Source organism: Rana temporaria, chromosome 8, assembly GCF_905171775.1.
Source record: "Rana temporaria chromosome 8, aRanTem1.1, whole genome shotgun sequence".
Lineage (NCBI taxonomy): Eukaryota > Metazoa > Chordata > Amphibia > Anura > Ranidae > Rana > Rana temporaria.
Genome location: NC_053496.1, coordinates 170990923 through 171061139, shown reverse-complemented (window position 1 = coordinate 171061139; position 70217 = coordinate 170990923). Strand labels below are relative to the sequence as shown.

The 70217-nt window shown below is 48.9% G+C and overlaps 5 protein-coding genes across 7 annotated transcripts in view; 3 read left to right on the top strand and 2 right to left on the bottom strand.

The window, feature by feature from the left end:
* The window catches only part of LOC120909397 (zinc finger protein 501-like), a 5463-nt gene extending 4724 nt beyond the window's left edge, over positions 1-739 (top strand). Inside the window, exon 2 of the mRNA XM_040321167.1 lies at positions 1-739. This exon is cut by the window's left edge and continues 3228 nt beyond it. The gene's annotated coding sequence lies outside the window, so the exon portion shown is untranslated.
* A 9173-nt stretch (positions 740-9912) lies between these two features.
* LOC120909388 (gastrula zinc finger protein XlCGF57.1-like) lies at positions 9913-18096 on the bottom strand. Of its 2 annotated transcripts, none has more exons than XM_040321148.1 (7): positions 17981-18096; positions 17472-17707; positions 15874-16014; positions 15496-15577; positions 13824-13921; positions 13642-13735; positions 9913-11005 (listed from the first exon to the last, which is right to left on the bottom strand). In XM_040321148.1, exons 2-7 carry the CDS (start codon positions 17565-17567, stop codon positions 10176-10178), a joined length of 1341 nt encoding a protein of 446 aa, XP_040177082.1. In that variant the 5' UTR covers positions 17568-17707; positions 17981-18096; the 3' UTR covers positions 9913-10175. The 2 variants fall into 2 exon arrangements, with proteins under 2 accessions (XP_040177082.1, XP_040177083.1); XM_040321149.1 differs by having other exon boundaries at positions 17472-17653.
* A 4155-nt stretch (positions 18097-22251) lies between these two features.
* Positions 22252-26348, top strand: LOC120910485 (zinc finger protein OZF-like). The gene is made up of 4 exons (XM_040322242.1): positions 22252-22282; positions 22454-22551; positions 22644-22764; positions 25144-26348. Exons 1-4 carry the CDS (start codon positions 22252-22254, stop codon positions 26295-26297), a joined length of 1404 nt encoding a protein of 467 aa, XP_040178176.1. The 3' UTR covers positions 26298-26348.
* A 12238-nt stretch (positions 26349-38586) lies between these two features.
* LOC120909353 (zinc finger protein 16-like) lies at positions 38587-45028 on the bottom strand. Its single transcript, XM_040321104.1, has 2 exons — positions 44781-45028; positions 38587-41454 (listed from the first exon to the last, which is right to left on the bottom strand). The coding sequence occupies exon 2, from the start codon at positions 41366-41368 to the stop codon at positions 38702-38704; it is 2667 nt and encodes an 888-aa protein (XP_040177038.1). The 5' UTR covers positions 41369-41454; positions 44781-45028; the 3' UTR covers positions 38587-38701.
* An 85-nt stretch (positions 45029-45113) lies between these two features.
* On the top strand, positions 45114-63910 carry LOC120909378 (zinc finger protein OZF-like). Of its 2 annotated transcripts, XM_040321136.1 has the most exons (8): positions 45114-45212; positions 50714-50778; positions 52118-52236; positions 52374-52479; positions 56641-56738; positions 56949-57060; positions 60448-60563; positions 62454-63910. In XM_040321136.1, the coding sequence occupies exons 2-8, from the start codon at positions 50745-50747 to the stop codon at positions 63483-63485; spliced, it is 1617 nt and encodes a 538-aa protein (XP_040177070.1). In that variant the 5' UTR covers positions 45114-45212; positions 50714-50744; the 3' UTR covers positions 63486-63910. The 2 variants fall into 2 exon arrangements, with proteins under 2 accessions (XP_040177070.1, XP_040177071.1); XM_040321137.1 differs by lacking the exon at positions 52118-52236 and having other exon boundaries at positions 45131-45212.
* The last annotated feature ends 6307 nt before the right edge of the window (positions 63911-70217 follow it).

The window sequence follows — 70217 nt, the reverse complement described above, 5'->3', positions numbered from 1 at the left end:
AAGTGATTTTTCAGTGTTTCCTCAATGATGGTCACTTAAATATTGATGAGTTTGGGTGTCCTCCAAACACATCTCAAGCTGAACTCCGAACTTGCATTAATATTTTACTCTACTGAGCTGTGGGCCAGGTCAATCCCACCCTGTAGTTCACATATAGAAACTTTGGAGCAGGGATGACCCCGCCTGCAGCTCATTGGAGTAAAAAATGTGAGCAAGTTTGGAGTTCAGCTGGAGATGAGTTCAGAGGACACCCAAGCTCATCTCTAGAGTTAAACCACTTTGGTTTCTTTTATCTCTCAGGGTCTCTATTTGTGAGCTCTCTGTACTTCCTGATTCTCAGTCCTGCACTTCCTGATTCTCAGTCCTGCACTTCCTGATTCTCAGTCCTGCACTTCCTGGTTCTCAGTCCTGCACTTCCTGGTTCTCAGTCCTGCACTTCCAGGTTCTCAGTTCTGCACTTCCAGGTTCTCAGTTCTGCACTTCCAGGTTCTCAGTTCTGCACTTCCTGGTTCTCAGTTCTGCACACCTGCTGTGACCAGAATTAAGGGGTTCCCACTTTCCCTGCTGGAGTTTTTTATTGTATATTATGTTAAGAGGAGGTGCTGGAACACACAAAGGTGGGCAGGAGGACCCTAAATTCCTAGTTGGCCAGGGACAGAGTTGGGATATACAGTAGCTCACAAAAGTGAGTACACCCCTCAGATTTTTGTAAATATTTTCTTCTATCTTTCCATGTGACAACACTGAAGAAATGACACTTTGTATCTACAATGTTGTGTAGTGAGTGTACAGCTTGTATAACGGTGTAAATTTGCTGTCCCCTCAAAATATCTCAACACACAGCCATTAATGTCTAAACCGCTTGCAACAAAATTGAATACACCCCTAAGTGAAAATGTCCAAATTGAGCCCAATTAGCCATTTTCCCTCCCCGGTGTCATGTGACTCGTTAGTGCTACAAGGTCTCAGGTGTGAATGGGGAGCAGGTGTGTTAAATTTGGTGTTATCGCTCTCACTCTCTCATTCTGGTCACTGGGAGTTCAACATTGCACCTCATGGCAAAGAACTCTCTGAGAATCTGAAAAAAAGAATTTTTGCTCTACATAAAGATGGCCTAGGCTATAAGAAGAATACCAAGACCCTGAAACTGATCTGCAGCACGGTGGCCAAGACCATACAGCGGTATAACAGGACGGGTTCCACACAGACTGGGCCTCACCATGGTCGACAAAAGAAGTTGAGTGCACGTGCTCAGCGTCATATCCAGAGGTTGTCTTTGGGAAATAGACGTATGAGAGCTGCCAGCATTGCTACAGAGGGTGAAGGGGTGGGGTCAGCCTGTCAGTGCTCAGACCATACGCCGCACACTGCATCAAATTGGTCTGCATGGCTGTCATCCCAGAAGGAAGCCTCTTCTAAAAATTATGTACAAGAAAGCCTGCAAACAGTTTGCTGAAGACAAGCAGACTAAGGACCTGGATTACTGGAACCGTGTCCTGTGGTCTGATGAGACCAAGATAAACTTATTTGGTGTCAGATGGTGTCAGGCGTGTGTAGCGGCAACCAGGTGAGGAGGACAAAGACAAGTGTGTCTTGCCTACAGTCAAGCATGGTGGTGGGAGTGTCATGGTCTGGGGCTGTATGAGTGCTGCCGGTGCTCGGTCATGCTGGTTCCAGGTATCATGGAAGTTCCAGCGCATGCGCGAACTGATGCGCTGAGATGGTTCCAGCTATCGGGAAAGTTCCTTCAAGCACTGCGCAGGTGCAAACTTGCTGACGGAAATCCCCGAACGGCGGCCGGCATCCAGGGCGACGTGGATTTTGAGGTAAGTGGCCAGTCGGCTCGGCCTCCGGGCTCTTTTTTTAACATCCTCCAATCCACGGGGATGTTAAAGAATGAGCCTGGATGCCGGGCGAGGTTCGGAGATTTCCGTCGGGAAATTTGCGCCTGCGCAGTCAGTGAAGGAACTTCCCCCATAGGGGAACATTGAGGACAAGTCACCGGCACTGGGGAGCTACAGATCATTGAGGGAACCATGAATGCCAACATGTACTGAAGCAGAGCATGATCCCTTCCCTTCAGAGACTGGGCCGCAGGGCAGTATTCCAACATGATAACGACCCCAAAAACACCTCCAAGACCACCACTGCCTTGCTAAAGAAGCTGAGGATAAAGGTGATGGACTGGCCAAGCATGTCTCCAGACCTAAACCCTATTGATCATCTGTGGGACATCCTCAAACGGAAGGTGGAGGAGCGCAAGGTCTCCAACATCCACCAGCTCCGTGAAGTCATCATGGAGGAGGGGAAGAGGACTCCAGTGGCAACCTGTGAAGCTCTGGTGACCTCCATGCCCAAGAGGGTAAAAAATAATGGCGGCCACACAAAATATTGACACTTTGGGCCCAATTTGGACATTTTCACTTAGGGGTGCACTCACTTTTGTTACCAGCTGTTTAGACATTAATGGCTGTGTGTTGAGTTATTTTGAGGGGACAGAAAATGTACACTGTTATACAAGCTGTACACTCTCTACACAACATTGTAGCAAAGTGTCATTTCTTCAGTGTTGTCACACGAAAAGATAGAAGAAAATATTTACAAAAATGTGAGGGGTGTACTTACTTTTGTGAGATACTGTACATTAAGCACCACTTACCGGTAGATCTGCAGGAACTGGAAGCACACCCCGGATTAGCTTGGAGGCTTCTGATGGCTTCTACTTGTTGTGCCCTGGCCTTGTTGGGCGTACTGTATCATGTACATTTGTATATAGACCACGATTCCGGACACGATTTTCCTATAAGGCCCGCTAAGAAATATTGGATCACCAGCTTTACCATAGAAGTGTAGAGATACTCTATGACTTAACCACTTAAGGACCGCCTCCTGCAGGTATACGTCAACAGAATGGCACGGCTGGGCACAAGCACGTACCTGTACGTCCTCTTTAAGTGCCCAGCCGTGGGTCGCGGGCACGCGCCGACCCGGTCCAAAGCTCCGTGGCGGCGGGGACCCGCGCACCCGATCGCCGCTGGAGTCCCGCGATCGGTCCCCGGAGCTGAAGAACGGGGGAGAGCCGTGTGTAAACACAGCTTCCCCCGTTCTTCACTGTGGCGCCGTCATCGATCGTGTGTTCCCTGATATAGGGAAACATGATCAATGACGTCACACGTCCAGCCCCGCCCCCTTACAGTGAGAAATACAGATGAGGTCACACTTAACCCCTTCAGCGCCCCCTTGTGGTTAACTCCCAAACTGCAATTGTCATTTTCACAGTAAACAATGCATTTTTTTTGCTGTGAAAATGACAACGGTCCCAAAAATGTGTCAAAATTGTCCGATGTGTCCGCCATAATGTCGCAGTCACGAAAAAAAAAACGCTGATCGCCGCCATTAGTAGTAAAAAAAAAAAAAAAAATGCAATAAAACTATCCCCTATTTTGTAAACACTATGGGCCAGATCCACAAAGAACTTACGCCGGCATATCTATTGATACGCCGCGTAAGTTCTACGATGCGCCATCGTATCTTTGTTTTGTATGTGAATGTGGGCTCGATCCGACTGACGTACGTCTTAGTACGCCGTCGGATCTTAGGTGCATATTTACGCTGGCCGCTAGGTGGCACTTTAGTTGATTTCCGCGTAGAGTATGCAAATTAGCTCGATACGCCGATTCTCAAACGTACGTCCGCCCGGCGCATTTTTTTACGTTGTTTACGTAAGGCTTTTACCCCTGCCTCTATGAGGTGTACGCAATGTTAGGTATGGACGTCGGGACAGCGTCGAATTTTCCGTTTGCGTACATCGTTCGCGAATAGGGCTTTGCGTAAGTTACGTTCACGTCGTCTAGGCATTGAGCGGGCGTAATTTAATTTGAAAATTCTACGTGATACTGAGCATGCTCGCGCATGCGCCGTTCGAAAAAAGCGTCATTTACATGGGGTCATGCTTAGTTTACATAAAACACGCCCCCCTGTTCCTCATTTGATTTAGGCGCGCTTACGCCGGCACATTTACGCTACGCCGCCGTAAGTTACGGCGCAAATTGTTTCTGGATAAGGAAACTACGCTCCAAGTTACGGCGGCGTAGTGTATCTGAGATATGCTATGCCTGCCTAAAGATAGGCAGTTCTTTGTGGATCTGGCCCTATAAATTTTGCGCAAACCAATCTGAGGAAAACATTTTTTTTTATATATATATTTTTGGGGGATATTTATTATAGCAAAAAGTTAAAAATATTGAATTTTTTTTCAAAATTGTCGCTCAATTTTTGTTTATAGCGCAAAAAATAAAAACCGCAGAGGTGATCGAATACCACCAAAAGAAAGCTCTATTTGTGGGGAAAAAAGGACGCCAATTTTGTTTGGGAGCCACGTCGCACGACCGCGCAATTGTCAGTTAAAGCGACGCAGTGCCGAATCGCAAAAACTGGCCAGGTCCTTTACCCGCCTAAAGGTCCCGGTCTTAAGTGTTTAAGGTATGTCGACTCCCCTCAAAATGAAGAGATTGACCGGTTTGGTGTGGAGGAACTTGAGGAACTTGCCTGAAACCTTGACCCCCCATCCCTACTGAACACCTTTGTGATAAACTGAGCCAGGTTTTCTCGTCCAAAGTCATTATCGGACCTCACAAATGCTCTTTTGGTTTACCGGCAGAGAAGAGTGCAGCCAGTGATATCGGCAAGGCGGTGGAAGGATGGGACATGACTCCATCTTATTGGCCATTGTTTTGCAATAGGACGTCTAACAAACTTCATATGAAGGTCGGGTGTTCACAAACCTTTGGCCATAATGTGTTTTGTTCAATGCTTGTTAATCGCCAATTTAAATGTTTTTTGTTTTTTTTACTGTGTATTTAATAAAGTTTCACTGTTTTGTAATGCTTTTTTTTTTTAATGTTTTAATTCTAGTGTTTTATGATTTAATTCTAATGTTTGGTCAACATGTCCTTTTTGGATGGTTGTCCTAATGTGACTGCACACTACACTGCAAGTCCTGTATGGGAGAGTATTTTCTGTCTGGCAGAATAACTTAGACGGGGGATCGCCAGGAACCCAAAAAGCAAAAATTGTGGGTGCGGCTCGGATTCTGAAGGATCCTAATCTGTGAGCCAACCGCTGTGAAGGAGCTCATCCCGGCTCCAAACTTCAGTGTATGGGGAAGAACGTGTCCTGTAAGCCGCACAAGTCCTGTATGAGAGAGTATAACAGCCTCAGCCGGGGCTCAAACCAGGCGCACCCTCCAACGCGTTTCGCCCTGTCCCCGGAGCTTAGTCATGGCTTCCCCAGAGTGAAACTGGCTGCGTTTAATGGGCACAGTGGCGGCAATTGATGATTTTTTTTTCAGTTTGTTTGTGCCCCCCCCATAAATGTTGAGCACCAGCCGCCACTGGTTAGGAGTTAGTCCATGAACTAGTTTGTGAGTAATAGGCTTGGGTTAGGACTTGCGTTGTGAGTTTGAGACTCTGAGAGAGAGAGAGAGAGACTTGTAAAGCGCAACACATGCGAACTGAATCGCCTCTGGGCGCTGTATCCATTTCATGGGTAAGGAACCCCTTGACCTCACTCTGGGTGATAGTTCGATTGTGAGTTAGAGGCTAGGGTTTAAAGTTAGTTTGAGCTAGAGGCTAGGGTTAGGCCCTTGGCTGTAAGTAACGGGCTATGGTTAGGTTGCGAATTTGAAAACTAGGATTAGGATTTTAAGTTGTGTGAGAGAGACTTGGGTTAGGACAGGCATAGGCAACCTTGGTACTACAGCTGTGGTCAGACTACAACTCTCATCATGCCTCTGCCTCCAGGAGTCATGCCTGCGGCTGTCGGAGTCAAGCAATGCCTTATGTGAATTGTGGTTTCATCACAGCCGCTACGGCAGCTCAGTCCATCCCTGTCCCCTGCATTTCAGTGTCCGTTGTGTCCATGTGTCCGTTTATTTAAATTGGGGGGGGGCACAGTATAATGTTAGGGGGCCATGGCCCCCTATGCCCCCCCTAGTGACGCCACTGCAGCTGGCATGCTGAATTTGCCTACCCCTGGGTTAGAAGTTATGTTCTGAATTAGGACTTATGTTGCGATACAGCGGTCTAATACATATTTATTGCAAGGGGTAATCTACACCTGGATTTCATAATAATTCTGCCGAATTTTGTATATTTCTGGTCGTAAAACATCAAAATGTTTTTGGTATTCTGCTTGGCTAAATCTCATGCAATTACCTATAAGCTCCTAGGCCCGGATTCACATACATTGGCACATATTTATGCCGGCGTAGCGTATCTTTTTTAGGCTATGCCGGCATAACGCAGAGCGCCAAGCACAGTATTCACAAAGCACTCGCCCCCAAATCTACGCTGGGTTTCCTCGGCGTAAGCCAGCGTAGGTGGAAGTGGGCGTGAGCCATGCTTATGAGGCGTGACCCCATGTAAATGATGGACTGAGCGTCATAAAGATACGAATAACGTACGGCGCATGCGCCGTCCCGTGGCCGCATCCCAGTGCGCATGCTCAGAATCACGTCGAAAACAACTGCCTAAGATACGTCGAATCACTGCCTACGACGTGAACGTAACCTACGCCCAGCACTATTCACGTACTACTACGTAAACGACGTAAAATACGACGGCTGTTCCCTGGTCCATACCTTTTGCATGAGTTGCGCCTCATAGATGGGAAATAACTATACGCCGGACGTAAGCCTTACGCAAACCGCGTATATTATGCGTCGGGCGCAACTACGTTCGTGGATCGACGTATCTCCCTCATTTGCATATTTGCAATGAGGCGGCCAGCGTAAATATGTGCCCACGATACGCCGGCGTAGGAAAGTTACGTCGGTCGGATGAAGCCTATTTTCAGGCGTATCTAGTTCTGTGGGCACGGCGCACAGATACAAAGGCGCAAAGTTACACTTACGCGGCGTATATCGAGATACGTCGGCGTAAGTGTTTTGTGAACCCGGGCCCTAGTTTTTAAAAGTTCGTCTCTATGCCTAGCAAGCCATCATCCACAAGGTGTCAACCCCAGCATATGTTATGGAAACTTGAGCGTTCCTTTAAAATATTTCTTTGTAAATGCTAAAATGCTCAGTACTTAACCACTTGCCGACCGCCGCATGTATATGAACGGGGAGAGCTGTATGTAAACACGGCTTCCCCGTGCTTCACTGTGGCGGCTGCATCGATCGAGTGATCCCTTTTATAGAGAGACTCGATCGATGACGTCAGTCCTACAGCCACACCCCCTACAGTTGTAAACACACACTAGGTGAACCCTAACTCCTACAGCGCCCCCTGTGGTTAACTCCCAAACTGCAACTGTCATTTTCACAATAAACAATGCAATTTAAATGCATTTTCTGCTGTGAAAATGACAATGGTCCCAAAAATGTGTGAAAATTGTCCGAAGTGTCCGCCATAATGTCGCAGTCACGAAAAAAATCGCTGATCGCCGCCATTAGTAGTAAAAAAAAAAAAAATTAAGAAAATGCAATAAAACTATCCTCTATTTTGTAAACGCTATAAATTTTGCGCAAACCAATCGATGAACGCTTATTGAGATTTTTTTTACCAAAAATAGGTAGAAGAATACGTATCGGCCTAAAGTGAGGGGAAAAAAAATGTTTATATATGTTTTTGGGGGATATTTATTATAGCAAGAAGTAAAAAATATTGAATTTTTTTCAAAATTGTCGCTCTATTTTTGTTTATAGCGCAAAAAATAAAAACCGCAGAGGTGATCAAATACCACCAAAAGAAAGCTCTATTTGTGGGGGGAAAAGGACGCCAATTTTATTGGGAGCCACGTCGCACGACCGCGCAATTGTCTGTTAAAGCGACGCAGTGCCGAATCGCAAAACCTGGCCTGGGCATTTAGCAACAAAATGGTCCGGGGGGCTTAAGTGGTTAACAGGAGGTTGAATTTTTTTTTAATAAATTAATGGTTCCTTTTTTTTTTTTTTGCAAGCCTCTTGTACTACACGCTACAACAGATACAAGACATGCAATAGAGTTGGTACAAAAAAGTTGTGGTACAGCCGGATGCAAAAACAATTTCTGAATGGACTCGAACCTGTATTAAGTCCTTTGAATATTTTGGAATAATAAAAATAAAATGTTACATGTCTGTCTCATCTATAAATAAGGATTCCAGCGAACAATGTTCTAAAACTATGGACAACAACTGACTGCTTGACATGGAAAAACAAAGCAAATTTCACTCCTCTCCATTGTTTCATTCGTTTTGTGTCAGCTTATTTTGATGAAAATCACAGTGACGGCAAGTTTGGAAGGAGGACCAGTTGATCTTCATTGGTGGCTCCAAAGATGTGTTTGAGATCTTTGTGGGTGATTCCAGGGTGTCTTTAAGATCCTCATGGTTGACTCCAAGCTGTTTCAACTGATAGCTTTTCTTACTGGTGTGATCTGGGTCTTTGTCTAGGTCCCCGATCAATTGAATGGCTCTGGCAGAGCTCCAAAAGGTGTCCGTATAAAAAGGTTGAAGTTACCTAATCTGGCTCAGTTTGAAAGACCAACAGTTGTCCTCCAAGGTCTTCAAAGGGTGTCTGTATAAAAGGTTGAAGTTACCTAATCTGGCTCAGTTTGAAAGACCAACAGTTGTCCTCCAAGGTCTTCTTGGATTGGGGAAGAAGCACCCTCCTTAACACTGCTTGGGTCTGTTGAGTCAAAAGTGCTTTATGCAACCCCACTGCTTACTGTGGATTCCAGGGGTTCCTTGTGGTTGACTTCAAGTTGTCTCAACTGATAGCTTTTCTTACTGGTGTGATCTGGGTCTTTGTCTAGGTCCCCGGTCAATTGAATGGCTCTGGCAGAGCTTCAAAGGGTGTCCGTATAAAAGGTCGAAGTTTCCTAATCTGGCTCAGTTTGAAAGACCAACAGTTGTCCTCCAAGGTCTTCTTGGATTGGGAAGAAGCACCCTCCTTAACACTGGTTGGGTTGGTTGAGTCAAAAGTGCTTTTATCCAACCCCACTGCTAACTGTGGATTCCAGTGGTTCCAATATGTGCTTAAGATCCTCATGGTTGATTCCAAGCTGTCTCAACTGATAGCTTTTCTTGCCGGTGTGATCTGGGTCTTTGTCTAGGTCCCCGATCAATTAAATGGCTCTGGCAGAGCTCCAAAAGGTGTCCGTATAAAAGGTCGAAGTTACCTAATCTGGCTCAGTTTGAAAGACCAACAGTTGTCCTCCAAGGTCTTCTTGGATTGCGAAGCACCCTCCTTAACACTGCTTGGGTCGGTTGAGTCAAAAGTGCTTTTATCCAACCCCACTGCTTACTGTGGATTCCAGTGGTTCCAATATGTGCTAAAGATCCTCATGGTTGATTCCAAGCTGTCTCAACTGATGGCTTTTCTTGCCGGTGTGATCTGGGTCTTTGTCTAGGTCCACGATTAATTGAATGGCTCTGGCAGAGCTCCAAAGGGTGCCCGTATAAAAGGTCGAAGTTACCTAATCTGGCTCAGTTTGAAAGACCAACAGTTGTCCTCCAAGGTTTTCTTGGATTGGGAAGAAGCACCCTCCTTAACACTGCTTGGGTAGGTTGAGTCAAAAGTTCTTTATGCAACCCCACTGCTTACTGTGGATTCCAGGGGTTCCAATATGTGCTTAAGATCCTCATGGTTGACTCCAAGCTGTCTCAACTGATAGATTATCTTGCCGCTGTGATCTGGGTCTTTGTCTAGGTCCACAATTAATTGAATGGCTCTGGCAGAGCTCCAAAAGGTGTCCGTATAAAAGGTCGAAGTTACCTAATCTGGCTCAGTTTGAAAGACCAACAGTTGTCCTCCAAGGTCTTCTTGGATTGCGAAGCACCCTCCTTAACACTGCTTGAGTCTGTTGAGTCAAAGGTGCTTTTATGCAACCCCATTGCTTCCTGTGGATTCCAGGGGTTCCAATATGTGCTTAAGATCCTCATGGTTGACTCCAAGCTGTCTCAACTGATAGCTTGTCTTTCTAGTCTGGGTCTTTGTCTAGGTCTTCTATCAAACGAATGGCTCTGGCAGAGCTCAAGTAGGTGCCCATAAAATGAGGTCCAATTTACCTAATCTGGCTTAGTTTGAAAGACCAACAGTTGTCCTCCATGGGCTTCTAGGATTGGGAAGCACCCGCCTTAACACTGCTTGTGCCTCTTGAGTCAAAAGTGCTTTTATGTGACCCCACCGCCTACTGAGGATTCCTGGAAAAGCAATGTAACAACTTAAGTGGCGTATGAAGCTTTTGGTGGGTCACCAGAGTGGACTTCTGAGTAAATTGTCTTCCGCACTCCTTGCAGGTAAACGGTTTTTCCCCCCGGTGGATCCTTTGGTGGATAACCAACGTTGACTTCTGCGTGAAGCTCTTCCCGCACTCAACACACATAAAGGGCCGTTCTCCTGTGTGGGTTCTCCGGTGGACCACCAGGTCCGACTTCTGTGTGAAACTTTTTCCACACTCGTCGCAAGAATAAGGCCTCTCGCCCGTGTGAGTTCTTTGGTGAATGACGAGCACCGACTTTTGGATGAAGCCTTTGCCACAGTCGGGACACGTAAAAGTTGTCTTGGCTCTGTGGACCCTCCGATGGACGGCAAGATCAGACTTCTGCTGGAAACATTTCCCGCAGTCCATGCATGCAAGTGGCTTGTCGTCTGCGTGAGTCTTCTTGTGGTTGATGAGTTCGGAATTCTGTGCAAAGCCTTCCCCACACTCTGCGCACACAAATGGCTTCCCTCCTGTGTGAACCCTCATGTGCTCCAGAAGAGTGGCTTTGCGCGTGAAACGTTTATGACATTCCGAACAGGGAAATGGCTTCTCGCCCGTGTGAATTCTCTGATGACGGATAAGACTCGACTTCCTGGTGAAACATTTACTACACTGAGAGCAAGGAAATAACTTGTCACCGTCGTATGCTGTGTCGGGGGTGGTGGCATCGCCGCTGTCGGAAAACCATTCTTCGGGGTTGGAGGGTTCTTCTGGAGAGTCTTCTGCAAGGTCGTTGTCCTCATCCATGTCACAGTCTAGTGGTGAAACGAAAGAGACAATTACATGGAGATAAGGGCCCGGATTCAGATACATTTGGTGTATCTCTCGTCGAGCGTAACGTATCTCAGATACGTTAAGCCCGCCGTAAATTAGGGCGCAAGTTCCGTATTCAGAAAGAACTTGCTCCGTAAGTTACGGCGGCGTAACGTATGTGGTCCGGCGTAAATGTGGATGATGTGGGCGTGTTTTGTTCAAATGAATTGTGACCCCACGTATTTGACGTTTTTTTACATTTTTTACGAACGGCGCATGCGCCGTTCATGAAAGAATCCCAGTGCCCATGCTCGAAATTACGCCGCAAATCGTCAATGCTTTAGATGTGAACGTAACTTACGTACAGCCCTATTTGCGAACGACTTACGCAAACAACATAAAATTTTCAAAATTCAACGCGGGAACGACGTCCATACTTAACATGGGATACCCCTCATATAGCAGGGGTAACTTTACGCCGGAAAAAGCCTAACGTAAACGACGCGACAAAATGCGCCGGGCGGACGTACGTTTCTGAATCGGCGTATCTACCTAATTTGCATATTTGACGCGGAAGTCTAGGGAAGCGCCCCTAGCGGTCAGCGTAAATATTGCACCCTAAGATACTATGGAGTAGGAGACTTACGCCGCTCGTATCTAGGCAACATTGAGGCGTATCTGATTCTATGAATCAGACGCCGAGATGCGACGGCCCGCACTCAGAGTTACGACGGCGTATCTGGAGATACGCCGTCGTAACTGCTTTCTTAATTCGGGCCAAAATGTCTACCTGTCATGTAGCTAGGGATCTGTGACATTGTTTAAGCTGGCTACAGATGGTTACAGATGGTTAGATGACTCTCCAAGAATAAACTCTAGTGGGATATCCCTCTGTCCTTGGTCACACCTTCACCCTTTTCCCCCCTTTTGTTTTACACTTTAGTGTTCAGTGTCCTGAGATATTATCATTGGATTGACTGGGGTCCGGATTCACAAAGCACTTGCGCCAACGTATCTCAAAATACGCCGTCGTAAGTACAAATGTGCGCCATCGTATCTATGCGCCGACCCACAAACTAAGATACGCCTAAAAATAGGCTTTATCCGACCGACGTAACTTGCCTATGCCGGCGTATCATGGGCGCATATTTACGCTGGACGTATTTGGCGCTCCCATTGATTTTCTATTCACATATGCAAATGAGGGAGATACGCGTAAAGTTATACATCCGGCGTAAAGTTATGCCCCATAAAGGAGGTGTAACTCAGCATCATCCATGCAAAGGGCTGCACCAGGGAACACAAACCGACGTATTTTACGTAGTTTACGTAGTACATGAATATGACTAGGCGTAGGTTACGTTCACGCCGTAGGCAGTGATCCGACGTATCTTAGTCAGTTGTTCAGACGTGATTGTGAGCATGCGCACTGAGATGCGCCCACGGGACGGCGCATGTGCAGTTGGCAATACGTATCTATCAGGCGCTCGGCCCATCATTTGCATGGGGTCACGCCTCATTAGCATGGCTCACGCCCACTTCCACTTACGCTGACTTACGCCTGGGAAACCCAGCGCAGATTTAGGAGGAGTTGAGCCACATTTACTGGACTTCAACCTGTCCGTGTTATTTATATTTATCTATAATTTTTGTGCATAGTATTAAACCTATGCTTGTTACTTATGCCGCGTACACACGGTCGGAATTGCAGCCTTGTGTCCCCAAATGCAGCCATATGTCCCCAATTAAGCCTTGTTTCCCCAAACGCAGCCATGTGTCCCCAAACACAGCCTTGTGTCCCCAATTGTGTCCCCAATGCAGTCATGTGTCCCCAATGCAGCCTTGTGTCCCCAAATGCAGCCATGTGTCCCCAATTAAGCCTTGTTTCCCCAAACGCAGCCATGTGTCCCCAAACGCAGCCTTGTGTCCCCAATTGTTTCCCCAATGCAGCCCTGTGTCCCCAATTTAGCCTTGTGTCCCCAAATGCAGCCATGTGTCCCCAATTTAGCCTTGTGTCCCCAAATGCAGCCATGTGTCCCCAATGCAGCCATGTGTCCCCAATTAAGCCTTGTTTCCCCAAACGCAGCCATGTGTCTCCAATTGTGTGCCCAATGCAGTCATGTGTCCCCAAATGCAGCCATGTGCCCCCAATTAAGCCTTGTCCCCAAATGCAGCCATGTGTCTCCAATGCAGCCTTGTGTCCCCAATTGTGTCCCCAATGCAGTCATGTGTCCCCAATGCAGCCTTGTGTAGTCTTGTGTCCCCAATGCAGCCATGTGTCGGTTCCCAATGGCCTACCTGTGTAGGCACTGTGCACTGTGCCAAAAACGTAGAGGCCAATCTGTTGACAGGCTAAAGATTTACTGCTGCTCAGGGGCTCTGGGCTTCAGCAAAATGGCAGCCTCCAGCAAGAAAAAACAGGAACAAGGCTGGAGGCTATTTACAAGGCATGCTGATTTTGGTAGCATAATTATTAATGTTGTATTTATGTGTTATATTATATATTATGTATTATATATTATATGTATTATTGTTGTATTTCCTTGCTGGGGAACATTATTTTTTGTCGAGTTGTTATGGGTAAAGTTCCTCTTTAACAAGAGATGGCTATAGAGATAGACTTTTTAAATGGCTTTACCTGTTTCCTCTTCTTTCATCGTAAGAGGAATTTCGATCCCCTCCTCTTCTTCTTCCTCTTTCACAATAATATTCATGTCTCTCCGGTTTTCTGCCTAAAAGGTTTTGTGAAAGGACAGTATTGTCACCATTGTTGGCAAAATCCCTTCCCGATATGCTATGAAGGTTCTCAGTCCCAACTACCTGAAAACGGTAAGGAAGGTTGGGATGTTCCTGTGTGGAGTCCCGGGAATACAGAGGACGGGGACATCTCTCTGGTGGGTTGCCATTACTGGATCCATCTGTAGGAAACACACACTGACTGAATACATTGTCTCAAAATCTTATACAGTGGAACCTCGGATAACCCGTTCCAGGAGAATGCTCGTAATCCAAAGTACTCGCATATCAAAGCGAGTTTCCCCATTGAAGTCAATGGAAACGAAAATAATTTGTTCCGCATTGACTTCAATGGCATGCAATACCACATAGGGCCAGAGGTGGGGGGGGGGGGCGCTGGAGAGCCTCGGAATCACTCGGAAAGACCTTGCGAACATCGGAAATCTTTCCGAATGGCGCCGATCGGCTCCGCTTGGCTCTGGCGCCCCCCCCCCACCACAGGCCAAAAGCGGTATTGCACACCACTTTGGCTTGAATCCTGCTCGTTTTTCGAGACAACACTCGCAAACCGAGTTAGGATTTTTTTAAATACAGTGCTCATATTGCGAAACGCTCGTTAACGGTAAGGTTGTCCCGATATCGATACCAGTATCGGTATCGGGACCGATACCGAGTATAAATACCCCCAATGCCTAAATAGAATACTTGCCCCCCCCGGATCTGTCCAATCCCAAACATGGAGGAGTGTCTATACGCGGCGCAGCGGGGAACACTACAGCTATTCAAATGAAAGCTGTGATGTTCCCCGCACGCTGTTTAACCATGCGGCGGCGGCATCTAGGTATGGGGGGACATGGCTGGATATAGGGGGGACATGGCTGGATATACGGGGGACATGGCTGCATATAGGGGGGACATGGCTGGATATAGGGGGGACATGGCTGCATATAGGGGGGACATGGCTGCATATAGGGGGGACATGGCTGCATATAGGGGAGACATGGCTGGATATAGGGGGGACATGGCTGCATATAAGGGGGACATGGCTGCATATAGGGGGGACATGGCTGGATATAGGGGGGACATGGCTGGATATAAGGGGGACATGGCTGCATATAGGGGGGACATGGCTGGATATAGGGGGGACATGGCTGCATATAGGGGGGACATGGCTGGATATAGGGGGGACATGGCTGCATATAGGGGGGACATGGCTGCATATAGGGGGGACATGGCTGCATATAGGGGGGACATGGCTGCATATAGGGGGGACATGGCTGGATATAGGGGGGACATGGCTGCATATAGGGGGGACATGGCTGCATATAGGGGGGACATGGCTGCATATACGGGGGACATGGCTGCATATAGGGGGGACATGGCTGCATATGTGGGGGGACATGGCTGCATATGTGGGGGGACATTGCTGCATATGTGGGGGGACATGGCTGCATATGTGGGGGGACACGGCTGGATATATGTGGGGGGACATGGCTGCATTTGTGGGGGGACATTGCTGCATATGGGGGGGACATGGCTGAATTTGGGGACACATTTTAAAAAAAGTATCGGTATTCGGTATCGGCGAGTACATGAAAAAAAGTATCGGTACTCGTACTCGGTCCTAAAAAAGTGGTATCGGGACAACCCTAGTTAACGGCGTTACTCGCAATCCGAGGTTCCACTGTATGTTGAGGATTTAGTTGGACCTACAAAGAGAGATTTGGAAAAAAAGAAAGACAAAGTCTCCTCTTACACAGTGATTTAGGAAATGGTGGACTCTCCTCTTCTACCTCATCCTCTTCCCAATCTTCTTCTTCTTCCGAGTACTCCTCCTCCTACGTGGAGAAACAGACAGTGACATCCTGACACCTTATAGCAGGGGTAGGCAACCTTTGGCCCTCCAGCTGTTTTAAAACTACAAGTCCCATGAGACATTGCAAAACCCGGCAATCACAGGCATGACTCCTAGAGGCAGAGGCATGATGGGATTTGTAGTTTCACCACAGCTGGAGTGCCGAGGTTGCCTACCCCGGGATTATAGGAACCTGACACACACAATGATAGAGTCACCATCCAGACACATCCCTCGTCTGTTACTGGATAATGTCCCAGAATTCCCGGCACCGCTCACCTCTCCTGTCAGCAGCTCTATGATCTTGTTGGTGACCCCGAGGATCTTCTCTTTATGTTTCTTGGATTTGTCTCCTGTAACTCGGGGGCAATTGCTTGGCGCCACATTTTCTCCAGATGCCTTCTTCACCACTCGACAGTCCTGCCAAATGAGAGATACAAAAAAAAAAGATTATTCGCAATGACTTTGACTCCCTTGGTCCTCAAACCTCCTTTCTGGTCAAGTCTGTGTTTAACCCCTTCAATACCGGCCACTTTTGCCCCCTTCCCGCCCAGGGCAGTTTTCAGCTTTCAGCGCTGTCGCACTTTGAATGACAATTGCGCGGTCATGCAACACTGTACCCAAACTAAATTTTTATCCTTTTCCTCCCACATATAGATCTTTCTTTTGGTGGTATTTGATCACCTCTGGAGTTTGTATTTTTTGCTAAACAAACTAGAAAAGACCCACATTTTTCATTAAAAAAAAAAACGATTTTTCTTAGTTTCTGTCATAAAATGTTGTTTTCCACTGACGGGCACTGATGAGGCAGCACTGATGAGTTGGCACTAATAAGGTGGCACGGATGGGCACTGGTGAGGAGGCACTGATATGTAGAATTGATAGGCACTGATAGGCGGCACTGATATGTAGAATTGATGGGCACTGGTGAGGAGGCACTGATATGTAGAATTGATGGGCACTGATATGTAGAAATGATGGGCACTGATAGGAGGCACTGATATGCAGCACTCATGGGCACCAATAGGTGGCACTGATATGCAGCACTGATGGGCACTGATAGTTGGCACTAATGAACACTGACAGGCGGCACTGATGGGCACTGACAGGTGGCTGTGATGGGCACTGACAGGCGACACTGATAGGTGGTACTGATTGGCAGCACTGATGATGAGGTACTGATTGGTTACTGACAGGTGTTACTGCTGGGCACTGATTGGCACTGTGGTGGGCTCTGATTGGCACAGATTGGCACTTTACTGGTCACTGGCAGGGGGTTATGTTGGGGGAATGACTGGGCACTGATTGGCAGCTTATTTTTACAATTGATGGGGGTTGTTCTAATAATCAATGTGCTGATTATCAGCACAGTAACCCCCCCCCCCCCCCCCGCGCTGATCGCTCTCCCTGTCAGCGCGAACCGATGAATGCCGTTTACCGGTACTTCCTGGTTCACGCTGTGATTGGTCACAGTTGATCACGTGGTAAGAAGCCTCTGTCAGAGGCTTCTTACCACGATCTGAGATGCGGTGTGTCAGACTGACACCCCGCACTCATGATCGCCGCGCGCCGCAGGCATCTTATCCTGCTAGACGTTATATGGCGCCCAGTCAGGATAACAGAATCACTTCCCGGCGGTCATTCTGCATACAGCGGGCGGGAAGTGGTTAAATAACTTATCAGAGATAGATGGAAGTGATAGATCATGTGATCTCCCAGAATCCTCCTCACCTCTCCGGTCAGGTCTGTGTTTTATTAATAGAGATAAGAGTGATGTCATGTGACCTCCCAGAATCCTCCTCACCTCTCCGGTCAGCTCTGTGTTTTATTAATAGAGATAAGAGTGATGTCATGTGACCTCCCAGAATCCTCCTCACCTCTCCGGCCAGCAGTGTGATGATCTCCATAGTAATGTTAAATATCTTCTCGGTCTTATGGCCTCCGTCGTTGTCCATCCTCAGCAGATCAGTCATGGTGGTCCGATCGGTTCTCTTGGAGGAGTCTCCTGATCAGCACACTTGATCTCGCCGCGATCTTTTTTAAAAGTAAATGACAGCGCCTACAGTTGGTTCAGTTGTCCATGGGGACACAGACGCCAAGAGGTTACCTTCACCTGAAAACGGAGAGTTCCTTTAAGATATTTTCTACTTGTTTATGAATATGGATCCCTAAATGACATTATATTGTGAACGGTTCTTCAAACAGCGCTGCGGCATATGTCAGAGATATGTAAATAATTCAAATTGTAGTATAATATTATTATTTACTATTATTACAAGTAGAAATGGATCCCTGTTATTACTGGGGGTGATAGGTTGGAGGAATTATATATTGATAAACAATAATAATATTTATAACAATGATCAATAATTAATGATAATATTACCAGTCTTGCAGGAATCTCTCATTCCAGTAACAAAAGCTGCTCCTATTCTGGCCTCCAGCAGGAAATAATAAGAAAGGATTGCAGCAAATCATTCTGGGAACTGTAGTAGGAAATCAGAGACTTCAGAAAAATGGCGTCTCCTCCTTCCATAGTGAGGACATCAGTATTCCCCTCTAGTGTTCACTAGAGCGGCCACCTCGCCGACGTGACGTCGGCGAGGTGGCCGCTTATCGTCTCTTGACAGCCCGTGCTGCAGAGCTGGGCGGGGAGACGCCAGCCTGTAGAGAGGGAGGGGGCGTGGCTTTGCAATGGAGAAGCGCGCAGTGGGAGGAGCCGAACTGTCAATAGCAGAGATAGAGCGGTCCCAGGTTACCGGAAGCGACTGTAAGGTGACAGTAACTTCCGCCTTGCTTTTATCTAAAGGGGAAGAAGGTATAGGTGAGGGTTGGTTCGTTCATTCATGGCTTGGGGCGTCTAGTAACAGACATTAATGGAGGGATAATGAATGTGAATGACTCCTCATGAATATTCAGGAAGTAGGAGGGGCTGTGACACACCTTTCACCTGTCCTGAGCTTTGGGTGAATGTTGGTCGCTGGATATTGGGCCACCAGCAGCTTTCTGGGAACTCCTAAGGGCCCCTAAACCGTGCCGGTTAATGGCTGAGTCTGGTAAGTTGTTGGGGGTCCCCAGGGGGAATTACCCTTGAAGGTTTTCAGTTCAGCGGGGGAGGGGAGGGCACATATTCTTAATGCAGATAACAGGCTATTTCAGAATGTCAGCATTCTCCCATAGACATTGCCGGTGAAATGGTGATGATGACTACTTTGGGGCCTTGGCCGGGATCAGGGGTCTTTGCACTCAGACAGACCTCAGATCTCTGTTCCCAGCACTGGATGCACTAGATGACATGTGGACTGGGAATGCACTTGGAGTAACTGGGCGCTATGGAGTCAGTGGATGACCCATAGACTGGGGATACACTGGAGTCACTAGATGGGGCCTTGGCCGGGATCAGGGGTCTTTGTACTCCGAAACCCTTTAGATGTGGTCCGTCTATCTCTGTTCCCAGCACTGGAGGCACTAGATGACGTGGATTGGGAATGCACTTGGAGTAACTGGGCGCTATGGAGTCAGTGGATGACCCATAGACTGGGGATACACTGGAGTCACTAGATGGGGCCTTGGCCGGGATCAGGGGTCTTTGTACTCCGAAACCCTTTAGATGTGGTCCGTCTATCTCTGTTCCCAGCACTGGAGGCACTAGATGACGTGGATTGGGAATGCACTTGGAGTAACTGGGCGCTATGAAGTCAGTGGATGACACATAGACTGGGGACACACTGGCGTCACTAGATTGGGTCTTGGGATCAGGGGTCTTTGTACTCTGAAACCTTTAGATGAGGTCCGTCTATCTCTGTTCCTGGCACTGGAGGCACTAGATGACATGTGGACTGGGAATGCACTTGGAGTATAGACCCATAGACTGGGAATGAATTGGAGTCACTAGATGGGGCCTTGGCTGGGATCAGGGGTCTTTGCACTCTGAAACCCTTTAGATGAGGTCTGCCTATCTCTGTTCCCAGCACTGGAGGCACTAGATGACATGTGGACTTGGAGTAACTGGGTGCTATGGAGTCAGTGGATGACCCATAGACTGGGGATGCACTGGAGTCACTAGTTGAGGCCTTGTCCGGGATCAGGGGTCTTTGTACTCCAAACCCTTTTAGATGAGGTCCATCTATCTCTGTTCCCAACTACACTCGGCAGATAAAGACCCCAACGATGGTGGCAGTCAGCAACTGTAAGAGGGAGCAAAAGTTATGGGTTAAGTTCCTGTCTGGCGGGGTTTCCACAACCTGAAAATTGTCTGGCTGGGGATGCGCTGGAGTCACTAGATGGGGCCTTGGCTGGGATCGGGGGTCTTTGTACTCTGAAACCCTTTAGATGAGGTCCGTTTATCTCTGTTCCCAGCACTGGAGGTACTAGATGACATGTGGATTGGGAATGCACTTGGAGTAACTGGGCGCTATGGAGTCAGTGGATGAGACATAGACTGGAGATGCACTGGAGTCACTAGATGGGGCCTTGGCCGGGATCAGGGGTCCTTGTATTCCAAAACCATTTAGATGAGGTCCATCTATCTCTGTTTCCAGCTACACACAGCAGATAAAGACCCCAACGATGGTGGCAGTCAGCAACTGCAAGAGGGAGCAAAAGTTATTGGTTGAGTTCCAGTCTGGCGGGGTTTCCACAGCCTGAAAATTGTCCGCCTGCCGGATCTGTTATCAGAGCAACTGGGTGCTATGGAGTCGCTCCGAGGGCAGAGGAGCCACTGGATCGGACGATTGGAGACAACCCAGGAAGGGGTTATTTTTTTGCTAACGGCAGATAAAGAGAATCTATGATAGGTTCTCTTGACAGCATTCCCAGCATTGACACTCGTCTTTCCTGCACTCTACAAATTTTTTTTTTTTAAATAAATGTTATCATTTTGTTCCATTTGTAGGATTTCCCAAGTTGATTAAGATGTGATGATGGGGCAGTTGTGAAGAAGTGAGCAACATTTTGACCGTGGCGGTATTAAGGATGGAGGAGCGGAGTCATATAACAGAGAAGATATTAGATCTCACCCTGGAGATCATCTCGCTGCTGACCGGAGAGGTGAGGAGGATTCTGGGAGGTCACATGACATCACTCTTATCTCTATTAATAAAACACAGACCTGACCGGAGAGGTGAGGAGGATTCTGGGAGGTCACATGACATCACTCTTATCTCTATTAATAAAACACAGACCTGACCGGAGAGGTGAGGAGTCTGGGAGGTCACATGACATCACTCTTATCTCTATTAATAAAACACAGAGCTGACCGGAGAGGTGAGGAGGATTCTGGGAGGTCACATGACATCACTCTTATCTCTATTAATAAAACACAGACCTGACCGGAGAGGTGAGGAGGATTCTGGGAGGTCACATGACATCACTCTTATCTCTATTAATACAACACAGACCTGACCGGAGAGGTGAGGAGGATTCTGGGAGGTCACATGACATCACTCTTATCTCTATTAATAAAACACAGAGCTGACCGGAGAGGTGAGGAGGATTCTGGGAGGTCACATGACATCACTCTTATCTCTATTAATAAAACACAGACCTGACCAGAGAGGTGAGGAGGATTCTGGGAGTTCACATGACATCGCTCTTATCTCTATTAATAAAACACAGACCTGACCGGAGAGGTGAGGAGGATTCTGGGAGGTCACATGACATCACACTTATCTCTATTAATAAAACACAGACCTGACCGGAGAGGTGAGGAGGATTCTGGGAGGTCACATGACATCACTCTTATCTCTATTAATAAAACACAGACCTGACCGGAGAGGTGAGGAGGATTCTGGGAGTTCACATGACATCACTCTTATCTCTAATAATAAAACACAGACCTGACCGGAGAGGTGAGGAGGATTCTGGGAGGTCACATGACATCACTCTTATCTCTATTAATAAAACACAGACCTGACCGGAGAGGTGAGGAGGATTCTGGGAGGTCACATGACATCACACTTATCTCTATTAATAAAACACAGACCTGACCGGAGAGGTGAGGAGGATTCTGGGAGGTCACATGACATCACTCTTATCTCTATTAATAAAACACAGACCTGACCGGAGAGGTGAGGAGGATTCTGGGAGTTCACATGACATCACTCTTATCTCTAATAATAAAACACAGACCTGACCGGAGAGGTGAGGAGGATTCTGGGAGTTCACATGACATCACTCTTATCTCTAATAATAAAACACAGACCTGACCGGAGAGGTGAGGAGGATTCTGGGAGGTCACATGACATCACTCTTATCTCTATTAATAAAACATGGACCTGACCGGAGAGGTGAGGAGGGATCAGAAGGATAAAATTGCATCACTTTTTTTTTTGTGTTTTAAATACAGCGTTTTCCTCCTGTGAAATCTGGTGGCCAGGTAACCATCACAGTCCCTCCACCTCCCTCCCTGACATCTGAAGGAAACAATAAGAACATAGTAGAAGTCGCCCAGAAGATCATTGATCTGCTGACAGGAGAGGTGAGCGGTGCCGGGAATTCTGGGACATTATCCAGTAACAGACAAGGGGTGTGTCTGGATGGTGACTGTATCATTGTGTGTGTCAGGTTCCTATAAGGTGTCAGGATGTCACTGTCTATTTCTCCATGGAGGAGTGGGAGTATATAGAAGGACACAAGGATCTCTACAAGGACGTCATGATGGAGAACCGGCCACCTCTCACATCACCGGGTAAGAAGAAACTTTATTGTAAAGGAGAGAGCAGTACGGAGGCGCCACCTAGATCCCCAATGATCTGACCGCCCTTACGCGTTGCGTCCAATAAAGTATTTATTGTCCCTTGTTTATTAAGAGGTCTATAAGCAGTGCTTTGTATTCAGTCAGTGTGTGTGTTTCCTACAGATGGATCCAGTAATGGGAACCCACCGGAGAGATGTCCCCGTCCTCAGGATTCCCGGGATTATACAGAGGAAGATCTCACCCTCTCTTACCATGATCAGGTTGGTTGCACAAAGAGTCCTAGAAAGGTTACTCCACTCTGCTCTGTATATTGTGTTATGTTTTTTTTTTCAAAATGTTATTATCTTTGTAGGCAGAAGATGTCATTTCTTTTAAAGTTGAGGTCAAGGAAGAAGAAGAGGAAGAGGAAGAGATGTACTTAATGTACGATGAACCATGTAAGGAGGAGGAAACATTTGTAGAGATCAGTACAGGTGAGTAATAAACACCAAATACAAAAAAAAAAAGAATAATGTTTAACCTCTACACCATCTGCCATGTTCTTTATGTTGTTTCATCTTCTCCATGTCCCCCCTGCGCCATCTCCCATGTCCCCCACACTTCGGTATCTCCCATGTTCTTTATGTTGTTTCTTCTTCTCCATGTCCCCCCTGCGCCATCTCCCATGTCCCCCACACTTCGGTATCTCCCGTGTCCCCCACACTTCACCATCTTCCGTGTCCACGCGCCATCTCCAATGTCCCCCACACTTCACCATCTCCAATGTCCCCACACTTCACCATCTCCTGTGTCCCCCACACTTCACCATCTCCAATGTCCCCACACTTCACCATCTCCTGTGTCCCCCACACTTCACCATCTCCAATGTCCCCACACTTCACCATCTCCTGTGTCCCCCACACTTCACCATCTCCAATGTCCCCACACTTCACCATCTCCTGTGTCCCCCACACTTCACCATCTCCAATGTCCCCACACTTCACCATCTCCTGTGTCCCCCACACTTCACCATCTCCAATGTCCCCCACACTTCACCATCTCCAATGTCCCCCACACTTCACCATCTCCAATGTCCCCACACTTCACCATCTCCTGTGTCCCCCACACTTCACCATCTCCAATGTCCCCCACACTTCACCATCTCCAATGTCCCCCACACTTCGCCATCTCCCGTGTCCCCCACGCCATCTCCCGTGTCCCCCACACTTTACCATCTCCCGTGTCCCCCACACTTTACCATCTCCCGTGTCCCCCACACTTTGCCATCTCCCGTGTCCCCCACACTTTGCCATCTCCTGTGTCCCCCACACTTTGCCATCTCCCGTGTCCCCCACACTTTGCCATCTCCCGTGTCCCCCACACTTTGCCATCTCCCGTGTCCCCCACACTTTGCCATCTCCCGTGTCCCCCACACTTTGCCATCTCCCGTGTCCCCCACACTTTGCCATCTCCCGTGTCCCCCGCACTTTACCATCTCCTGTGTCCCCCGCACTTTACCATCTCCTGTGTCCCCCACACTTTACCATCTCCTGTGTCCCCCACACTTCACCATCTTCCGTATCCCCGTGCCATGTCCCCCACACTTCACCATCTCCCACCCCGTGTCCCCCCGCGCCGTGCCATCTCCCGTGTCCCCCCGCGCCGTGCCATCTCCCGTGTCCCCCCGCGCCGTGCCATCTCCCGTGTCCCCCCGCGCCATCTCCCGTGTCCCCCACGCCATCTCCCGTGTCCCCCACGCCATCTCCCGTGTCCCCCACGCCATCTCCCGTGTCCCCCACGCCATCTCCCGTGTCCCCCACGCCATCTCCCGTGTCCCCCACGCCATCTCCCGTGTCCCCCACACTTTACCATCTCCCGTGTCCCCCACACTTCACCATCTTCCGTATCCCCGCGCCATGTCCCCCACACTTCACCATCTCCCGCCCCGTGTCCCCCCGGGCCGTGCCATCTCCCGTGTCCCCCCGGGCCGTGCCATCTCCCGTGTCCCCCCGGGCCGTGCCATCTCCCGTGTCCCCCCGCGCCGCGCCATCTCCCGTGTCCCCCCGCGCCGCGCCATCTCCCGTTTCCCCCCGCGCCGTGCCATCTCCCGTGTCCCCCCGCGCCGTGCCATCTCCCGTGTCCCCCCGCGCCGTGCCATCTCCCGTGTCCCCCCGCGCCGTGCCATCTCCCGTGTCCCCCCGCGCCGTGCCATCTCCCATGTCCCCCCACACCGTGCCATCTCCCGTGTCCCCTGCGCCGTGCCATCTCCAGTGTCCTTTTCCCCCCTATGCCCCACACCGCACCATCTCCCGTGTCTTTCTTCTGTATCGCCCACACTGCACCATCTCCTGTATCCCCCACACTGCACCATCTCCCGTGTCCTCCTCCCTTATTCCCTACACTGCACCATTTTTCATGTCCTCCTCCCATATCACCCACACTGCACCATCTCCTGTATCCTTCTCCTGTATCCCCTACACTGCACCATCTTCTGTATCCCACACACTGCACCATCTTCCAGGTCCCCCCACGCTGCACCATCTTCCATGTCCGCCTCCTGTATCCCCCACACTCCACCATCTCCTTTGTCCTTCTCCAGCGTCCCCCACACTGCACCATCCTCCTGTATCCCCCACAGGGCACCATGTCCTCCTCCTGTATCCCCCACACCGCACCATCTTCCGTATCCCCCACACCGCACCATCTTCCGTATCCCCCACACTGCACCATCTTCCATGTTCTCCACACTGCACCATCTCCTGTATCCTCCTCCTGTATCCCCCACACCATCTCCTGTGTACCCCACACTGCACCATCTCCCGGGTCCTCCTCCCGTGTCTCCCACTAAAAAGTTTATTTTATATAATTTGCAGATGAATACAACGTTGTGAAAACCTATTCAGACGATGAGCTGGAAGGTGACGATATAACAGAAGAAGAAGAAAGCCCCATTACCCCAAACATTCCCCCAGGACCAGTTGATACTTCTGATTGTGAGGAGCCATCTCACAGAGGAGAAATATTTCCTGGCTCAGAGATTAAGGGTTCTCTTCCTGAAAACGTCAACAATATGTTGAGGAATGTCACGGGCTCAAAGCCCCTCTCATGTTCGGAGTGCGGGAAATGTTTTGCCTATAACTCGGGTCTCATCATACACCAGAGGACTCATTCAGGGGAAAAGCCGTTTTTGTGCCCCGAGTGCGGGAAGTGTTTTGCTCAGCGTTCCAATCTGGTAAAGCATGCAAAGTTTCACCGGCAGGAAAGGCCATTTTCTTGTTCAGAGTGTGGGAAATCGTTCACTTTAAGGTCATCTCTGGTTGAGCACCTACGGATACACACCGGCGAGCGTCCGTACTCCTGCTCCGAATGCGGCAAATGCTTTACACTCAAATCCATCCTGGCGGAACACCAAAGATCTCATACGGGGGAGAAGCCATTTTCCTGCCCCGACTGTGGCAAGCGATTCACTCGCCGGTCCAGTCTTGTTGACCATCAGGTGGTGCATGGGGCCGAAAAGCCATTCTTGTGCCACGAGTGTGGGAAACCGTTCGCCCGCCGCTCCTACCTTGCAGATCACCAAAGAATGCACGCCAGCCAGAGCCCCTTCGCCTGCCCAGAGTGCGGGAAGAGCTTCACACGGATGTCATTTCTCATCAAACACCGAAAGGGTCATACTGGTGAGCGGCCCTTCCCGTGTACCGAGTGTGGCAAAAGCTTCAAGGACAAAATGACTCTAGTGAAGCACATCCGGACGCACACCGGGGAGAAGCCCTTTCCATGCTCGCACTGCGGGAAACGTTTCACCCAGAAGGCCAATCTGATGAAGCACGAACGTGTTCACACTGGGGAGAAGCCATACTGCTGCTCGGACTGTGGGAAAAGCTTCTCGCACAAATCCAACCTGGACAAACATCGCCGGATCCACACCGGAGAGAAACCGTTTCAGTGCACAGATTGTGGGCGGAGCTTCACACTGAAATGGACGCTTATGAAGCATCAGAAGACTCATACTAATCCGCAGGAATGAATTCTGATTCGGGGGGGTCCAAAGGTTCAATAAACATTTTTTTATATCTGGTCTCCCAGTTTGATTTTCTCTCTAGTTCTTGGTGTTTTCAATCTGAAGGGCTATTTTAATTGGCTGTGGAGTACCGTATTTATCGCGGTATTACGCGCTCCCGTGTATACCGCGCACCCCTAAAGTTGCCCCGAATCCTGTGGAAAAAATTTTTTCTTTGTACTTACAGTTTTGGTGTCTTGCGCGGCGGCCTCGTCGGGTCCGGCGTCCTTCTGCGGCTTCGGGTGTCCTCTTTGTCGGGTCCGGCGTCCTTCTGCGGCTTCGGGTGTCCTCTTTGTCGGGTCCGGCGTCCTTCTGCGGCTTCGGGTGTCCTCTTTGTCGGGTCCGGCGTCCTTCTGCGGCTTCGGGTGTCCTCTTTGTCGGGTCCGGCGTCCGTCTGCGGCTTCGGGTGTCCTCTTCGTCGGGTCCGGCGTCCTTCTGCGGCGTTCTCGCGTCCTCCCCGCTCATTTCCCGCGCCGAGTTTGAATACTGCGCCGACATATACAGAGCGCAGTACACTCGGGCAGACTCGGCAACTCTCGCGCTGATGTCCTGTACGTCTAGGACGTGAGCGCGGAAGGAGCCGAGACTGCCCGACTATACCCGAGTGTACTGCGCTCGGTATATGTCGGCGCAGTATTCAAACTCGGCGCGGGTATCGGCGTATACCGCGCACCCACGATTTTGCCCTGATTTTCAGGGTAAAAAAGTGCACGGTATACGCCGATAAATACGGTAATTTGCTTAGTCTTTGCTTGGCAGTCAGGCCCTTTTTCACACTGCCGCGACTTAAAAAAATTGCGTGATTTTTGCAGAGATTTCAGGGAATGCCTGTGTATAGACCTCAACTCAACTCCGAGTCGGACCAAAGTAGTACAGGGACTGCTTTTGAAGTCGCACAGCTATCAATGGTTATAATTGGGAATCATGAGGTAGGTCTTGTCATGCGACTCTGATTTCCAAAGGAAATGTCGCACAAGTGTAAAAGGGCCCTCAGCGGAAAGCTTGATGACGTTTAGGCCCCTTTTCACACTTGTGCGACTTTGGACATTGGAGTCACATTACAAGTCGTACCCCATGATAACAATTCATATCTCTGCAACTTTAAACTAGAGCTGGACGATTTTTTATATATATATATATATATATATATATATATACACACACACACCCTGGCCCAGATTCAGGTAGATTTGCCCCTTATTTGCGGAGGCGCAGGGCAGCGTTTTTGCCCTGCGCCCCCGCAAATTTACTGCGCTACCCGCGATTCACGGAGCAGTAGCTCCGTAAATTGCGTGTGCGCTGTGTAAACTTGCCCTGCGTAAGGGCGCCTAATGTAAATTATCCCGTAGGGGGCGGGAATCATTTAAATTAGGCGCGCCGAGCGTAGAGCGCATGCTCCGTCGGGAAACTTTCCCGACGTGCCTTGCGGCAAATGACGTCGCAAGGATGTCATTTGCTTCAAAGTGAACGTGAATGGCGTCCAGCGCTATTCACGAATCACTTACGCAAACGACGTAATTTCAAATATCGCGACGCGGGAACGACGGGTATCCTTTAGCATTGGCTGCCCCTGCTATTAGAAGGGGCAGCCTTACGCTAAACACGCCGTACGGAAACTACGTAAATTGCGTACGCAGGGCTCGCGCAACATTGTGAATCGGTGTTAGTATGCAATTTGCATACTATACACTGAGCACAATGGGAGCGCCCCCTAGCGGTCATCACTAGAATGCAGCCTAAGATATGCGTGGCATAAGAGCCTTATGCCACGCAGATTTTAGGCTGCAGTCGGCGTTACGATGTTCCTGAATCAGGAGCATTCGTAACGCCGGGGCAAGTAAGCAATTGCGCAGTGTAACCTATGGTTACACAGGCGCAATTGCTTCTTGAATCCGGGCCCCTGTTTCTCCGAAAATAAGCCCTACCCCGAAAATAAGACCTAGCGTGAGTTTCTGGGATGGCTGCAATATAAGCCCTACCCCAAAAATAAGCCCTAGTTAAAGTCCTTGTAAAAACAAGTAATCTGTTCTGTAAAAAGATTATATAATGTGCAGTGTGTCTCCCTTTTGTAACTTTATTGTGGAAAATACCTTATTTACAGCACTGCTGAGTGCTCATGTGACCCGCGGGAGCTCTTCTCCTCTCCTCCCGGCTGTCAGCTGTTTTTTTTTCAATAAAACTTTATTAAGCCCCTACCCACTGCAGTACTCAGAGTGGGGCTGACGTCATTGTGGATCTTGGTCCCTCCCTCTGCAGTATTTGAGCTCCAGCGGGTCACGTGAGCGGCAAGCGGCACTGTAAATAAGGTATTTTCCACAATAATGTTACACAAGGAGACACACTGCACATAATATTATCTTTTTACAGAACGGATTACATCATTTTATAAGGTCTTTAAACAAAGGTTTATTTTTGGGATTACAGAATTTCACAATGCTGACTCCAGAGCAGACAGGGGGAGAATTTTTTTTGTACATACCATAAATAAATAAGACATCCCCTGAAAATAAGCCCTAGTGTGTTTTTTTTAGCCAGAATTAATATAAGACCCGGTCTCATTTTCGGGGAAACACTGGTATATATAAAAAAACGATTCACGATTCAAGTCAAATTCAGTCTAAATGAGGTACGGCAGGCCTTTTTAGCTTGGATTCTGCTCGTCTTGCGAGTCAACACTCGCAAACCGAGTCAGAACTTAAAAAAAAAAAGTTGCTCGCAAATCAAAACGCTCTCAAACCAAGTTACTCTTAAACCGAGGTTCCACTGTACTCGCATAACAAAGCGAGTTTCCCCATTGAAGGCGTGCAATACCGCATGCAGCCGGGGGTGCCGGAGAGCCTCGTAAACGGCCGGAAAGGCCCAAGGACAACTCGGAAAGGCTTGGGAACGTAGTATTTCTGAGTCTTTCCTTGCATTTCCGTTCGGCTCTGGCGCCCCCCCTCCCCACCTCAGGCCAAGCGCGGTACTGCACACTGCTTTGGCCTGAATCCATGCTCGTTTTGCGAGACAACACTCGCAAACCGAGTTAGGAATTTTTAAAATACAGTACTCGTATTGCGAAACGTTCGTTAACCGCGTTACTCGCAATCCGAGGTTCCACTGTATAGCTCCAACATGTTCTGTAGTGCTACAGTGCTGTGCAAGATAAATATTTGCCATGGCCGATCCACGGCTCCGCGCTCCAATGAGCACGGAGAAGTAGAGCATCACTCTCCTCGGGGAGGAGTGAGAACCGAGCCATTGGCGGTGTTTGGTGGCTCGGTTTTCAGTGCAGAGGCTGCACGGCCCTGCCGGAGTAGGTGACACCTATTGCCCAGTACAGTGATGGTGAACTTTGGCACCCCCAGATGTTTTGGAACTACATTTCCCATGATGCTCATGCACTCTGCAGTGTAGCCGAGCATCATGGGAAATGTAGTTCCAAAACATCTGGGGTGCCAAGGTTTGCATCGCTAAATCCTATTAGATGGGGGTTCTGGCTGAATAACCTTGTGTGAACCAAGTGGGGGGCTTTGTTACGGCAGAAAGGGCCCACCTGTCCCCAGACACAGCTGCCTGGCTGATGTTTGTAAAAATGAGCCAGTCCTGGGTCAACTATAAATTCCAAACCCCTTCTGAAGAAGCAACAGATAGAAATTGGTTTTGGGTTGTAGTCTATGGTTCCTTTCACACGTGCGGACCGTTCGTCCGTTTTTTCATACATCCGTTTACGGACTGCAATGCTTTCCAATGGGATAGCGTACGTTAGCGGATGAGCATCCGCTAACGTCCGTTAACATCCGTCTCCGTTAAGCTCCGTTTTTTTGAACGGAAGAAAACCCTATTTTTCTTCCGTCAAAAAAACGGAACGGACGAAAAACGGATGTTAGCGGACGATCCGTTTAACATCCGATCCGCTAACATTCGTTTTTCATCAAAATATGTAATAAAAATAAAGTTCTAACAAAAAAAAAAACGGATGACAACTGATGAAAAACGGATGACAACTGATGAAAAACGGATGACAACTGATGAAAAACGGATGTAAAACGGATCAACTGATGATAAAAAACTGATCTAAAAAACGTTCCGCACGTGTGAAAGGACCCTTAATCTAATCCTAATGAAAGCTTGTGTCGGCATGACCAAAAAGTACTTGTGGTCAGTAAAATGGGTGATGTCTGACTCCATGTGGCACTCTTCCCCCTTTGCTATGTTTTAGACATAAAAGGGTCTTGGGCTACACTGTAGAGAAAGTGGGAGTAAAATATTAACCTCCAGCATTGGTGTCAGCAATATTAACCTCCAGCATTGGTGTCAGCAATATTAACCTCCAGCATTGGTTTCAGCAATATTAACCCCCAGCATTGGGGTCAGCAATATTAACCCCCAGCATTGGGGTCAGCAATATTAACCCCCAGCATTGGGGTCAGCAATATTAACCCCCAGCATTGGGGTCAGCAATATTAACCCTCAGCATTGGGGTCAGCAATATTAACCCCCAGCCTTGGGGTCAGCAATATTAACCCCCAGCCTTGGGGTCAGCAATATTAACCCCCAGCATTGGGGTCAGCAATAATAACCCCCAGCATTGGTGTCAGCAATAATAACCCCCAGCATTGGTGTCAGCAATATTAACCCCCAGCATTGGGGTCAGCAATATTAACCCCCAGCATTGGGGTCAGCAATAACCCCCAGCATTGGGGTCAGCAATATTAACCCCCAGCATTGGGGTCAGCAATAACCCCCAGCATTGGGGTCAGCAATATTAACCCCCAGCAATGGGGTCAGCAATAACCTCCAGCGTTGGTGTAATTTGACACAATAATAACCCCCAGCATTGGGGTCAGCAATAATAACCTCCAGCATTGGGGTCAGCAATAATAACCTCCAGCATTGGGGTCAGCAATAATAACCCCCAGCATTGGTGTCAGTGGATGCAATAAAACCCTAAGCATCAGTGTAAGTAAGAGCAATAAAAACACCCAGCATTTGTGTCCATGCAGGCAACAATAAACCTCAGCATTGGTGTCAGTTGGATTAATAGTAACTCCTAGCATTGGTGTCAGTCGAAGCAATAACTCCCAGTATTGGGGTCAGTGCACACAATAATAACCTCCAGCACTGGTGTCATTGGGAGCAAGATTAACCCCAGAATTTGTGTCGGTAATAATAACCCCCAGCATTGGTGTCAGTGGAAACAATAACAAACCTCAGCATTGGTTTCAGCAATAATAACCCCCAGTTTTGGGGTCAGTAATAATAACCCCCAGCACTGGTGTCAGTGGAAACAATAGTAACCCCCTGCATTGGTGTCAGTGGAAGCCATAAAAAAAACTCTAATTTAGTATAATTAATAATACCCTCCAGCATTGGTGTCAGTGGAAACAATAACCCCCAGCATTGGTGTCAGTGGAAACAATAATAAACCCTCTAATTTAGTATAATTAATAATAACCCCCAACATTGGTGTCAGTGGAAGCAATAACAACCCTAAGCATTGGTGTCAGTGAGAGTAATAATAAACCCCCCAGCATTGGTGTCAGTGAGAGCAATAACTCCCAGCATTGGTGTCAGTGGAAAAAAACAGCATTGGTGTCAGTGATAATAATAAACCCCAGCATTGGTGTCAGTGAAAGCCATAATAAACCCTCTAATTTAGTATAATTAATAATACCCTCCAGCATTGGTGTCAGTGAAAGCAATAATAACCCTATAGCATTGGTGTCAGGGAGAGCAATAATAACCCCCGGCATTGGTGTCAGTGGGATTATTAGTAACTCCTGGCATAGGTGTCAGTTGAAGCAATAACTCCCAGTATTGGTGTCAGCGCACACAATAATAACCCCCAGTATTGGTGTCAGTAGAAGAAATAATAACCCCCAGTATTGGTTACATATGGAGCAAATTTTCACCAATGTATTGGTGTCAGCGGGAGCAAAAATTCCCAGCATCAGTGAACACAATAATAACCCCTAGTATTGGTGTCAGTGGATACAATAATGCCCTGTACACACGATGGGAATTTCCGATGGGATAAAATTAGATGGAATTTTCCGTCGGAATTCCGTTCAAGCTGTCTTGCATACACACTGTCAGACCAAATTCCGACCGTCCAAAACGCGGTGACGTAAAACACTACGACGAGCCGAGAGAGATTAAGTTCAACGCCTCCGAGCATGCGTCGACTTGATTCTGAGCATGCATGTTTTCTTCTCAGTCAGAGTTTGACACGATCGGAATTTCCGAAAGAAATAAAACATGTTCAAATTTCTAAACCGGAAAAAGTCCGATGGGGCCCACACACGGTCGAAATATCCGATGAAAAAATCATGTCTGACTTTTTTCATCGGAAAGGCATTACTCCTTCTTGGTGGTCCATGTTTACTTACCCAATCACCCGTTCCCACACCAATGGGGAAATAGGGCATGGGCAATTATGACGGTTAAGGTAATGTGTGCTAGAGGTTATACGCTCAAAAATGGTATCTACATCCCAAAATGACTATGTATATGGAAATAATTGAGGCAATACAGACTTCCATTGTACCACCAGAGACAGGGCCGCCATCAGGAATTATGGGGCCCCTTACACAGCTTCAGTCATGGGCCCCCTGGAGCAGAGAACCGGGGGGGGGGGGGCTGGCATCTGAAATTGAAATTGAGAAGCGGGAGGGGGAGGGGCTGCCGTCTGAAATTGAAATTGAGAAGCGGGAGGGGGAGGGGCTGCCGTCTGAAATTGAGAAGCGGGAGGGGGAGGGGCTGCCGTCTGAAATTGAAATTGAGAAGCGGGAGGGGGAGGGGCTGCCGTCTGAAATTGAAATTGAGAAGCGGGAGGGGGGGGCTGCCGTCTGAAATTGAAATTGAGAAGCGGGAGGGGGGGGCTGCCGTCTGAAATTGAAATTGAGAAGCGGGAGGGGGGGCTGCCGTCTGAAATTGAAATTGAGAAGCGGAGGGGGAGGGGCTGCCGTCTGAAATTGAAATTGAGAAGCGGGAGGGGGGGGCTGCCGTCTGAAATTGAAATTGAGAAGCGGGAGGGGGAGGGGCTGCCGTCTGAAATTGAAATTGAGAAGCGGGAGGGGGGGGGGGCTGCCGTCTGAAATTGAAATTGAGAAGCGGGAGGGGGGGGCTGCCGTCTGAAATTGAAATTGAGAAGCGGAGGGGGAGGGGCTGCCGTCTGAAATTGAAATTGAGAAGCGGGAGGGGGGGGCTGCCGTCTGAAATTGAAATTGAGAAGCGGAGGGGGAGGGGCTGCCGTCTGAAATTGAAATTGAGAAGCGGGAGGGGGGGGCTGCCGTCTGAAATTGAAAAGCGGAGGGGGAGGGGCTGCCGTCTGAAATTGAAATTGAGAAGCGGAGGGGGAGGGGCTGCCGTCTGAAATTGAAATTGAGAAGCGGGAGGGGGGGGCTGCCGTCTGAAATTGAAATTGAGAAGCGGGAGGGGGGGGGGCTGCCGTCTGAAATTGAAATTGAGAAGCGGGAGGGGGGGGCTGCCGTCTGAAATTGAAATTGAGAAGCGGGAGGGGGGGGGGCTGCCGTCTGAAATTGAAATTGAGAAGCGGGAGGGGGAGGGGCTGCCGTCTGAAATTGAAATTGAGAAGCGGGAGGGGGAGGGGCTGCCGTCTGAAATTGAAATTGAGAAGCGGGAGGGGAGGGGCTGCCGTCTGAAATTGAAATTGAGAAGCGGGAGGGGGGGGCTGCCGTCTGAAATTGAAATTGAGAAGCGGGAGGGGGGGGGGGCTGCCGTCTGAAATTGAAATTGAGAAGCGGAGGGGGGCCCTTATCAAATTATTAATAAAAATAATAAATGTAAAAAAAAAAATTATAAAAAAATATATAAAATAAAGAAATAAACATTTATAATAAAAAAAAGGGGGGGGGGGGTTGCCATCCAGGGCCCTGGGGACCTCTGGGCGCTTTAATAAAAAAATAAAAAACATTTATAAAAAAATAAAAAAAAGGGGGTTTGCCACATGGGGCCCTGGAGACCTTATGAAATAAAATAATATAAAAAAAAAAAGAATTTATAAAAAAAAGGGGGGTTGCCATTCCGGGCCCCTGGGGATCTCCGGGCCCCTGGGGACCCCTGTACCCCTAAGGAAAAAAAATTGGCCCTTTAATAAAAAATATATATATTAGAAAAAATAAATATTTTTTATAAAAAATAAATAAAAAAAAGGGGGGTTGCCATCCGGGGCCCTTCGGACCCCTGGGGACCTCCGGACCTCTAAAAAAAAAAAAAATGGCCCTTTAATAAAAAATTAAATAAAAATATATTAAAAAAAAATATAGATTTTTTATAAAAAATAAATAAAAAAAGGGGAGTTGTCATCTGGGGCCATTTTTTTTTTAAAGGGGGTTGCCATCCGGGCCCCTGCTGGCCCGGGGGCCCGCTACAACAGGGCCAGTTGTACTGGCTTATCAGCGGCCCTGACCATAGACATCACATCCGTTCATAAAGGTTTAAAAGCAATATCTTTTATTACAAAAAGTATATAAAATTCTGGTGATCAAGCCTCGCCCCTTTTTTCTGGGTGTAGCTTTCAGACAAATGTCCTCTGGGTGTTCTGTACGGGCCGTTATTAGGTCATCATATCCTCCCTGAATATGTTACCAGGCCCATCTCAGGCAAAGTTCCACCTGATTGGTCCCCCCAGATACTCGCTTTCTCCTCGCCTCCCCCTTTGCCTGCAGGCGTATTAGGACTAATCCTTGTGTACGCTCTACAGTGCTTTGGAAAAAGTATTCACACCCCTTGAAATTTTCCACATGTTGTCATGTTACAGACAAAAACGTAAATGTATTTTATTGGGATTTTATGGGATAGACCAACACAAAGTGGCACAAAATTGTGAAGTGGAAGGAAAACAATAAATGTTTTTTACATTTTTTTTTACAAAGAAAAAGTGTGGTGTGCATTTGTATGGCGCCCCCCCGGAGTCAGTACTTTGTAGAACCACCTTTCAGTGCAATTACAGTTGCAAGTCTTTTTGGGGACGTCTCTACCAGCTTTGCCCATCTAGAGAGGGACATTTCTGCCCATTCTTCTTTGTAAAATAGCTCAAGCTCTGTCAGATTGGATGGAGAGCGTCTGTGAACAGCAATTTTCACAGATTCTCAATGGGATTTAGGTCTGGACTGTGACTGGGCCATTCTAACACATGAATATGCTTTGATCTAAACCATTCCATTGTAGCTCTGGCTGTATGTTTAGGGTCATTGTCCTGCTGGAAGGTGAATCCCTGCCCAGTCTTAAGTCTTTTGCAGATTTGAACAGGTTTTCTTTTAAGATTGCCCAGTATTTGGCTCCATCCATCTTGCCATCAACTCTGATCAGCTTCCCTGTCCCTGCTAAAGAAAAGCATCCCCGCATCATGATCCTGCCACCACCATGTTTCACGGTGTGGATGGTGTGTTCAGGGTGATGTTTAGTGTTAGTTTTTTCTGGCACATAGGCCCGGATTCACAAAGCACTTACGCCGACGTATAACAAGATATGCAGACGTAAGTGCAAATTTGCACCGTCGTAATTGTGCGCCGGACCCACAAACTAAGATGCGCCTAAAAACAGGCTTCATCCCGCTGATGTAACTTGCCTACGCCGGCGTAGGGTGGGCACACATTTAGGCTGGACGCATGGTGGCGCTCCCATTGATTAGCCATTCAAATATGCAAATAAGTGAAATACGGCGATTCACGAACATACGTGCACCCGACGCAGTGCGCGTAAGTTCTACGTCTGGCGTAAAGTTATTCCCCATAAAGGAGGTGTAACCCAGTAGCAGACATACAAAGGTCTGCACCAGGGAACACAAGACGGCGTATTTTCCGTTGGACGTGTCTGGCTGGGCGTAGGTTACGTTCACGCCGTACGCAGTGATCCGGCGCGGTATAGGCAGTTGTTCCGACGTGGTTGTGAGCATGCGCAGGGGGATACGTCCATGTCTTGGCGCATGCGCAGTTCGTGATACGTATCTGTCTGGCGCTCGGACCATCATTTGCATGGGGTCACGCCTCATTTGCATGGCTCACGCCCACTTCCACCTACGCCGGCGTATGCCTTCGAAACCCAGCGCAGCGTAGGGAGCACTGGCTTGGTGAATTACATGCTTGCCTCTCTGCGCTGCGTTGGCGTAGCGTACATTGTTTGCGTTACGGCGGCGTAATGTGCGCCCGCTCTCTGTTGTATCCGGGCCATAGAGTTTTGCTTTTGGGACAAAAAGTAAAACTTTGGTCTCATCTGACCAGAGCACCTTCCTTCACATGTTTGCTGTGTCCCCCACATGGTTTCTCACAAACTGCCAAACTCATGGCTTTCTTTCAACAATGTCTTTCTTCTTGCCACTCTTCCATAAAGGCCAGATTTGTGGAGTGCACGACTAATGCCCCGTACACACAATCAGATTTTCCGTCGGAAAAACCTTGGATGTTTTTTCCGACAGAATTCCGCTCAAGCTTGGCTTGCATACACATGGTTACACAAAAGTTCTCTGAATTTTCGACGGTCAAGAACGTGCTGACGTACAACACTACGACGAGCCGAGAAAATTAAGTTCAATGCTTCCGAGCATGCGTCGAACTGATGATCGGATTTTCTGATAGGAATCTTTTCCGTTGGAAAAGTTGAGAACCAGCTCTCAATCTTTCAAAAGTCCGATGGAGCATACACAAGGTCGGAATTCCCGTTCAAAAGCTCACATCGGACTTTTGCGGTCGGAATTTCTCATCATGTGTATGGGGCATAATAGTTATCCTCCAGAGTTTCCATGGACCTCTTGGCTGCTTCTCTGATGAATGCTCTCCTTGCCCAGCTTAGGTGGACGGCCATGTCTTGGTAGGTTTGCAGTTGTGCCATACTCTTTCCATTTTCGGAAGATGGATTGAACAGAAGCTCCGTGAGATGCTCAAAGCTTGAGATATTTTTTTTTATAACCTAACCCTGCTTTAAACTTCGCTACAACTTTATCCCTGACCCGTCTGGTGCTTTCCTTGGCCTTCACGATGCTGTGTGTTCACTAAGGTTCTCTAACCAACCTCTGAGGGCTTCACAGAACAGCTGTATTTATACTGAAATTAAATAACCCACAGGGGAACTTTATTTACTCAGGGGAACTTTATTTACTAATTAGGTGACTTCTGAAGCAAATTGGTTCCACTAGATTTTAGTTAGGGGTATCGGAGTAAAGAGGGCTGAATACAAATGCACGCCACGCTTTTCAGATATTTCTTTGTAAAAAAAATTGTGAACACCATTAATCATTTTTCTTCCACTTGACATTTATGTGCCACTTTGTGTTGGTCTATCACTAGGGGTGCAACGGATCAAAAAACTCACGGTTCGGATCGTTCCTCGGATCAGGAGTCACGGATCGGATCATTTTTCAGGTCATCAAAAAAAAAAAAATTCTCCCCCACTGTAATATCCACATTCCCCCCCCCCCCACTGTAATATCCACTTCTCCACCCCCTTCTCGGTGAAGACAGACCCCCTCCCCCTTGTCAGTGCAGACAGACCCCCTCCCCCCTTGTCGGTGCAGACAGAGCCCCCTTGTCGGTGCAGACAGACCCCCCCCTTGTCGGTGCAGACAGACCCCCCCCTTGTCGGTGCAGACAGACCCCCCCCCTTGTCGGTGCAGACAGACCCCCCCCCTTGTCGGTGCAGACAGATCCCCCCCCTTGTCGGTGCAGACAGATCCCCCCCTTGTCGGTGCAGACAGATCCCCCCCTTGTCGGTGCAGACAGATCCCCCCCTTGTCGGTGCAGACAGATCCCCCCCTTGTCGGTGCAGACAGACCCCCCTTGTCGGTGCAGACAGACCCCCCCCCTTGTCGGTGCAGACAGATCCCCCCCTTGTCGGTGCAGACAGACCCCCCTTGTCGGTGCAGACAGACACCCCCAGTAGTAGGACTCCCGGTGTGTGTAGCGGTGTGTCCCACGGGTGCGGGCTCCTCCTCCTCCGTGAGTGTAAACAGAGGAGGGCCGCCGCCGGGTGTACCAAGATGGGCGCGGCTCTGGAAGCTAGGCCGAAGCCGCGGCCTTTCCTAATGTTATGGCCGCGGCTCCGGCCATAATATTAGGAAAGGCCGCGGCTTCGGCCTAGCTCCGGAGCCGCGGCCATAACATTAGGAAAGCCCGCGGCTTCGGCCTAGCTCCGGAGCCGCGGCAATCCGCGGATCACAGTGTGTGCCGATCCGAAGGGGGTGACCCGTTCGGATCACGGATCAACTGTGATCCGTTGCGCCACTATCTATCACATATAATCCCAATAAAATACATTTACGTTTTGGGTTGTAACATGACAAAATGTGGAAAATTTCAAAGGGGTGTGAATACTTTTTCAAAGCATTGCATGTTGGACCAAATGAATTATTGGCAATCAGACAATCCACTTCATCAGGAAGATGAAATCTGCACAGAATTCAGTTCCTGCGTTTTCTTTCGGTGTACAGCAAGATGGCGACGTAAAGTGGAACTCTGAGCAAAGTTCCTGCCACATTCGGGACACTGATAAGGTTTTTCTCCGGTGTGAACCCTTTGGTGTAACATAAGGAGCGCGTTGCTGGAAAAGAACTTCTCGCACTCTGGGCATCCGAAGGGCTTCTCCCCCGTGTGGACCCGCTCGTGGACGATTAAGGTCTCCTTATCCCGACAGGCCTTCCCACAGTGGGCGCACCTCAGTGCCTCGTCGGTGTGCGATCGTTGATGGGCGTCCAGCTTGTACTTGGCGGCGAATCGTTTCCCACAGTCGGGACACTCATAAGGCCTGTCTCCCGTGTGGCTCCTCTGATGGATGTCAAGCTGCCCTTTCCACAGGAAGCCTTTCCCACACTCAGAACACTTGAAGGGTTTGTCTCCAGCGTGGATCCTCCTGTGCTGGCTGAGGTGCCCGTTGGTCCGGAAGCAGGCCCCGCACTCTGAGCACCTGAACGGCTTCTCGCCCGTGTGGGTCCGTGAGTGCGTGACGAGGTGGGAGTTGGCGGCAAAGCACTTCCCACACTCTGGACAAGGGAATGGCCTCTCTCCCCGGTGCCTTCGTAAATGGGCGGAGAGTTCGGAGTTCTGGATAAATTGCTTATCGCACTCAGGGCACTGGAAAGGCTTCTCCCCGGAATGGTTCTTAAAGTGCGTCTGAAGGTGGCTCCTCCTGACGAAGCCTTTGCCACACTCGGTGCACTGGTAAGGTCGCTCCCCCGAGTGCCGCCTCAAGTGCTCAACCAATTGGTACTTCCTCTGGAAAACTTTCCCACACTCCGTACATTCCAATTGTTTCTTTGTGGCCGTGCCACCATTCTGCCCTTCAGTGAGATTGGGAGATTGTCCACCAAGAGCCAACCGTGGCTCCCCGTCTGCCTTGTTTGTAGAAGGCAGCTGGTGAAGTTTAGGTGGCAGAACGTTCTGCATCTTTTTCTTTTTAGCATTGATATTGGAATTTGACAGATGCTTTTCGCATGAGATGGGTTCCTCCTTAATGTATGTGGTTGCAGAGCGTGTGATGGGTGGACAGCCAGGGTGACGGAGTTCTTCCTCAACACATTCTTCCTTAACACAAACAGTTACATATTGCAGGTCGTCGGCATGTGCAGGGGGTTGTTCTTTTTCATTTGAGAGGGGTTCCTCCTTAATATGAGTAGATGGATGATGTGTGGAGAGATCAGGATGGGGGAGAAGGTCTTCACATAAGAGTGGTTCCTCCTTAATTGGGGTGGGAAGAGGTTGTGTATGATGTGTAGAGAGGTCAGGATGGAGGAGATGGTCTTCACATAAGAGGGGTTGCTCCTTAATTGGGGTAGCAAGATGTTGTGTCTGACGTGTGGAGAGGCCAGGATGGGGGAGATGGTCCTCACATAAGAGTGGTTCCTCCTTAATTGGGGTGGGAAGATGTTGTGTTTGTTGTGTAGAAGGGTCAGGATGAGAGAGATGGTCTTCACATAAGAGAGGTTCCTCCTTAATTGGGTTAGGAAGATGTTGTGTTTGATGTGTAGAGGGGTCAGGATGAGAGAGATGGTCTTCACATAAGAGCGGTTCCTCCTTAATTGGGTTAGGAAGATGTGTAGAGGGATCAGGACGGGGGAGATGGTCTTCACATAAGAGGGGTTCCTCCTTAATTGGGTTAGGAAGATGTTGTGTTTGATGTGTAGAGGGGTCAGGACGGGGGAGATGGTCTTCACATAAGAGGGGTTCCTCCTTGATTGGTGTAAGAAGATGCTTCGTAAGGCATGTAGAGGGGTCAGGACGGGGGAGATGGTCTTCACATAAGAGGGGTTCCTCCTTCATTGGTGTAAGAAGATGCTTCGTAAGGCATGTAGTTGGGTCAGGATGGGGGAGACGGTCCTTACATAAGAGGGGTTGCTCCTTAATTGGGTTAGGAAGATGTTGTGTTTGATGTGTAGAGGGGTCAGGATGAGAGAGATGGTCTTCACATAAGAGGGGTTTCTCCTTGATTGGGTTAGGAAGATGTTGTGTTTGATGTGTAGTGGGGTCAGGATGGGGGAGACGGTCCTCACATAAGAGGGGTTCCTCCTTAATTGGGGTAGGAAGATGTTGTGTTTGACTTGTAGAGAGGCCAGGATGGGGGAGATGGTCTTCACGTGAGAGGGGTTCCTCTTTAATGTACGTGGATATAGACTGTAATGGGGGAGGAGGACAGTCAAGGTGCTGGAGATCTTCCCCATAAGATTCACCCTTAACACAAACAGTTACATATTGCGGATTGTCTATTCCAAGGCAAGTGTCGCCATAGGGGAGGGAGTGTTCTTCATGTAGGGGGGGTTCCGTCTTATTATTCACTAGTGGAGGCTGTGCATGATTGGTGAAGGTGGAGATTTCAGAATGGGGGAGATGTTTCTCACCTAAACTGGGTTCCTCCTTAATATGCATAAATGGAGGTTGCGTATGATTGGCGAGTGTAAAGAAGTCCGGGTGGGGGTGAGGCCCTCCAGGTGAGCAGGGCTCCTCCTTAGTGCAAGATGTACCCCTTATATGTCGTGTCTCCTGGGGTGTCAGACATTGGTCTTTCTGATCCAGTTCTCCGGTCGGAGTTCCCTCTTGGGTCCACCACATTTCTCACAATAATGTCCCTCTTTGGCCGGTGTTCCCAATAAGAAGATGGTGGACTGAATCCAATGAGATTCTGGATGCCTCCACACCTAAAGAGAAGACAGAAAGCTGACGGGTTTAATGTGGACCTGTCACCGCATGAGATTTCACCCAACTGCCCAGACCCCCCCAACCCCCTTGTCCTGCAATACTCACTGCCGAGTCCTGTGTCCCCCATGGTGTACTATGGTTCCACCTTCCACCCTCATGTCACTGCCAAGTCCAGCATAACCCGCCACGTGCCACAGTTCCACCCCGTGTTCTCCGCTACACACCATGGTTCCATCCTCCAATTCTTACGTCACTGCTTAGTCCTGTGCTCCCTGCCACGTGCCATGGTTCCTTCCTCCAACCAGAGTCCTGCGTCTCCCGCCACGTGCCATGGTTCCTTCCTCCAACCAGAGTCCTGCGTCCTCCGCCACGTGCCATGGTTCCTCTAACCCCTATGTCACTGCTGAGTCCTGTGTCCCCTGCCATGTTCCATGTTTCCCTCCTCCGACCCCTATGAGTAAGCACTGATTGATAGTGCGAAACGTCAGCTGTATGCCCGTCTTTGCTGTGATGTACGGTGTTTGATAACTTTTATCAATAAAAGGCAACCGAGAAGGTTTTTCCAGAGTGCGGCTGTCCAAACATTTCTTTCTACAATCGACCCCTATGTCATTGCTGGGTCCTGGATCCCCGCCACGTGCAATGGTGCCTTCTTCCAATCCCTACATCACAACCGAGTCCTGTGTACCCCACCATGTGCCATGGTTACTTCCTCCAACCTGAGTCCTGCATTCTCAGCCACGTGCCATGGTTCTTTTCTCCAACCTGAGTCCTGCGTCCCCCACTATGTGCCATTGTTCCTTCTTCTGACCCCTATCTGATTGCTGAGTCCTGCGTACCCTGCCACATGCCATGGTTCCTTCCTCCAACCTGAGTCCTGCGTACCCATCATGTGCCATGGTTCCTTCTTCCAACCTGAGTCCTGCGTACCCATCATGTGCCATGTTTCCTTCTTCCGAATTCTGCATCCCCTGGCATGGTTCCTACCTCTGCCCCCTTTATCACTGCTGAGTCCTGCATCCCCCACAATGTGCCATGGTTCCTTCCTCCAACCTGAGTCCTGCGTACCCATCATGTGCCATGGTTCCTTCTTCCGAATTCTGCATCCCCTGGCATGGTTCCTACCTCTGCCCCCTTTATCACTGCTGAGTCCTGCATCCCCCACAATGTGCCATTGTTCCTTCCTCCAACCTGAGTCCTGCATCCCCTATCATGTGCCATGGTTCCTTCCTCCAACCTGAGTCCTGCGTCCCCCACTATGTGCCATTGTTCCTTCTTCCGACTCCTATCTCATTGCCGAGTCCTGTGTCCCCTGCCACATGCCATGGTTCCTTACTCCAACCTGAGTCCTGCGTCCCCATCATGTGCCATGGTTCCTTTTTCCAACCTGAGTCCTACATCCCCTGGCATGGTTCCTCCCTCTGACCCCTATGTCACTGCTGAGTCCTGCATCCCCCACCACGTGCCATGGTTCCTTTCTCCAACCCGAGTCCTGCGTCCCCCGTCAGATGCCATGGTTCCTTTTTCTGACCCCTATGTCACTGCTGAGTCCTGCTTTCCCCACCACGTGCCATGGTTCCTTCCCCCAACCTGAGTCCTGCGTCCCCTGGTATGGTTCCTTCCTTTGACCCCCTATGGGACTGCTGAGTCATGCTTTCCCCACCACATGCCATGGTTCCTTCCACTAATGTGAGTCCTGCGTCCCCTGGTATGGTTCCTTCCTTTGACCCCTATGTCACTGCTGAGTCCTGCTTTCCCCACCACGTGCCATGGTTCCTTCCTCCAATGTGAGTCCTGCGTCCCCTGGTATGGTTCCTTCCTTTGACCCCCTATGTCACTGCTGAGTCATGCTTTCCCCACCACATGCCATGGTTCCTTCCACCAATGTGAGTCCTGCGTCCCCTGGCATGGTTACTTCCTGTGACCCCTAGGTCACTGCTGAGTCCTGCGTCCCCTGCCACGTGCCATGGTTCCTTCCTCCAACCTGAGTCCTGCGCCCCCTGGCATGGTTCCTTCCTCTGACCCCTATGTCACTGCTGAGTCCTGCTTTCCCCACCACGTGCCATGGTTCCTTCCTCCAACCTGAGTCCTGCGCCCCCTGGCATGGTTCCTTCCTTTGACCCCTATGTCACTGCTGAGTCCTGCTTTCCCCACCACGTGCCATGGTTCCATGGTTCCTTCCTCCAATGTGAGTCCTGCGTCCCCTTGCATGGTTACTTCCTTTGACCCCTAGGTCACTGCTGAGTCCTGCTTTCCCCACCACGTGCCATGGTTCCTTCCTCCAACCTGAGTCCTGCGCCCCCAGGCATGGTTCCTTCCTCTGACCCCTAGGTCACTGCTGAGTCCTGCGTCCCCTGTCACGTCTCATGGTTCCTTCCTCCAACCTGAGTCCTGCGCCCCCTGGCATGGTTCCTTCCTCTGACCCCTATGTCACTGCTGAGTCCTGCGCCCCCTGGCATGGTTCCTTCCTCTGACCCCTATGCCACTGCTGAGTCCTGCTTTCCCCACCACGTGCCACGGTTCCTTCCTCCAATGTGAGACCTGCGCCCCCTGGCATGGTTACTTCCTCTGACCCCTAGGTCACTGCTGAGTCCTGCGTCCCCTGCCACGTGCCATGGTTCCTTCCTCCAACCTCAGTCCTGTGTCCCCCGCCACATGACATGGTTGCTTCTTCTGACCCCTATATCACTGCTGAGTCCTGCGTCCCCCACTACGTGCCATGGTTCCTTCCTCCAATCCCTATGTGGTGATGTAACGGTTGGAGGAAGAAACCAAGCGGGGGACCAGACAGGATCACTTTAAAGTGTACCTGTCCTCACTTGATAAATCATAGAGATATATCACCTTTAAGGATGAGCTCCGGCGTGTTCGAATGGTACACGTGCAGAGCCGGCCAGGAAGTGTGCACGGCGCTGCGCTAATCACAGCCAGGGAGACATTTCCCAATGCTCGGCTGCAGAGATCGGGAAATGTCTCCCTGGCTGTGATTAGCGCAGCGCCGTGCACACTTCCTGGCGGGCTCTGCACGTGTACCATTCGAACACGCCGGAGCTCATCCTTAATCACCTTACAGGGAGCCGCCGACGTCATTGTTTCTAAAAATCCACTCACGTTCTTTACTTTTTTTCCGTCAGCTGTTCTATACCCTAAAATTTTAGCAGCTCCAGCAACAGCTTCTTGCCCTCTCCGATACCTTCGCCCCGCTGCAGTGCCAGCTTCTCTTGGAGAACCAAGTGACCCCGTTACACAGTCCCATGACCCCCTCCTTCATCTCACATCCTCCTCCACCATATCTCATAATAAGATTATAAGAAGACATTATTACCTCCTCCTCACTGGACACACTCTCCAGCTACCACTACAACACTCTTTTCAGAAAGCTCTCATCGCTGAGCTACAACAAAATGTCCGCCAGAACCACACTGAGGCAGGAATCCTAAAGCTCGGCGGCCATTTTCTTGTAGACCGGAAGTTGTTCTTCTTTTCCTAAAGCGGAGTCTGCATTAGCAGAGCGAAGACAAACCAATAGCACACAGGGTAGAAGGGAATGTGACTGTCTCTCCTCTGACGTTCAGTGGAATTGAATTTCAAAAGTTATCCAAAGTGAAGAAGGGAAGGAGTCCTCGACTCAGGGGGACGCCATTTTGTTGTAGCCCAGTCAGAGGGAGGAAGGACGATGCTGTGTGAATCCCAGAATCCTCCTGGTGGGGGTATTTTGTCTGCTCCAGTACCAGGCTGTCTGTATAGAGAAGAGAAGGTACTAATATCTTTTTATGATGATGACAGTAGTATTTTTATATCTATATATATATATATATATATATATATATATATATATATATATATATAGATTTATCTATAGATATATATAGAGATATATATATATAGATATATATAGAGATATATATATATATAGAGATATCTATATATATATATGTGTATTTTCCTATCTGACTGTGTTTACATTTTCAGCCTCATTCATGCTCTCCAGGTGAACATTTGGGAATGGCGGTCGGTTGTGCGGCGTCCATCACCTTGCTGACGGATTGCTTTGTAAAGGCGTCCAGCCATATTGCTGTAATGAGAGGGACCTGCAGGGGACGCTAGAGGGATCCCAGGGGAAAAGTTCATTGGCATTCGCCTGGTCCCAGGAACCACTGGCCGGGCATGCCGGCGACTCATGGCTGTGACAGGGGGGGGGGGGCAGCATACTTGTCAAGCACCCCTCTTTCTGTAGGAGAACACCCCTATTTTGCAGTCTTCCCTTGGTCCAGCTTGGGCAAAGGGGGCAGCACGCAAATCACTGCAGAAGCAAAAAGCACCAGCTACCGTATTTATCGGCGTATACCGCTCACTTTTTCGTCCTGAAAATCGGGGCAAAATCGTGGGTGCGCGGTATACGCCGATACCCGCTTTCCCGCCCCGAGTTTGAATATTGCGCCGACATATACCGAGCGCAGTACACTCGGGTATAGTCGGCCAGTCTCGGCTCCTTCCGCGCTCACGTACAGGACGTCAGCGTGAGAGTTGCCGAGCCTGCCCGACAATACACGAGTGTACTGCGCTCTGTATATGTCAGGGAAGTATTCAAACTCGGCGCGGGAAACGAGCGGGGAGGACGCCGGACCCGACGAAGAGGACACCCGAAGCCGCAGAAGGACGCCGGACCCGACGAAGAGGACACCCGAAGCCGCAGACGGACCCCGACCCGACGAAGAGGACACCCGAAGCCGCAGACGGATGCCGGACCCGACGAGGCCACCGATGGACGCCGCGCAAGACACCAAAACTGTAAGTACAAAAAAAACTTTTTTCCACAGGATTCGGGGCAACATTAGGGGTGCGCGGTATATGCGGGAGCGCGTTATACCGCGATAAATACGGTAAATACATTCCAGGTTCGTCAACACAAAATGTGTTCAAAGCAGCCACAGCCAGAGTAGAAAAGCATGCGCCCTGCCAGCAAGCTGTGGAGAAGGACACTTGTTCTGTGGAAGCAGTGGTATCTCTTAAGAGGTGAACCCCCTGCAGAGTAAAACTGTCCAATCAGTAGGGGACTTGAGCTTTGCTGACGTGGCAGGGGGCCAGAGTAGAAAAACATGTGCCTTCCAGCAGACACTTGTTCTCTATGTGGAAGCAGTGGTCTCTCTAAAGAGGTCAAACCCCCCCCCCCCCTCTGTAGAGTCAGAGCTAGAACTGTCCAATCAGTTAGGAGTTTGAGCTTCACTGACTTAGTAGAAAGTATGAGTAGAAAAGCCTGTGCTCTGCCAGAAAGCTGTGGAGAAGGATACATGGGCCAAGATTCAGGTGGAATTTGCCCCTTTCTTACGGAGGCACAGGGCAGCATTTTTGCCCTGCGCCCCCGCAAATTTACTGCGCTACCCGCGATTCACGGAGCAGTAGCTCCGTAAATTGCGGGGGCGCTGTGTAAACTTGCACTGCGTAAGGGCGCCTAATGTAAATGATCCCGTAGGGGGCGGGAATCATTTAAATTAGGCGCGCTCCTGCGCCGAGCGTAGAGCGCATGCTCCGTCGGGAAACTTTCCCGACGTGCATTGCGGCAAATGACATCGCAAGGACGTCATTTGCTTCAAAGTAAACGTGAATGGCGTCCAGCGCTATTCACGTATATCACTTACGCAAACAACGTGAAATTCAAATTTCACGTCGCGGGAACGGCGGGTATCCTTTAGCATTGGCTGCCCCTACTATTAGAAGGGGCAGCCTTACGCTAAAGACGCCGTACGGAAACTCCGTAACTTGCGTACGCAGGGCCCGCGCAACATTGTGAATCGGTGTTAGTATGCAATTTGCATACTATACGCTGAGCACAATGGGAGCGCCTCCTAGCGGTCATCGCAAGAATGCAGCCTAAAATCTGCGTGGCATAAGAGCCTTATGCCACGCAGATTTTAGGCTGCAGTCGGCGTAACGATGTTCCTGAATCAGGAGCATTCGTAACGCCGGAGCAAGTAAGCAATTGCGCTGTGTAAACTATGGTTACAATTGCTCTCTGAATCCAGGCCAGGGTCTTTGTGTGGAAGCAGTGGCCTCTCTCAAGAGGTCAAACCCCTCTCCCTCTCTGCAGAGTCAGAATAAGAACTGTCAAATCATTTCGGAGCATGAGCTTTACTGACTCGGCGGAAGGCATGAGTGGAAAAGCCTGTGCCCTGCCAGCATGCTGTGAAGAAGAGCCACTGCTCTCTATATGGAAGCAGTGGCCTCTCTAAAGAGGTAAAAAAAACCTTCCCCTCTGCAGAGTCAGAGCTAGAACTGTCCAATCAGTTGGGAGCTTGAGGCTCCACTGACTGAACAGAGGGCATGAGTAAAAAAAAAAGCCTGTGCCCTACTAGCATGCTGTGAAGAAGGACCATTGCTCTCTGTATGGAAGCAGTAGCCTCTCTAAAGAGGTCAACCCCCTGCATAGTCAAACTGTGCAATCAGAAGGGGACTCAAGCTTTGCTAACACAGCAGGGGGCCAGAGTAGAAAAGTCTGTGCCCTGCCAGCATGCTGTAAAGGACTCTACTCTCTCCAAGGAAGCAGTGGCCTCTCTAAGTAGGTCAAACCCATCCCTAGAGAGTCAGAGCTAGAACTGTCCAATCAGTTGGGAGCTTACGCTCCACTGACTTAGCAGGGGACATGAGTAGAAAAGCCTTTGCCCTGCCAGCAAGCTGGGGAGGAGGATACATGTTCTTTGTATCCTCCTCCCCAAATACCACTGCTTCCACAGAACAAGTGTCCTTCTCCACAGCTTGCTGGCAGGGCGCATGCTTTTCTACTCTGGCTGTGGCTGCTTTGAACACATTTTGTGCTGATCCAACTGGAATGTATTTAGCTGGTGCTATTTGCTTCTGCAGTGATTTGCGTGCTGCCCCCTTTGCCCAAGCTGGACCCAGGGAAGACTGCAAAATAGGGGTGTTATCCTACAGAAAGAGGGGTGCTTGACAAGTACGCTGCCCCCCTGTCACAGCCATGAGTCAGTCGAGTTACTGGGCCAGTTTGGGGATAAGATAAGAAGTTTGGAGATTCCAAAAGTGTCTTTCTGAAGACCTGGGCCCAGATTCACAAAGCACTTACGCCGACGTATAACAAGTTACGCCGACGTAAGTGCAAATGTGCGCCGTCGTATCTGTGCGCCAGACCCACAAACTAACATGCGCCTAAAAACAGGCTACCCCCCGCCGACGTATCTTGCTTACGCCGGAGTAGGGTGGGCGCACATTTAGGCTGGGCGCATGGTGCCGCTCCCATTGATTAGCCATTCAAACATGCAAATGAGGGAAATACGGCGATTCACGAACGTGCGTGTGCTACGCGAGATGCGCGTAAGTTGTACGTCCGGCGTGAAGTTATTCCCCATAAAGGAGGTGCAACCCAGCAACAGACGTGCTCAGGTCTGCACCAGGGAACACAAGCCGGCGTATTGTGCGTTGGACGTGTGTCTTGCTGGGCGTACGTTATGTTCCCCGCGTACGCAGTGATCCGGCGTAGCTTAGGCAGTTTTGCCGGCGCGGTTGTGAGCAGGCGCATAGGGGTGCGTCCACGTCACGGCGCATGCCCAGTTCGTGATACGTACCTGTCTGGCGCTCGGCCCATCATTTGCCTGGGGTCACGCCTCATTTGCATGGGTTCACGCCCACTTCCACCTACGCCGACGTGCGCCTTCGAAACCCACGCCGCGCTGGCGCAGCGTTGGGAGCACTGGCTTGCTGAATGCAATGCTTGCCTCTCTGTACGCTACGCCAACGCAGCGCAGTGTGTGCTCTACGGCGGCGTAATGTGCGCCCTGCTCTCTGTGAATCTGGTCTTTTTTTTGAGCTTGTAGTTCCAGTTGAGGTGGCTTGAGTAATAGTTTGTTAAAGTTATTCACTAGGGTTGTCCACTTTTTTAGGACCGAGTGTAAGTACCGATACTTTTTTTCAAGTACTCGCTGATACCGAATACCGATACTTTTTTTAAATGTGTCCCCAAATGCAGCCATGTCCCCCACATATGCAGCCATGTCCCCCCACATATGCAGCCATGTCCCCCCACATATGCAGCCATGTCCCCCCACATATGCAGCCATGTCCCCCCACATATGCAGCCATGTCCCCCCTATATGCAGCCATTTCCCCCTATATGCAGCCATGTCCTCCATAAATCCAGCCATGTCCCCCCTATATGCAGCCATGTCCCCCCTATATGCAGCCATGTCCCCCCTATATGCAGCCATGTCCCCCATAAATCCAGCCATTTCCCCCTATATGCAGCCATGTCCCCCCTATATGCAGCCATGTCCCCCCTATATCCAGCCATGTCCCCCCTATATGCAGCCATGTCCCCCATAAATCCAGCCATGTCCCCCCCATATGCAGCCATGTCCCCCATAAATCCAGCCATGTCCCCCCTATATGCAGCCATGTCCCCCCTATATGCAGCCATGTCCCCCCTATATGCAGCCATGTCCCCCCTATATCCAGCCATGTCCCCCCCATACCTAGATGCCACCGCCGCCACATGGGTTAAACAGCGTGCAGGGAACATCACAGCTTTCATTTGAATAGCTGTAGTATTCCCCGCTGCGCCGCGTATAGACACTCCCCCTTGCTCGGGATTGGACAGATCCCGAGCAAGGGGGAGTGTCTATACGCGGCGCGGCGGGAAATACTACAGCTATTCAAATGAAAGCTGTGATATTCCCCGCACGCTGTTTAACCCATGCGGCGGCGGCGTAGTTGCGGTATGCGACGGGGTCGGCGGTGGCGACAGGGGGGGGGGGTGGATGGGTGGGACAAGTATTCTATTTAGGTATCAGGGGTATTTGCGGGAGTACAAGTACTCCCGCAAATACTCGGTATCGGTCCCGATACCGATACCGATACTGGTATTGGGACAACCCTATTATTCACTCTGTTGTGGGAAAAGGTTGCCACCAAGGTTTTTTCCGACGGAAATTCGGATCGTGTGTACGTGGCATTAGAGTAATAGTTTGGACCGGAGCAGTTCCAGGTAAATCCAACTAGGAACAGCCCCAATGGCAAACCAGGACATTCTGGTGGCGACGTGGCTTCTCTTTAGCCCAGGAACACCTTATCGTTACTTTGAAAGAGCTAATGCCCCGGAGATATCTACTTTGGTCTACTGACCCCCTCTTTAGAATTGGAAAACTGATAGTAGACGATGGTTCAACTCCTTGGTCCTGTTCTCTAGGGCAAAAAAAATGGCATACATCCATTGTAATTCGATTTTTTTTTTTTTATATATATTTTGATCAGAGCCCAATGGTTGTTCAAGACTGAAGTTAGCATGATGGAGAACTGGCCATCCCGCTTATCACCGGGTAAGAGGAGACTTTCATTTCAGGAGAGTATTGAGGATCCACCTAGATACACACATCCTCTGATATAAAGACATAGGCCCGGATTCAGATACAATTGTGTATCTATCGGCGGGCGTAACGCATCTCAGATACATTACGCCGCCGTAAATTAGGGCGCAAGTTTCGTATTTAGAAAGAACTTGCGCCCTAAGTTACGGCGGCGTAGTGTAAATGTGCCGGCGTAAGCCCGCCTAATTCAAATGTGGATGATGTGGGCGTGTTTTATTTAAATGACTTGTGACCCCGCGTAATTGACGTTTCTTACGAACGGAACATGAACGGAATATTTTACGTGAACATTTCCAAGTGCGCATGCTCCAAAGTACGCCGCAAACTAACAATGCTTTCGATGTGAACGTAACTTACGTACAGCCCTATTCGCGAACGACTTACGCAAACGACGTAAAATACGACGCTGTTTGTTCGTTTCCGACGTCCATACCTAACATGACTTACCCCTGCTTTATGAGGGGTAACTTTACGCCGGAAAAAGCCTTACGTAAACGACGTAAAAAAAAATGCGCCGGGCGGAGGTACGTTTCTGAATCGGCGTATCTACCTAATTTACATATTCTATGCGTAAATATACGGAAGCGCCACCTAGCGTCCAGCGTAAATATGGAACTAAGATACGACGGCGTAAGAGACTTACGCCGGTCGGATCATAGGGAAATCTATGCGTAACTGATTCTAAGAATCAGGCGCATAGATACGACCCCGCAACTCAGGCCCCGTACACACAAGAGGATCGATCCGCTGAAATTGATCCGCGGATCGGTTTCAGCGGATAGATCCGCTGGTGTGTACGATCCAGCGGATATTTATCCACGGATATATTTCGGGCCGACCGATTTCCAGCGGATAAAAATTTCTTAGCATGCTAAGAAATCTATCCGCTGGAATCGGCTCCAGCGGATTGATCCGGTGGTCTGTACAGACTCACCGGATCGATCCGTCCGAACCCATCCCTCGCATGCGTTGTAATGATTCGACGCATGCGTGGATATCCTTATATGACAGCGTCGCACACGTTGCCGCGTCATCATCGCGGCGACGGCGCGACACGTCACCGCGGATGGAATTCCGCGGGGATTTTGATCTCCTGGTTAGTACAACCAGGAGATCAAAATCCGCCAGAGGATTTATCCGCGGATACGGTCCGGAGGACCGTTTCCGCGGATAAATCCTCTCGTGTGTACCCGGCATTAGAGTTACGACGGTGTATCTGGAGATACGCCGTCGTAACTCCTATCTGAATCCGGGCCAAAGAATGTATTTAGTCAGTGTATGTTTCCTACAGATGGATCCAGTAATGGGAACCCACCAGAGAGATGTCCCCGTCCTCTGTATTCCCGGGACTCCACACAGGAACATCAGGAGATCCCTCAGGAAGATCAGAAGATCACGGGGGACTATCAGGTAAATTGAGTTGCCGATTCCAAAAACATAAGAATCGATTCTGCGTTGGGAACGTGTCTTGAGTACACTTCGATCTTGGCTTGTAAATCAGACATGTTGGCAAGAGGTATATGTGGTGTGCTTTATGTCTTCTCCAGACCGATGGCCTGATTGTTGTGAAAGTTGAAATGGAAGAGGAGGAGACGAATCCAAGGAAAGATGATCCATGTAAGGAGAAGAAAAATCCTCCAGAGATCAGCACAGGTGAGTAAAAAACACTAAATCCAGAGAAGAGTCCCAGATCCTCCTTGTTCAGTCACTACAACAATCTCTTCTTCTCCCTCCTCCTCTGTAAGTAGACAGTAATAGAGGGACGGTTTGTCCCCAATGGTGGAATCGGGAGCCATCAGCCTCTGTTAGGGTTTGCTTACATTTGCTTCTAAATTTGGCTTCAGACACTCTCTTTTTTTAAAGCACCCTGAATGCCAGATGTAACGGTCAGGGGTTAACACCGTTTACGATCTTCCATTGCACCAACCCAAGACGGCTTACCAGACAGTCCGACAAGCCAGCAGACACGATCCATACCAATTCCCCAGAAAGACGAGACAAGCTCCGTTACTGGTTCCAAAATGAATGAATCTTTAATGGTACACTCTCAGGTTTTTATGCAGTTACAAGCATGTTACAGTTAATCACAGGGACACTGAAACTCTCCACCCAAAACATCACACAATGGGGCTTCAATACACATTCAGATGGGATAATTACTAATCATTATCCAGACAGCCTGGCTCCGCATTTAAAGGGGTTAATTACTACAGTTGACAAGTCACATTCCACATCTTATCATCAATAGACTTTTCACACAAACAGTGGGCCGGATTCAAGAAGCAATTGCGCCTGTGTAACCATAGGTTACACAGCGCAATTGCTTACTTGCCCCGGCGTAACGAGTGCTCCTGATTCAGGAACCACGTTACGCCGACTGCAGCCTAAGATCTGCGCGGCATAAGGCTCTTATGCCCGCATATCTTAGGCTGCATTCTTGCGGTGGACGCTAGGTGGTGTTCACGTTGTGCTCAGTGTATAGTATGCAAATTGCATACTAACACCGATTCACAACGTTGCGCGAGCCCTGCGTACGCAATTTACGTCGTTTACGTATGGCGATTTTCGCGCAAGGCTGCCCCTGCTATTAGCAGGGGCAGCCAATGTTACGTATACCCGTCGTTCCCGCGTCGCAAAATTTGAATTTTACATCGTTTGCGTAAGTGAATCGTGAATGGCGCTGGACGCCATTCACGTTCACTTTGAAGCAAATGACGTCCTTGCGACGTCATTTGCCGCAATGCACGTCGGGAAAGTTTCCCGACGGAGCATGCGCTCTACGATCGGCGCGGGAACGCGCCTAATTTAAATGATTCCCGCCCCCTACGGGATCATTTAAATTGCGTGCTCTAGCGCCAAGCATTTTGCCAGCGCACCCGCGCAATTCACAGAGCTTCTGCTCCGTGAATCAAGGGCAACGGAGCAAATTTGCGGGGGCGCAGGGCAAAAACGTTGCCCTGCGCCTCCGTAAATAATGCGCAAATCTCTTTGAATCCGGCCCAGTGTCATTAGCATCACACAATGGAAGACCTTAGAAGCAGACGTAATTAGCACAATGGACACAGAATGCAATCACAGCAAGCCCCAACTACAGCCAGGGGGACTTAATTAGCATCTCAACAGTCTATGTTAAGCATTTAAGGAGACATTCTCTTATTGACCTGTTGTGGACAGAATTAACCAAACTGTAATATTCCAAGATATCCTGCAATACATGAATTATCATTAATGTCCCATCTCATGTAATCCGAGATATCAGTTCTCAGTCATCCTATGCCCCTAAGGGACATAGGATGACCCTAGACCCAAGAGTCATTAGTGAAGCTGGCACAGGAGTAACCTACATCCTTCAGAAGTCTCTGGGTGTCACGGGCCATTCCGTTACATCAGTCAAAGCTCCTGGTTACCTTACAGTCCCGTTCACATGTTGTGTTTGCTTTACTTCAAAAATGATATCCCACGTGGCTTTCTTGGTGCTTCAAAGCATCTCCAAAGCCTCCATAGGAGTCCATGACAGCCTTTACTAACAGCACATTAAGCTTTTGAGAGGCTTTTTTTCCAGCGTTAGCTTTGCTTCGTTTTTGATACAGTGGAACCTCGGATTGCAAGTAACGCGGTTTCGCAATACGGGCACTGTATTTTAAAAAAACGTGATTCGGTTTGTGAGTGTTGTCTCGCGAAACGAGCACAATTCAGGCCAAAGCGGTGGGCAGTACCGCTTTTGGCCTGAGGTGGGAGGGAGCCAGGGCCAAGCAGAGCCAAACATCGCCGATCAGCGCCATTCGGAAAGGCCTGAGAACAGCACGGCTGACCTCGGCAAATCTCGGGTAGGAAAACTTTCCAAGGTTTGCCGATGTCAGCCGAAGTGTCCTCAAGCCTTTTCGGCCGTTTCTGAGGCTCTCCGGTGCTCCCCCCCTGCCTCTGGCCAAATGCGGTATTGCATCCAATTGAAGTAAATGCGGAACAAATTATTTTCGTTTTCCATTGACTTAAATGGGGAAACTCGCTTTGATATGCTAATACTTTGGATACTCCTGGATCGAATAATGCTCGTAATCCGAGGTTCCACTGTATTGCATGTATGAGATATCCCAGTAAGCACTGGGAAACCAACAAGGGAACCGGAAAGATGTCATCAGCAGTCACTGCCGGTTCATGTGTTCATTCTAAAGCCTCATACACACGATCAGACTTCTATCGGACTTTTCCGTGGATTTTGGTCCAAAGGGGCATTGGCCACGAGCAGGGGTTCAGCAGAGTTGCGGGTTACTACTGAGCAGGGGATTGGCAGAGCTGGGGGTTACTACTGAGCAGGGGATCAGCGGAGCTGGGGGTTACTACTGAGCAGGGGATCAGCGGAGTTGGGGGTGACAAGGATTGAGACCCCTGACACAATTTCAGGGCGAACCCCATTCTGCCGTTTAACCCAAATCATAATAGTGAAACATGCAGACCAGAGAGAGAAACAGTCTACATCTTCACCTTTCCCACGTTAAGCCAGAGAGAAAGGGGCTGGACTTTTATTCAATTTATACTATTGGTCTTTTTATCAACAAAATGACATCATACAGATAAGCATACTCATAGGTCAGTTCATATAGTTCAGTCCCTTATTACACGCCCCTGTGACGTCTGTTCTTGGCGTACTGCGCACGTTTCAAAAGTCTCTAATTAGCACAAATGCCTTCGTGTCATACAGGGATCCCCATTGAATTTCTCAGGGGCTTCATTCTTCAGTCGATGGGATGGCCCGGAAGGAGGGAGTTTAGGAGTGCAGTAGAAGGGACCAGCTGTCTTCACTTAATTACTTCCTGAAGGTTCCTTTAACCCTATCATGTCTCTTAAGGAAAGTAACAGCATTGTAACATATTTTCACACATACATATGTAACATTTGAGTAGCTCAGGAGGAAAGTAATCATAACACAAAATATGAATTTGAGTGAATTCCATCACAGGGGTTACTACTGAGCAGGGGATCAGCAGAGTTGTGGGTTACTACTGAGCAAGGGGATCGTCAGAGCTGGGGGTTACTACTAAGCAGGGGATCAGCATAGCTGGGGATTACTACTGAGCAGGGGATCAGCATATCTTGGGGTTTCTACTGAGTGGGGGATCAGCAGAGTCGGGGGTTACTACTAAGCAGGGGATCAGCACAGTTGTGGGTTACTACTGAGCAGGGGATCAGCATAGCTGGGGATTACTACTGAGCAGGGGATCAGCATAGCTTGGGGTTTCTACTGAGTGGGGGATCAGCAGAGTCGGGGGTTACTACTAAGCAGGGGATCAGCACAGTTGTGGGTTACTACTGAGCAGGGGATCAGCAAAGCTGGGGGTTACTACTAAGTGGGTGAATAGCAGAGCTGGGGGCTACTACTGAGCAGGGGATCAGCAGAGCTGGGGGTTACTACTGAGTGGGGAATCAGCAGAGTCGGGGGTTACTACTAAGCAGGGGATCAGCACAGTTATGGGTTACTACTGAGCAGGGGATCAGTAAAGTTGGGGGTTACTACTAAGTGGGTGAATAGCAGAGCTGGGGGCTACTACTGAGCAGGGCATCTGCTGAACAATGGTACTAATAAGCTGGTGATCTGCTGAATGAGGGTACTAGTGAGCTGGGGATTTGCTGGATCACTGACAGTGCTGGTGACAAATGTAATGGTCACCAAGGCCAATAGAGCCTTGATAACTTGATAAATTGCAACCGACCTCGGTTTTCCTTATCCTCAATCTTTGTATTTTTTTTATGGTCCAGAATACAGATATCCCGGAAGTAATATGATCATACATTTGTGTCTCTTTGTGTTTCCTACAGATGGATCCGACCACAGAAACACCCCAGAGAGATGTCCCAGTCCTGTTTCCTCCCGGGACTCCGCGCTGGAAGATCAGAACACCTCAGATGAGTATCAAGTAGGTGGATCTGAGGGGCCGTGAAATAACATAAGGAGTCTACATTTGTGGAGAGAAACAAAGTAGCCAAGGAGCTACATGACTTGTATGTCGGCCTGTACAAAGACCATATCCTGTGTAACTTTACATACCGCAGTTTTTTTTTTTTTTTTTATCATTGATGCTATTCAAACTTTATTTATATCATTTGATTGGCTCTGCTTTATTCAGGATGAAAATCTGATCACCATCAAAGTTGAGGTCAAAGATGAAGAAGATGAAAAGACGGCGAGGGGAGACAAGCCGTTTAAGGAGGAAAGAGTTCCCCCGGAGATCAGCACAGGTGAGTAATAAACACTTAAATCCAGAGAAGAGTCCCAGATCCTCCTTGTTCAGTCATTACAACAATCTCTTATTTTTTAAAGGCACCCCAAAGAAAAAAACCTGCAAAAACGCACTTGACTGGGTGCCAAAAAAGACAAACACGCTACTGTGTTGCCAAACGCGTTGCGTCCCTCAGGTGTGAATGCAATCTCAATCCAGAGAAGAGTCCCAGATGCTCCTTGTTCAGTCACTACAACAATCTCTTCTTCTCCCCCCTCCTCTGTCAGTAGACAGTAATGGGGAGACAGTATGTGCCCAGTGAGGGAGTCAGGAGCCATCAGCCTCTATTAGACTTGGCTCTCCTTACAGGTCGGTCAAAGGCTTAAGGCGGAACTAAACCCTCCTTTCGTTTTCAGCCAAGGAAGCTGTCATCTTGGCCTTTGTTTAATCTTCAACCGCCCCCAAACATCATATACGTCCTAGAAAATAAATTGGTGGGTTTTGCAGTTTATTCATGTCACATGGTATTGCAAAAAAAGCACAATACATAACCCAATTTTTTGTAAACATAAAAGACGATGTTACGTAGAGTATATAGGTACCCAACATGTCGCGCTTTAAAATTTGCGGACGCCCGTGCAACGGCGACAAGCGACGTCAATTTTATTAGCTATAGGTGACGCTTAGAAAGCCTTTACAGGTCACCACTTCTATATCATAGAGCCGGACAAAGCCGATCTGGTGGCACCAGCTGGCCAATGTTGACTCCCGGTGGGATGGGAGACCCTGGTAAATCTGCGACGGGGGGGGACGTCCCCTCCCACTACTTGTTAATAGAAACCCAGCGGCTAGTTAGCTGCTAGGATTGCTTTTACAAGAGAGCTGACCATCGGCTCTGAAAAACGGTACCGGGATAATGCCGGCGTCATCCCGGTATAACCACTTGAAGTCTAGTGGCATACCTGGTATGACGCTAAGCGGCAAGTGGTTAAACCACTGATGTCCTCAGTGGTGATGGGGATTGCCAGTCGCTGTTGCTGCTGCGGGGAAACCGTGCCTTGCAGGTGTCAGTCTGGGTGCACCAGCATGACGTGTGGGCCCCAACTTGGCTGTGGTTTTCGGCCACATTTGAGGAAGCACTGAAGTGCGGCACCTTTAGAGGAAGCTTGCATGTGGTTCAGAATGGCCATGCTATGGGATCGTGACAAGCCAGGCGCATCAACATGACTTGTGGGCCCCAACTTGGCTGTAGTTGTCGGCCACTTTTGAGAGGCTTGGGGGCTGAGAAAGCACTGAAGTGCCACACCTTCAGAGGAAGCTTGCATGTGGTTCAAAATGGCCATGCTAAGGGATCAAGTTGGTATATATCCTCCAGGGCACAGAGCTCACAAGATCAGCATCTGAGCGACTCCATCTCCAGACACAACCCCACCCACTCCCAAGTAGTGGGAGGGGACGTCTCCTCCCGCTACTTGGTAAAAGCAACCCAGCGGCTAGTTAACTGCTATGATTGCTTTTACAACAGAGCCGACAATCGGCTCTGAAAAACGTTACCAGAATAATGCCGGCATCATCCTCACTTGAAGCCTAGCGGCATACCTGGTGCGACGCTTAGCGGCAAATTGGTTAAACCACTGGCGTCCTCAATGGTGATTGTGATTGCCAATCACTGTTGCTGCAGATAGGGAAACCATGCCTTGCACGTGACAGTCCAGGTCCACCAGCATGGCGTGTGGGCCCCAACTTGGCTGTGGTTTTCGGCCACATTTGAGGAAGCACTGAAGTGCGGCACCTTTAGAGGAAGCTTGCATGTGGTTCAGAATGGCCATGCTATGGGATCAAGTTGGTATATGTCCCCCGGGGCACAGAGTTCACCAGATCAGCATCTGAGCGAATTCATGTCCAGATACAACCCCACCCACCCCCAAATATGTTTTTTTTACCTAATAAATAAAATGTGGATTATGAAATGACTGCATGGCTATATGATGAAATATAAACAAAGGATATCCCTCTGTAGTGTGTTCTTGTCTCTGTTCAGAGCACTAAGTGTCTGCTGCACCTTTCCTCTGCTATCTGCGTGAATCACTTATGACAAGTTTTCCTGACACCAAGAGGTAACAGGGTGACAGGGGAGGGATCTCCAACACACAGCCTGTGATTGACAGCCTCAACTCTGTTCCTGTGTACTGTGTGAAGGCGGTGTGTCCCTTCCCTCCAATCAGCTGTCACCTTTTTCTTTACTGGGCTCTGCAGTGTGACTTCAGCTCTCCGCTCCCTGCTTTCTGAAAGCTCAGACAACCTGTATAAATCCTGAAAGGCTGTACAGAAGAAAAGACCGCAGATAGACAGGTACAACTTATGCAGGAGGATTTGTTTCATCTCTGTGTATCACCTGAGGCTTTTTACTTCACTGGGTATACGGGAATGGTTTACAACTAGGGAAAAAACAGGAACGGGCATAGAGCCACCAACGAATCTCCGAAGTCCATATGAATATCCTTATTTCTTTACATGATAATGAGTATAAAAAAGGGCTAACGCGTTTTGGCAAGTAGCTTTGATCACAGCAGCACAGATCACCGTTGCTATGATCAAGGGCCCAGATTCAGAGAGCAATTGCGCCTGCGTAACCATAGTTACGCAGCGCAATTGCTGACTTGCTCCGGCGTTACAAATGCTCCTGGTTCAGGAACATCGTAACGCCGACTGCAGCATAAAATCTGCGTGGCATAAGGCTCTTATGCCACGCAGATTTTAGGCTGCATTCTTGCGATGACCGCTAGGGGGCGCTCCCATTGTGCTCAGTGCATAGTATGCAAATTGCATACTAACACCGATTCACAATGTTGCGCGGGCCCTGCGTACGCAAGTTACGGAGTTTCCGTACGGCATCTTTAGCGTAAGGCTGCCCCTTCTAATAGTAGGGGCAGCCAATGCTAAAGTATACCCGCCGTTCCCGCGTCGTGAAATTTGAATTTCACGTCGTTTGCGTAAGTGATTCGTGAATGGCGCTGGACGCCATTCACGTTCACTTTGAAGCAAATGACGTCCTTGCGACGTCATTTGCCGCAATGCACGTCGGGAAAGTTTCCCGACGGCGCATGCGCTTTACGATCGGCACGGGAACGCGCCTAATTTAAATTGCGCGCGCTTACGCCGGGCAATTTTGCCGGCGCGCCCTCGCAATTTACGGAGCTACTGCTCCGTGAATCGAGGGCAGCGGCGCAAAATCGTTGCCCTGTGCCTCCGTAATTTATGCGCAAATCTTACTGAATCCGGGCCACGGCTTCTTGCCGAAACGCGTTATTTCGTGGATTTTGAAATGAGATGATGCTGATTTGATTAAAATAATAGATTCTACTCCCCCCCCCCCCCCATTCATGTCTATGGTTTGTTCCATAAGGCCGACACACCAGAAGTAACCTGGCAGAATGTTCCATCGCCTCTCCCGATGGGGATATAGAAGATGATGACATCACGGCGGTGACCCTTGGAGAAATTACGCCCAATGTGCAGCCGGTACGTGAAGAATTAAATGCGTATTGAACTCCGGGCTCAAAACAAAATTAACACGGTAAACAGGATGCATGCATGCAAGTCAAACGAGGTGCATGCCACCTTCTGGAATTATTTCTTTCATATGCATCTGGCTGTTCTATGGAGGTCAGGGAGTACAGCTATCTTCCTACTGACAGTAGCTTTACCGCCCCTCCTGTCTGCTGTACATTCACAGAAGCCTTTGTATTTTGTGAATGAGTACACATAATACAAAGTGCTCTGTGATTGGGCAGGAAGAGGGACGGGGTGGGCATAGCAACTGAAGTAGCTCAGATCAGAAGGTCAAGCGTCAGAGTGCCAGACGCATTGGGATAGCTGTGCTCCCGAAGCTCCATCAATCTGTCAGATGTAAATTGAAGAGGTAATTCCAGGAGGTGAAATACACCTCGTTGGACTTGACTCTTAATATGCCTGCATGTTTTACAAAGAGGCTGCATTCCTGGAGTTCAACTTTAATACACCTTTAATCTTTATTCAAACACCCTGAAACCTGACAGAAGCTCTACCGCCCCTCCTGTCTGCTGTACATTCACAGAAGCCTTTGTATTTTGTGAATGAGTACTCATAATACAAAGCGCTCTGTGATTGGGCAGGAGGAGGGATGGGGTGGGCACTGCAGCTGTATGTGACTCTGTAGCTGAAGAAGCTGAGATCAGAAGGTCAAGTGTCAGAGTGCCAGAAGCATAGGGATAAATCTGTCAGATGTAAATTGAAGAGGTAATTCCAGGAGGTGAAATACACCTCTTTGGACTTAACTCTTAATATGCCTGCACGTTTTACAAAGCGGCTGCATTCCTGGAGTTCAACTTTAATACACCTTTTATCTTTCTTTAACCACTTAACCCCCGGACCATATTGCTGCCCAAAGACCAGAGCACTTTTTGCGATTCGGCACTGCGTCGCTTTAACTGACAATTGCGCGGTCGTGCGACGTGGCTCCCAAACAAAATTGGCGTCCTTTTTTCCCCACAAATAGAGCTTTCTTTTGGTGGTATTTGATCACCTCTGCGGTTTTTAGTTTTTGCGCTATAAACAAAAATAGAGTGCCAATTTTGAAAAAAATGAATATTTTTTACATTTTGCTATAATAAATATCCCCCAAAAATATATGAAATAAAACGTTTTTTTCCTCAGTTTAGGCCGATACGTATTCTTCTACATATTTTTCGTAAAAAAAATCGCAATAAGCGTTTATTGATTGGCTTGCGCAAAAGTTATAGCGTTTACAAAATAGGGGGTATTTTTATGGGATTTTTATTAATATTTTCTTTTTTACTAGTAATGGCGGCGATCAGCGATTTTTTTTCTCGGTACTGCGACATTACGGCGGACACTACGGACACTTTTGACAAATTTTTGGGACCATTGGCATTTTTATAGCGATCAGTGCTATAAAAATGCATTGGAATACTATAAAAATGCCACTGGCAGTAAAGGGGTTAACACTAGGGGGCGGGGAAGGGGTTAAGTATGTTCCCTGGGTGTGTTCTAACTGTAGGGGGAGGGTGGAATCACTAGGGGAAACACTGATCCTCTGTTCATACATTGTATGAACAGAAGATCAGCATTTCCCCCCCTGACAGGACCGGGAGCTGTGTGTTTACACACACAGCTCCCGGTCCCCACTCTGTAACGAGCAATCGCGGGTGCCCGGCGGCGATCGCGCCCGCCGGGCACGCCCACGGGAGTCAGGGGCGAGGCACGCGCGCGCCCCTAGTGGCCTGCGAGAGAGACGACGTAGAGCTACGGGCTCTCGCGCAGGGGAGCCGACCTGCCGCCGTAAAAACAACGACGGCGGCAGGTCGGCAAGCAGTTAAACACCCTGAAACCTTTTTTTGTTTATTTTTTCAGGGAAAGCGCAAAGCTGTGAAATCTCTTTCGTGCGCTGTATGTGGAAGACGTTTTGTCCGAAGAGTTCCACTGCTGAAGCATATGCGGGCGCACAAACTAGAAAGGCCCTATTCATGTTCAGAGTGTGGTAAATGCTTCGTACAGAAGGTCCACCTTGTTGTCCACCAAAGAATCCACACGGGGTTAAAGCCGTACTCATGCCCAGAGTGTGGGAAATGCTTCACCCAGAAAGCTTCGCTGGTCCACCATCAGAGCTCCCACCGCGGCGTGAAAGCCTTTTCATGCTCCGATTGCGGGAAGTCTTTCCGGCAGAAGTTCTCGCTCATCAAACACCAGCGAATGTACATGCAAGAGAAACCGTATTCCTGCTCCGACTGCGGGAAATGCTTTGCATCCAAGTCAACTCTTCTCGGCCACCAGAAGACCCACACAGGCGAGAAACCGTTCGCCTGCCCGCAGTGCGGGAAGTGCTTCGCCACGAAGTCCACCATGGTCATCCATCAGAAGACACACATGGATCAGAAGCCTTACAAGTGTTCCGAGTGCGGGAAGTGCTTCGCCCAGAAGACCAACCTGCTCATCCATCAGACCATCCACACGGGAGAGAAGCCGTTTTCCTGTACGGAATGCGGTAGGCGGTTTGCCCAGAAGTCGCGCCTGATTAGTCATCAAAGGAGGCACACGGGGGAAAAGCCGTACTCGTGTTCGGAGTGCGGGGAGCAGTTTGCCACGAAGTCTTCCCTCAGCGCGCATCAGAGGATCCACACCAACAACCTCTTTTCCTGCCCGGACTGCGGGAAGGGCTTCATATACAAGTCCAATATGGTCAAGCACCGGAAGACGCATGCCAAGGAGAAGCCACACGCGTGTTCGGATTGCGGAAAGTCCTTCGCGCAGAAGTCAGGCCTCGTTCGGCATCAGAGAGTTCACGCGGGGAAGAAGCTCTTATCATGCACGGACTGCGACAAGAGCTTTAACTGGAAGTCGTCTCTCGTCTGCCACCAGAAAAGTCACCAATGCGACCAGCCGTAGCGCGAGAAGCCAACTCGGCGAGTGGTAGGACATCGGAGAATAGTCCTTCATTGAAGGCATAGCTTAACCTAGACCCAAGCTTCATCTCCATCATTCAACTTTACCGGAGGTTGAGGTCTTGACTGGTTGCATTCTGGAACGAGTGACTAGTTGGCTGTTCCCAGTAAGATGACATCATCAGTCAGCGCTCCAACTTTTCCTTTACATCAGAGGTCTCCAAACCTTCTAAGCAAAGGGCCAGTTTACTGTCCTTCAGACATTAAGGGGGGCTGGACATTGGTCATTGGAAGTAGATATTGCCCTGGCGTCAATGGGGGTAACCAATCTATCTTTGGTATTGGGGGAATAATTAGCACCCCCCCGCCATGGTGTCAGTGGAAGGAATAGTGCTCTATCATTGGTTTTGGTGGGAGGAATAGTGCCCCATCATTGGTGTCAGTGGGAGGAATACTGCCCATCATTGGCGTTAGTGGGAGGAATAATGTCTGTTCATTGGTATCAATGGGAGGAATAGCACCCTATTGTTGGTATCAATGGGAGGAATAGTGCCCCATCATTGGTATCAGTGGGAGGAATAGTGCACCATCATTAATATCAGTGGGAGGAATAGTGTCTTATCATTGGTATCAATAGGAGGAATAGTGTCCCATCATTGGTATTAATGGGAGGAATAGTGTCCCATTATTGGTATTAATGGGAGGAATAGTGTCCCATCATTGGTATCAATGGGATGAAAGGTGTCCCATCATTGATATCAGTGGGAGGAATAGTGTTCCATCATTTGTATCAGTGGGAGAAGTAGTGCTCCATCATTGGTGTCAGTAGGAGTAATAGTGCCCCGTTATTGGAATTAGTGGGAGGAGTAATGCCCCATCATTGGCGTTAGTGGGAGGAATAATGTCCGATTATTAATATCAATGGAAGGAATAGCGCCCCATTGTTGGTATCAATAGGAGGAATAGTGTCTCATTGGTGTCAGTGGGAGGAATCGTGTCCCATCATTGGTATCCGTGGGAGGAATAGTGTCCCATCATTGGTATCAATGGGAGGAATGGTGCCCATCATTGGTATCAATGGGAGGAATAGTGTCCCATCATTGGTATCAATAGGATGAATAGTGTCCCATCATTAGTATCAATGGGAGGAATAGTGTCTCATCATTGGCATCCATGGGAGGAATAGTGTCCCATCATTGGTATCAGTGGGAGGAATAATGTCTCATTATTGGTATCAGTGGGAGGAATAGTGTCCCATCAGTGGAAGGAATAGTGTCTTATCATTGGTATTAATGGGAGGAATAGTGTCCCATCATTGGTATCAGTGGGAGGAATAATGTCTCATTATTGGTATTAATGGGAGGAATAGTGTCCCATCATTGGTATCAGTGGGAAGAATAGTGCCCATCGTTGATATCAGTGGGATGAGTAGTGCCCCATCATTGGTATCAGTGGGAGGAATAGTGTCCCATCATTGATATCAGTGGGAGGAATAGTGTCCCATCATTGGAATTAATTGGAGGAATCGTGCCCCATCATTGGTATCAGTGGGAGGAATAATGTCTCATTATTGGTATTAATGGGAGGAATAGTGTCCCATCATTGGTATCAGTGGGAAGAATAGTGCCCATTGTTGATATCAGTGGGATGAGTAGTGCCCCATCATTGGTATCAGTGGGAGGAATAGTGTCCCATCATTGATATCAGTGGGAGGAATAGTGTCCCATCATTGGAATTAATTGGAGGAATCGTGCCCCATCATTGATATCAATGGAATGAATAGTGTCCCATCATTGGTATCAATGGGGGGAATAATGCCCCATCATTGGTATCAATGGGAGGAATGGTGCCCATCATTGATATCAATAGGAGGAATAGTGTCCCATCATTGGTATCAGTGGGAGGAATAGTGTCCCATCATTGGTATCAGTAGGAGGAATATTGTCCCATCATTAGTATCAGTGGGAAGAATAGTGTCCCATCATTGGTGTCAGTGGGAGGAATAGTGTCCCATTATTGGTATCAGTGGGAGGAATAGTGTCCCATCATTGGTATCAGTAGGAGGAATAGTGTCCCATCATTAGTATCAGTGGGAAGAATAGTGTCCCATCATTGGTGTCAGTGGGAGGAATAGTGTCCCATCATTGGTATCAGTGGGAGGAATAGCACTCTTCATTGAAATTAGTATGAGGAATAGTGCCCATCAGTGGGAGGAATAGTGTCCCATCATTGGTATCAGTGGGAGCAATAGTGTCCCATCATTGGTATCAGTGGGAGGAATAATGTCCCATCATTGGTATCAGTGGGAGGAATAGCGCCCCAACGTTGGTATCAATGGGAGGAATAGTGTCTCATTGGTGTCAGTGCGAGGAATAGGGTCCCATCATTGGTATCACTGGGAGGAATAGTGTCCCATCATTGGTATCCGTAGGAGGAAAAGTGCCCCATCTATTATATCATTGGGAGAAATAGTGTCCCATCATTGGTATCAGTGGGAGCAATAGTGTCCCATCATTGGTATCAGTGGGAGGAATAGTGTCCCATCATTGGTATCAGTGGGAGGAATAGTGTCCCATCATTGGTATCAGTGGGAGGAATAGTGTCCCATCATTGGTATCTGTGGGAGGAATAGCACTCTTCATTGAAATCAGTATGAGGAATAGTGCCCATCAGTGGGAAGAATAGTGTCCCATCATTGGTATCAGTGGGAGGAATAGTGTCCCATCATTGGTGTCAGTGGGAGGAATAGTGTCCCATCATTGGTGTCAGTGGGAGGAATAGTGTCCCATCATTGGTATTAATGGGAGGAATGGTGCCCATCATTGGTATCAATGGGAGGAATAGTGTCCCATCATTGGTATCAATGGGAGGAATAGTGTCCCATCATTGGTATCAGTGGGAGGAATAGTGTCCCATCATTGGTATCAGTGGGAGGTATAGTGTCCCATCATTGGTATCAGTGGGAGGAATAGTGTCCCATCATTGGTATCAGTGGGAGGAATAGTGTCTTGTATTAGTGGAAAAATGCCCCAAGGGCCGGATAAAGGCCACCAAAGGGCCACAGTTTGGCGACCACTTCTTTACATAGCTAAGCTCTGGGTAGAAGTAGAGGTCCCCCAAAGTCCTCTTGAGCTGAGGATTCATCTCTAGCCTCCTTGGTCTGTGGATTACCAAATAGAAACCCCAAATTCACATGAAGCCCCCTTGAGCGGAGGGTTAGCACGTAGACCCCAACGATCCTTCTTAAGCCCCCTTGATCGGAAGGTCGGTGCCCAGGATCTCGGGGTTCCCTACCGGATGAAGAGGAAGAACCATGGCCCAGGTTCCATCCATGGGAGCCTCTTCTCGACATGGGAGCCTCACTAGAGATGCAAAGCTAGTCGGCGTTGTTCGTCTGCATCCCTCATAACAACCAATCAGCTTTTTACTTTCATTTTCTAGCCTGCATTGGAAAAAGGACTGTTGATGCCGGACACTTACCTGTCATCCGTCAGAAGAACGAGGGGCGATCTTATCTGTAAAGAATTGCGTTTAGGACTCGATTAAAAGTCTGCAATCCCACACTGGGTTCTTCTACTGTTCCTATGTGGTGTCATTCGTTGTTTGTTTATTATACTACGCTGCTATGATTTTATCTGTTTATCTCTTTGTTATATACCAATGACATTTCTTTTTTTACATCTGTTCGATCCATGCAAAAAATACCTATTGATCCTGCCAGCAGTGTCATCCCAAGGCCTGCCCCGTTCTCCCCTATGAACTACAGAACACATAGGGGTAGATCCACAGAGCGAGTACGCCGGCGTATCTACTGATACGCCGGCGTACTTTCAAATTTCCCGCGTCGTATCGTTGTTTTGAATCCTCAAAACAAGATACGACGGCTTCTGGGTTTGATCCGACAGGTTTACGTCTTCATACGCCTTCGGATCTAAGATGCAATTCTTCGGCGTCCGCTCGGTGGCGTTTTACGTCGTTTTCCGCGTCGGGTATGCAAATTAGCTATTTCGGACGATCCACGAACGTACGAGCGGCCGGCGAATTTTTTTTACGCCGTCTGTAGTCGGCTTTTTCCGGCGTATAGTTAAAGCTGCTATTTCGTCGCGTATAGTTAGACTTGCCATGTTAAGTATGGCCGTCGTTCCCGCGTTTAATTTGAATTTTTTATTTTATTTTTGCGTAAGTCGTCCGTGAATCGGAATGTACGTAAGTCACGTCTATGTTAAAAAAATGACGTCCTTGCGACGGCGCATTCTTCATTTAAATGAAACACGCCCCCTAATCGCCGATTTGAATTCCGCGCCGTTACGCCGCTTGAGATACACTACGCCGCCGTAACTTACGGCACAAATTCTTTGGGGATTCCAACCGGCCTAATGTAAGTTACAGCGGCGTAGCGTATCTCACATACGCTGCGCCGATCTATTTGTATGTGGATCTACCCCATAGGTTATGGAGATGAGAAGAGCAGAATATGTTCTGTAGTATTATCACACTTCCTGTTCTAGGGGGATAACGTTGCTTCTCTATGGATCTACAGTACGGTAATCCCTGGTTCCAATGACTTCAGGTGGTCCTCCAGTCCGCACGTCATCAGGCCCGGATTTACTCCCTTTGCCGCCCCAAGGCTGGGTCCTTCAACGCCGCCCCCCCCCCCCCCCACACACACACATACACCATCACATAGGGGGCCTTCATCCAGACCGGCCCAGGGCACAACACATGTTCTATGCTTCCGAGCATGCGACAAATTGTTTCCGAACATGCACGTTTTTCCCCCCCTCGGAAAAGCATACAGACAAAGGATTTTTTCCTGACAGGAAAAAAGAGATCCGGCTCTCTTTTTTTTTTCTCCGGCAGTTTTCCCATCAGAAAAACTGCCATGGAGCATACACGCGGCCGGGATTCCCGGCCAGAAGCTCTCATAGCAGTTTTCCCGTAGGAAAAACTGGTCGTGCGTACGAGGCATTAGAGTAAAAAGAGTATCGGCGTATACTGCGCACTTTTTTGCCCTAAAAATCAGGGCAAATCGTGGGTGCGCGATATACGCCGATACCCGCTTTCCCGCGCCGAGTTTGAATACTGCGCCGGCATATACCGAGCGCAGTACACTCGTGTATAGTCGGGCAGTCTCGGCTCCTCCCGCGCTCACGTCCTGGACGTACAGGACGTGAGCGCGACAGTAGCCGAGCCTGCCCGAGTGTACTGCGCTCGGTATATGCCGGCGCAGTATTCAAACTCAGCGTGGACCCGACGAAGAGGACACCCGAAGCCACAGACGGACGCCGGACCCGAAGAGGCCGCCGATGGACGCCGCGCAAGACACCAAAACTGTAAGTACAAAATCCTTTTTTCCACAGGAATTTCTGGCCAACTTTAGGGGTGCGCGCTATACGCGGGAGCGCGCTATACCCCAATAAATACGGTAAGTAAGTGGGGAAAATATAAAGTAAAATAGCACAAAATATAATAACTTATGCCCTCATGCACACGACCATTTTTCTCGGCAGGGAAAAAAAAAACGATGTTTTTCCCGACGCGATTCCTCTCCAGCCTGACTTGCATACACACGTTAATGCAAAAAACGTGTCCGACCAAAGCGCGGTGACGTACAACACGTAACGACGGGACTATAAAGGGAAAAGTTCCTTTCAAATGGCGGCACCCTTTGGGCTGCATACTTGATTCGGAGCATGCACGTTTTTTTTTCCCCATTGAAAAGCATACACACAACTGTTTTTTTGCGACGAGAAAAAAACTGACGTACACACGACCGTTTTTCATGACGAGAAAAATGCCGTTTTTTAAATTGGTGTTTAAAAACGACCGTGTGTAGGCTCCAGAGCATTTTTCTCAACGTGAAAAATGGCCATTAAAAATTTAGAACATGCTCTATCTCGTCGTTTTTCAGGTCGTCGTGAAAAACGGTCGTGTGTAGGCTTTAACGACAGGGAAAAAAACGCGCATTGCTCAGAAGCAAGTTATGAGAAGGGAAATTTGCATAATCAGGCAAAAGGGTGTCGCCAATCTAATGGAACTTCCCCTTTATAGCGCCGTCGTACGTGTTGTACGTCATTTTTTTTTTCACGATCGTGTGTATGCAAGGCAGGCTTGACAAGAATCACATCGAGAAAAACGTCGTTTTTTTCCATGACATGAAAAATGGTCGTTTGTACGCGGCTTTATGCTCTGGACACCTAGGCCTGGATTCAAGAAGCAATTGCGCCTGTGTAACCATAAGTTACGCAGCGCAATTGCTTACTTGCCCCCGGCGTAACGAATGCTCCTGATTCAGGAACCTTGTTACGCCGACTGCAGCCTAAGATATGCGCGGCATAAGGCTCTTATGCCCGCATATCTTAGGCTGCATTCTTGCGATGGCCGCTAGGTGGCGTTCTCGTTGTGCTCAGCGTATAGTATGCAAATTGCATACTAACGCCGATTCACAACGTTATGAGAGCCCTGCGTACGCAATTTACGTCGTTTCCGTACGGCGGTTTTCGCGTAAGGCTGCCCCTGCTATTAGCAGGGGCAATGTTACGTATACCCATCGGCGTAAGTGAATCGTGAATGGCGCTGGACGCCATTCACGTTCACTTTGAAGAAAATGACGTCCTTGCGACGTCATTTGCCGCAATGCACGTCGGGAACGTTTCCCGACGGAGAATGCGCTCTACGCTCGGTGCGGGAACGTGCCTAATTTAAATGATCCACGCCCCCTACGGGATCATTTAAA

Excerpts from the sequence above, each read along its gene's own strand:
- LOC120909388 (XM_040321148.1), bottom strand. The coding sequence starts at position 17,567 with ATGACTGATCTGCTGAGGATGGACAACGACGGAGGCCATAAGACCGAG. Across the intron at positions 13,736-13,823 it reads ACCTTCCTTACCGTTTTCAG|GCAGAAAACCGGAGAGACAT; the intron begins GTAGTTGGGACT and ends AAAACCTTTTAG. Across the intron at positions 11,006-13,641 it reads GATGAAAGAAGAGGAAACAG|ACTGTGACATGGATGAGGAC; the intron begins GTAAAGCCATTT and ends TTTCACCACTAG.
- LOC120910485 (XM_040322242.1), top strand. The coding sequence starts at position 22,252 with ATGGAGAACCGGCCACCTCTCACATCACCGG. Across the intron at positions 22,283-22,453 it reads GCCACCTCTCACATCACCGG|ATGGATCCAGTAATGGGAAC; the intron begins GTAAGAAGAAAC and ends TGTTTCCTACAG. Across the intron at positions 22,765-25,143 it reads ATTTGTAGAGATCAGTACAG|ATGAATACAACGTTGTGAAA; the intron begins GTGAGTAATAAA and ends TATAATTTGCAG.
- LOC120909353 (XM_040321104.1), bottom strand. The coding sequence starts at position 41,368 with ATGTGGTGGACCCAAGAGGGAACTCCGACCGGAGAACTGGATCAGAAA.
- LOC120909378 (XM_040321136.1), top strand. The coding sequence starts at position 50,745 with ATGATGGAGAACTGGCCATCCCGCTTATCACCGG. Across the intron at positions 57,061-60,447 it reads TCCCCCGGAGATCAGCACAG|GCCGACACACCAGAAGTAAC; the intron begins GTGAGTAATAAA and ends TTGTTCCATAAG. Across the intron at positions 60,564-62,453 it reads TTACGCCCAATGTGCAGCCG|GGAAAGCGCAAAGCTGTGAA; the intron begins GTACGTGAAGAA and ends TTATTTTTTCAG.